General features: G+C 38.6%; 1 protein-coding gene across 1 annotated transcript; it reads left to right on the top strand.

Moving 5' to 3' along the window:
- Positions 1 to 29106: 29106 nt before the first annotated feature.
- Positions 29107 to 57433, top strand: LOC136120640 (flavin-containing monooxygenase 5). The gene is made up of 8 exons (XM_065874157.1): positions 29107 to 29241; positions 39209 to 39397; positions 41340 to 41502; positions 43050 to 43192; positions 45926 to 46125; positions 49284 to 49636; positions 55439 to 55511; positions 57088 to 57433. The coding sequence occupies exons 1-8, from the start codon at positions 29107 to 29109 to the stop codon at positions 57431 to 57433; spliced, it is 1602 nt and encodes a 533-aa protein (XP_065730229.1).
- The last annotated feature ends 4033 nt before the right edge of the window (positions 57434 to 61466 follow it).

Genomic DNA, 61466 nt, shown 5'->3' with positions numbered 1-61466 from the left:
CCTTCCCCATCCTGATGAACATTTATGAAGTTATTTCAAATTTTTCACTATTAATGCCACCTGATAACTTGAACTCATTGTGCCAGGCCATGTGCTGAGCACTTTACACGTATTATTTTCTTTGTTCCTCACAACAATGTACAGGGTAGATAATATTCTATTCCTCATTTTACAGATGAGAAAACTGAGCCACAAAAATATGAAGTTGCCTGAGGTCAGAAAAGTAGTTGAGGGTAGAGTCCATATAGTCCAGCTCCAGCACCTAAGCTATACCCCAAACAATGCTACAATAAACATCTTTGTTTATACACATGTGTAACTATTTCTGTAGGAAATCCTGGAAGGGAATTGGTGGTAAAAGGAACTCACAGTTTTGATAAACTTGTTCCACATGAAGGCTTAATCAATTTATCTTCCACCCACAGTAGATGAGCATGCCCACTTCCATCACTTTTCCAATTCTGAATATGACCAATCTTTTTGTTTTGTTTTCCAATCTGATGAGGAAAATAGATATAATATTACCTAAAGTTTCTTTGGTTACATGTCTGATTGAAGATCATTTTATAAACGAATTGGCCATTTTCAGTTCCTTCTATTTGAATGGACTGTTCATATCATTTGCTTATTTTTCTATTGTCTTTTTTTAATAGTTGTGTGAAGCTCTTCACACATTTTGAATTTTAATCTTTAGTTGAATTCCTTATTTTGTATTATTTATATACAGAAGTTTTGAATTTGCATGTGTAAGACTTCTCCTTCACTGTTCTTGGATTTTAGACTCTTACTTATTATAAATGCCTTCCTTTTCTCCAAGACTATACAAATATTTTCTTATATTTTCTCCTAGTAGTTCTCTAGTTTTGTTTTTTATATCTATCTCTGGAATTTGATACAATGCAGAGTCAGGACTTAACTTTACCTTTTTCCCCAAATAGATAACAAACATTATTTATTGATAATTCATCCTTTTTTACAATGATTAAAAAGTAGCATCTTTATTACAAACTAAATTCCTTTATGTACACGAGGCTATCTTTTTACACAACTATACCACACTGTTTCAATCACTATACTGCTACTTTGTTTTTAAATATTTCTTTTCAATGTTTGTCTTTCTTTTAATTTTTTAAACACATTTTCTTTTCCAGTATTCAATATAAATTTGAGAAACAACTCATCAAGGTCCATAAAAATTCAACTGAAATTTTGATTGGATTGCCTTGACATTACCAATTAATGTTGGGAGACTGTCAAACTTAATAATTTGTACAATACTAAGATTCCCTATCTGGGAACAAGATATTTATTGAAGTCATATTCTATGTCTTTTAGTCAGGTTTTATTGTTTTCTTCAAATAGGTCTTGCATATTACTTTTTTGTTTATTCTTAGGAAATGTTTAGTTTTTCCTGCTATTGTTTTTCTGGTGTTTTTGTTTGTTTGTTTGTTTTTATAATTTTTATTTGAGCTGCTACTTTTTCCATTGCACCTGCAAAGATAGGGACTCATTTTTTTTTTCTGTTTTGGCTGTACTGCATGGCTTCTGGGATTTTAGTTCCCCAGCCAGGGATCAAACCCAGGTCCTCAGCAGTGAGAGTGTAGAGTCATAACCACTGGACCACCAGGGAATTCCAGGGACTCATTTTTTTTTTTTTTTTCTGGCTGTGTTGGGTCTTCATTGCTGCACACAGGCTTTATCTAGTTGCAGCGAGCGGGGGCTACTCTTCGTTGTGGTGCGCAGGCTTCTCATTGTGGTGGTTTCCCTTTTTGCAGACCATGGGGTCTAGGCACACGGGCTTCAGTAGTTGTGGCATGCGGGCTCAGTAGTTGTGGCTCAAAGGGTCTAGAGCACAGGCTCAGTAGTTGTGGCACACAGGCTTAGCTGCTCCGAAGCACGTGGGATCTTCCTGGACCAGGGCTCGAACCCGTGTCCCCTGCATTGGCAGGCAGATTCTTAACCACTGTGCCACAAGGGAAGCCCCCTTTCCTGCTATTGTTAATGGGATCTTTTATTCTCTTACTTTTTTATTGATATATAGGAAAAAACATCAAGTTGTGTATGTTGATCTTATATTCTGCCCCTTCATTGAACTGTCTTTTTAGTACAAATAGTTACTCAGTTGATTCTTCTAGATTTTAAAAAATTTCCACTTATAAAAAATATTACTGCATGTTACTGTGACCTTTAGTAAATGGCTTAAAAGGTAAAATAAATGTGTTTCCAGAGTAAGAATGAGTCAGTAATGCCTAACAGAACCATAGATAACCATTAAAATATACTGGCATATATGGGGCCAGGGAGCATAAATAGCAACTATCTTATTTTACTGCACTACCAGCCATAAACTTGTAGGCTATGTGGACTTTCAGTTTGACCCAAGATGATGAGTCCAACCTCTAATATTACCGAACCCCCGTCCGACTGCTCACCGTTCAAAAGCCAATTCTCGAGAGACAAGTGTTGGTAGGAAGGAAAGCTTGCTTTATTTCCAAGGCCAGAAATCAGGGGAGAGGGTGGACTCCTGTGTGAGAACCAACTCCCGACTGCTGCTCAGGGGAAGGGGCTTTTAAAGGGGAGTTTCAGGGCTGTATAGGCAGAGGGAGGGAGCAGAACAGCACAGTCAGCTCTGACAGTTATCTTGAAACCGGTAATGTGGTGGTCTGATCAGTGTCACCTTGGTTGTTTTAAGTACAGTTAATCTTTAGTTCCAGAGTTTGCTCCCATTTCTTTGAGACCAGTTCTCGGAACTGTGGCAGCTTATGTCATGGCTTCAATTTGGTCATCATGTAATCATCCTCCTTCACCTGGTGGAGGCTTTGGTATCTGCAAAACAGCTCACAGGACATGGCTCAGAATATTGTCTATAGCCCTTAAGGAGGAACTAAAGGTCCTTGACTGTGCTTAATGATTAAACTATTATTACTTGGTCTCCTTTGACTGTTTTCCTTGGTTTCTGCATTTCCTCACTTCTCTGATCAAACCTATTCTTTGGCTAAAGATTTTCCACAGACAAAAGGCAGGCTGAGGACGGGGGTGGGGCAAGGACCATAAGGTCCTGCTCTGTTTCACTAATATATCTCAACTTATTTATCTATTAAGTATTTTAAAGTTTACACACAGCAAATTCACTCTTTTTCTTTTTTTTTGGTTTACTGCTTTATGAGTTTTAATAATGCAGAGATCCTTATAACCACCACCACAAGAAAGATAAAGAAAAATTCTAACACTCCTTAATCAGTCTCTCAACCCACCCCTAATCCCCAGAAACCATTGATCTGTTTGCCATTACTACAGTTTTATCTTTTCCCGAATGTCATATAAATGGAAATATACATTATGTTACATTTTGAGACTGGCTTCTTCCACTTAGCATAATGCATTTCAGATTCATCCATGTTGTTTGTGTATTAATAGCTTATTCCTTTTTACTGATGAGTAGCATTCTGTTGTATGAATACACCACAGTTGTCTATCTATTCATCTGTTGAAGGCGATTTGGGGTTGTTTTCAGTTTTTGACAGTTACGAATAGTACTGCTATGAACCTTAATGTACAAGTTTTTGTGTGGACATGTGTTTTCATTTCTCTAGACTAAATACATAGAAGTAGGATTGCTGGGTCACACAGGTATTTGTTTAACTTTATTAGAAACTATCAACATGTTTTCCAGGATGATTATTCCATTTTGCATTCTCACAAGCAATGTAGGAGAGTTCCAGTTGCTATAGATCTTTACCAGCACTGGGTATTGCCATTATTTTTTATTTTAGCCATTCTAATAGATGTGCAAGAGTTTCCCATTTGGTTTTCATTTTCATTTCCATAATGACTAATGGGTTCATCATGTGTTTTTTGCCATCTATATATCTCCTCTGGTGAAGTGTCTGTTCAAATCTTTTGCCCACTTTTTTATTTTTTTGCGGTATGTGGGCCTCTCACTGTTGTGGCCTCTCCCATTGCGGAGCACAGGCTCCGGACGCGCAGGCTCAATGGCCATGGCTCACGGGCCCATCCGCTCCACGGCATGTGGGATCTTCCCGGACCGGGTCACGAACCCATGTGCCCTGAATCGGCAGGCGGATTCTCAACCACTGCGCCACCAGGGAAGCCCATTGTCCACTTTTTTAAAATTGTATTTTTTTTCAAGCTTTAAGAGTTCTTTATATATTCTAGGTAAACGTTCTTTGTCAGCTGTATGATTAGTAAACTTTTCTCCCAGCCCATGGCTTATCTTTTCATTCTCTTAATGTCTTTTTTTTTTTTTTTTTTTTTTTTTTTTTTTTTGCGGTATGTGAGCCTCTCACTGTTGTGGCCTCTCCCGTTGCGGAGCACAGGCTCCGGACGCGCAGGCTCAGCGGCCATGGCTCACGGGCCAGGCCACTCCACGGCATGTGGGATCTTCCCAGACCGGGGCACGAACCCGTGTCCCCTGCATCGGCAGGCGGACTCTCAACCACTGCACCACCAGGGAAGCCTTCTCTTAATGTCTTTTGAGGAGAAAAAGTTTTAAGTTTCAACAAAGTCTAATTTATAAATTTGTTCTTCTATGGATTATGCTTTTGGTTTTGTATTAAGAAATTTTTGCCCCACCCAAAGTCATGAAAATTTTCTCCTATAATTTCTTCCAAGAGTCTTATAGTTTTACATTTTACACTTAGGTCTATTGTCCATTTTAAATTCATTTTCTATGTGGTGTGAGATATAGGTCAAGGTTCACTTTTTTTTTGCATACGGATGTCTATTTTTTCCAGGATCATTTGTGCAGAAGACTGTCCTTTCTCCATTGAATTGCTTCTGTACCATCATTAAAACTCAATAGACTGAATTTGTGAAGGTCTATTTCTGGAGTCTATTCTGTTCTACTGATCTATGTATCTATCCTTTCACCAATACCACCGTCTTCTTTACTGTAGCTTTATGATATATCTTAATGTGTAATGTGTCTTCCAACTGTGTCCTTGTTTTTCAAAATTGTTTTAGATACTACAGTTTCTTCACATTTCCATATGAACTTTAGAAATATCTTTTCTATATTTGCAAAGAATTCTTCTGGGATTTTAGTAGGGATTACATTAAATCTTTATATCAACTTAGGGAGAATTGACATCATAACTATATTGAATTTTTCAATCAATGAAAAGGGTATGTCTCACCATTCATTTAGGTCTTCTCTGCTTTATTTCATCAACATTTTTTGATTTTCAAAATAAAGATCCTGCATGTCCTATTATAATTATACCTAGTGCTTCATTTATGAAGATCTATTGGTACCGTTTTTAACTTTTGGATTCCAATTGTTTATTACAAATAAATAGAAATGCAAGTTGATTTTTGTATGTTGACCTTTTTTATACTGTGACCTTGCTAATCACTTGTAAGTTCTAGCAGCTTTTTGTGTAGATTCCTTGGAATCCTCTACATGGACAAAGGTGTTCTCTGCAAGTAGGGACATTTCTTCCTTTCAGTTTAAATACCTCTCATTCTTTTTCTTTAAAAAATTAATTAATTAATTAATTTATCTATCTATCTATTTATTTATTTGGCTGTTCCGGGTCTCAGCCGTGGCACACGGGATCCTTGTTGCAGCATGAGGGATCTTCAGTTGCAGCATGCGGGATCTTCGTTGCCACATGTGGGATCTTTAGTTGAGGCACGCGGGATCCAGTACCCTGACCAGGGATCGAACCCGGGCCCCCTGCATTGGGAGCGCAGAGCCACAAACACTGGACCACCAGGAAGTCCCAGTTCTTTTTCTTATTATACCATCTAAGATTTCTAGTACATTTATGTCTATAAATTGGAATTAGTATTTTGTAGAATATGAAGTAAGAATCAAGCTTTGTGGGTTTTTTTCCACCCAGCACCAATTATTGATAAGCTATTTTTCCAAGTGCTTTGCAGTGACAACTTCATCATAAATCAAATGTCTTTATGTGCATGAACCAGTTTCTGGATTCTCTATGGTGCCCTATTCATCTACTTGACTATTCTTACACCAACACAACACAATTGTAGCTTAGTACAGCAAGTCTTCCACCTTGTTTTTTTTTTAAAAAAGAGAATTATTGAAAAAAAAATTTTTGATTCCATCTTTTTAGACTTTTTTTCAATTTCAGAGCAGTTTTAGCTTCAAAGTTAAATTGATAGGAGGTACAGAGACTTCCCATATACTCCCAGCCCCACACAGGCATAGCCTACCACATCATCAGCATCCCCCACCAGAGTGTTACATTTGTTACAATCAAAGAACCTACACTGGCACATCATTATCTCTCAAAGTCCATACTTTACATTAGGGCTCACTCTTGGTGTTGTATATTCTATTGACTCGAACAAATATAATAACATAAATCCACCATTATATTATCATACAGAGTATTTTCACTGCCCTAAAAATCCTCTTTGCTTCACCAATTCATCCCTCCTTCCCCTCAAATCCCTGGCAACCAGTGATCATTTTACTGTCTTCATAGTTTTGCCTTTCCCAGAATGTTATATAATCAGAATCATATACTTTGTAGCTGTATTAGTCAGGGTTCTCCAGAGAAACAGAACTAATAGGATATATATATACACATAGATAGATAGATAGATAGATAGTAAGAGACTTATTATGAGGGATTTGTTCACTGATTACGGAATCTGAGAAATCTCCTAATCTGCTATATGCAAGCTGGAGCACAGGAAGGCCAGTGGTGTAGTTCCAATCCCAGTTTGAAAGCCTGAGAACCAAGGAAGCCAATGGTTTAAGTCATAGTCCAGTCCAAAAGCCCAAGAACCAGGAGCGACCATATGTGAGGGCAAGAGAAGATGGATGTCCTAGCTCAACTAGAGAGCAAATTTGTCCTTCCCTCACCTTTTCGTTTTATTCAGGACGTTAACGGATTGGGTAATGCCCACCCACAAGGGTAAAGAGTGATCTTCTTTACTCAGTCTGCCAATTCAAATGCTAATCTCGTCGAGAAACACCCTCGAAGACACACTCAGAAATAATGTTTTACCAGCTATCTGGGCATACCTTAGCCCAGTCAAGTTGACACTTAAAATTAACCATCACAGGTGCAGGTCCCCTCCCTATTCTTTTGTCTCTGTTTTTTCTTTTTTCTTTTGTCCTACCCAGGTACGTGGGGAGTTTCTTGCCTTTTGGGAGGTCTGAGGTCTTCTGCCAGCGTTCAGTGGGTGTTCTATAGGAGCAGTTCCATGTGTAGATGTATTTCTGATGTATCTGTGGGGAGGAAGGTGATCTCCGCGTCTTACTCTTCTGCCATGTTCCTCTAAGTGTCCATCATCGGATGAATGGATAAAGAAGATGTAGCACATATATACAATGGAATATTACTCAGCCATAAAAAGAAATGAAATTGAGTTATTTGTAGTGAGGTGGATGGACCTAGAGTCTGTCATACAGAATGAAGTTAAGTCAGAAAGAGAAAAACAAATACTGTATGCTAACACATATATATGGAATTTAAGGGAAAAAGAAGTCATGAAGATCCTAGGGGTAAGACGGGAATAAAGACACAGACCTACTAGAGAATGGACTTGAGGATATGGGGAGGGGGAAGGGTAAGCTGTGACAAAGTGAGAGAGTGGCATGGACATATATACACTACCAAATGTAAAATAGATAGCTAGTGGGAAGCAGCCGCATAGCACAGGGAGATCAGCTCGGTGCTTTGTGACCATCTAGAGGGGTGGGATAGGGAGGGTGGGAGGGAGGGAGACGCAAGAGGGAAGAGATATGGCAACATATGTATATGTATAACTGATTCACTTTGTTATAAAGCAGAAACTAACACACCATTGTAAAGCAATTATACTCCAATAAAGATGTAAAAAAAAATTAACCATCACAGTAGCCTTTTCATTTTAGTTTCTTTCACTTAGTAACATGCATTTAAGTTTCCTCCATGTCTTTTTATGGCTTGGTAGTTCATTTCTTCTTAACACTGAATAATATTCTGCTGTCCAGATGTACCACAGCTTATTTACCCATTTGCCTGCTGAAAGACATCCAAGTTGCTTCCAAGTTTTGGCAATTACAAATAAAGCTGCTATAGAGACTTCCCTGGTGGCCCAGTGGTTAAGACTCCATGCTCCCAAGGCAGGGGGCCAGAGTTTGATCCTTGGTCAAGGAACTAAGATCCCACATACTGCAACAAAGCCCACGCACCACAACTACTGAGCCTGCACACTCTAGAACCTGCATGCCGCAACTACAGAAGCCCACATGCCGCAACAAACAGCCCACGTGCTGCAACGAAGACAGCACAGCCAAAATAAATAAATAAATAATTTAAAAATGAAAAACAAACAAATAAAGCTGGTATAAACATCTGTATCAACATAAGACTCCAAAGAGCCAAAACAACCTTGAGAAAAAAGAACAAAGCTGGAGGCATTACACGTCCTGATTCCAAACTACATTAAAAACCTCTACTAATCAAAGCTGTATGATACAAGCATAAAAAACAGACACATAGACCAATGGAAGAGAGTGGACAGTCCAGAAATAAATGCATACATAAACAGTTAGCTAATCTTTGGCATGGGTGCAAGAATATAAAATGGGAAAAGGATAGTATCTTCAATAAATGGTGTTGGGAAAACTAGATATCCACATTGTAAAAGAATGAAATTAGGCCCCTATTATACCACTCACAAAACTAACTTGAAATGGATTCAAGACTGAAATGTAAGACCAGAAACTATAAAACTCTTTGAAAAAAACATAGGGAAAAGCTCCTTGACATTGGTGTTGGCAATGATTTTTTTAGATCATCCAAAATCGCAAGCAACAAAAGCAAAAATAAACAACTGGGACTACATCAAACCAAAAAGCTTCTGTACAGCAAAGGAAACAATCAAGGAAATGAGAAGACAACCTACAGAATGGGAGAAAATATTTGCAAATCATATACCTGATAAGGGGGTGATATCTAAAATATATAAGAAACTTATGTAACTCAATAGGAAGAAAACAAATAATCCAATTAAAAAATGGACAAAGGATGTGAATAGATATCTTTCCAAAGAAAATATACAAATGGCTAACAGAGAGGTAAAAAAGGTGCTCAACATCAATAATTATCAGGGAAATGCAAATCAAAACTATGATGAGATATCACCTCATACCTGCTAGAATGGCTGTTATCATAAGAAATATATGTAAGAAATAACAAATGTTGGCAAGAATGTGGCATAAAGAGAACTCTTGTACATTGTTGGTGGGAATGTAATTTCATACCGCTATTATGGAAAACAGTATGGAGGCTCCTCAAGAAATTAAAAATAGAACTGTGATAAAATCCAGAAATCCCACTTCTGGGTATGTACCTGAAGGAAGCAAAATCAGTATCTGGAAGAGATATGTGCACTTCCATATTCATTACAGCATTATTCATGATAGTCAAGATATGAAAACAGCCTAAGTGTCCACCAAAAGATGAATGGATAATGAAACTATGTTATATAGACATACAATAGAATATTATTCAGCCATAAAAAGGGAATCCTGTCATTTGTGACAACACAGGTGAACTTAGAAGGCATTATGCTAGGTGAAATAAACCAGAAGAGAAAGATAAGTACTGTATGCTATCACAAATAGTAGGATGTGGAATTATTATATGTGGAATCTGAAAAAAAAAACTTGAACTAATGAAAACAGAGTAGATCAGTGGTTACCAAGGGCTAGAAGGTAGGGGAAATGAGATGTTGGTCATAGGGTGTAAAATTTCAGTTATAAGATGAATAAGTTCTGAGGATCTAATGTACAGCATGGTGAGTATAGTTAATAATTCTGTATTGGATACTTGAAATTTGCTAAGGAAGTAAATGTTAAGCTTTCTCACCACACACACACAAAAGTTAACTATGTTAGGTGATGGATGTGTTAATTAACTTGATTGTGGTAATCATTTCACAATGTATAAATATAGAAAATCATCGTGGTGTACACTTTAAATATATATAATTTTATTTGTCAATTATACCTCAATTAAGCTGGGTGATGGGGCGTGGAAATCTGAGTGCAGGTTTATATATGGACATAAGTTTGAACTCTGTTGGGAAATACCAATACTCACAACTGCTGATGGCTGGATGTATGTAAAGTTTGTAAGAAACCTTCAAAGTGTCTGTACCATTTTGCATTCTCGCCAGCAATGAAAGAGTATCTGTTGCACCATAACCTTGCCAGCATTTGGTGTCATCAGTGTTCTTGGTTTTTGGCCATTTTCATAGGTGTGTAGTGTTATCTCATTGTCACTTTAATTTGCATTTGCCTGATGACATATGATGTGGAACATCTTTTCATATGCTTTTCAGTCGTGAGTCTTAGAATTTGCCATCTGTATATCTTCTTTAGTGAGCCTTGTTCTTTTTCAGGTGCCTTGGCTAAGATTTTAAAATCAGCTACACACACACAGACACACGTGTACACACACTACACATAGAGATTCTGATTGGCATTGCACTGAATCTGAAGACTAAATTGCAGTGACCTGACATCTTTGCAATATTGACTCATAACACATAAACATGGTATCTCACTCCATTAATTTAGGTCTCTTTAATTTCTTCCAATATTTTTTTTCCCACTTTCTGCATAGAGGACTTGTATATCTTTGGTTAGGTTTATTCCCAGGAATTTGATATCTTGATATGGTATAAATGGTAGAAATTTAAAATTTTAAAATGTTCACTTCATACTCTTTTTAAAAGACTATTTGCTGTTTAAAACAATAATACTGTCAATGTATTATGGGGTTCATAACATGTTGAAGTAACATATACGACAATGATAACAAAATTCAGGAAAGATAAATAAAATTATATGGTTGTAAGGCTCCTACGTTGTTTGTGAAGCAATTAAGTACTAATTCAAGATAGTAATAAATTAAATATGTATATTGTAATCATTAGGGTAACTACTAAATCTATCAGAACTATATGTAAAAAGACAACAAAAGAGGAAAAATGAAGAACTAAAACATACTTGACTAACCTGAAAGAAAGGTGGAGAAGAGGAACAAAGAGACAAGTAACAGATGGAACAACCTAAAAACACAAGTATGATATACTTAAAGCTAACCATATCAGTAATCACAAAAAATTTAAAGGGGCTAATGACTCTTTAAAAGAAAATGATTGTCAGACTTTATTTTAAAAGAGAACCAACAATATCCTGACTACAATAGATACACCTTAAACATAACTGATATAAATATAAGTAATTGGAAATAAAACATGGGAAGAGATACTCCGTGGAAACAGTAACCATATGAAAACTGATATGGCTATATTATTAATGGTCAAAGTAGATGTTAAGGAAGAAGTAACAGAGAAAAAAGGAAATTAATAATAATTAGAAGATCAGTTCCATAGGAGAAATACATAATCCTAAATGTATATGCACCTAATAATACAACTTCAAAATTTATGAAGCAAAAAATTGACAGAACTGTATGGGAAAGACAAATACAGAATTAGAATTGGAGATTTTAACATACCTCCTCAGTAATCAATAGAACAAGCAGACACAATATTAGTAAGGATATTGAATATTTGAGCAACACTACTAAGCAACTTAACTGACACTTGTAGAAAATTATACTCAACAACTGTAGGTTGCTCCATCTTTTCAAGTGCATATGGAACACTGAAAAAAATGTATCATATGCTGAGCCATAAAACTAGCAATCAATTTCAAAGGATTAAAATTATACAAAATATGTTCTTTAACCACAGAAAAATTAAACCAGAAATCAATAACAATAAGATATCTGTTACCAAACCAAAACGTGGGTCCACTTGCCTGGTGGGTTGTGGTGAGGGAAAGTGCAGCATTTATTGTAAGGCACCATATAAGGAACCCGGGACAACTAGTGCTCAAAAAGCCTGACTTCTCCAATAGGTTTCAGCAAGGCTTTTTTTTTTTTTTTTTTTTTTTTTACATCTTTATTGGAGTATAATTGCTTTACAACGGTGTGTTAGTTTCTGCTTTATAACAAGGTGAATCAGTTATACATATACATATGTTCCCATATCTCTTCCCTCTTGCGTCTCCCTCCCTCCCACCCTCCCTATCCCACCCCTCCAGACGGTCACAAAGCACCGAGCTGATATCCCTGTGCCATGCGGCTGCTTCCCACTAGCTATCTACCTTACGTTTGGTAGTGTATATATGTCCATGCCTCTCTCTCGCTTTGTCACAGCTTACCCTTCCCCCTCCCCATATCGTCAAGTCCGTTCTCCAGTAGGTCTGTGTCTTTATTCCTGTCTTACCCCTAGGTTCTTCATGACATTTTTTTTCTTAAATTCCATATATATGTGTTAGCATACAGTATTTGTCTTTTTCTTTCTGACTTACTTCACTCTGTATGACAGACTCTAGGTCTATCCACCTCATTACAAATAGCTCAATTTCATTTCTTTTTATGGCTGAGTAATATTCCATTGTATATATGTGCCACATCTTCTTTATCCATTCATCCGATGATGGGCACTTAGGTTGTTTCCATCTCCAGGCTATTGTAAATAGAGCTGCAATGAACATTTTGGCATGTTTAAAGGTAAGGTAAGGGAGGGGCATCCCAGTGTATGTGATGAGCTCCTGCCGAATTATCTGATTGGTTGATGGTGAGATAACAGGGCGGTGTCACAGGGGTTAACATTATCAATCCTCAGGCTCCAGTAGGTCTGCAGGCTATGTGCTCACAGTCATCAAGTAGTTAATTTCATCCATTTGGTGGGGGGGTTAGCATTTATAAAACAACTCAGGAACTGTGTGTCAGATACAATCATCTAAGTACAATACTTCAGAGGAGCTAAAGCAGAGGATATAGGGAAGAAGCCTGTCAGGGGAAGGACCCATAGGATCCTGTTTGGTTACATATCTAGAAAATCCCAAATCATCTGGAAATTAAGTAGCTTACTTCTAAGTAACTGATTCATCAAAGACGAAATTACAATAGAAATTAGAAAATATTTTGAAAGTAACAGTAATGAAAATACAGCATATCAAAATTTGTGGGACACAGCTAGAGTAGTTCTTAGATGTAAATTTGATGAATTAAGTATCTATCTCAACAAGGTACAAAAAAGAGAAGGTAGAAAGAAAGAAATAAAATCAGAGATTAATGAAATAGAAAAGAGATATAAAACAGAGAAAGTCAGGGACTTCCCTGGTGGTGCAGTGGTTAAGAATCTGCCTGCCAATGCAGGGGGCACGGGTTCGATTCCTGGTCTGGAAAGATCCCACATGTCGCGGAGCAACTAAACCCGTGCACCACAACTATTGAGCCTGCGCTCTAGAGCCTGTGAACCACAACTACTGAAGCCCTCGCACCTAGAGCCCGTGCTCTGCAACACGAGAAGCCACCACAATGAGAATCATGTGCACCGCAGCAAAGGGTAGCCCCCGCTCGCCCCAAATAGAGAAAGCCCGCACACAGCAATGAACACCCAATGCAGCCAAAAATAAATAATTAAAATAAAAATTTAAAAAAAACTGAGAAAGTCAATGAAGCCAAAAGATGGTTCTCTGAAAAGATTAGTAAAATTGATAGAATTGATCAAGGAAAAGAGTAAGAGAGAAAAGAGATACACCTAAAATCAAGAATGACAGAGGCAACATCACTATAGATGCCACATACATGAAAAAAATAATATAAGGGTTCATGAACAACTTTATGTCAATAAAGTTGACAACCTAGACGAAATGGGCAACTTTTTAGAAAAACACAACTTACAGAAATTTTGAATAATCCTGTATCTTTTACTGAAATTAAGTCCATAATTTATAACATTCCAACAACAAAAACACCAGATCCAGATGGCTACCCTGATAAATGTTACCAAACTTTTAAGGAAAAATATGAACAATTCTACACAAAATCTTTCAGAGAGGCCAGCATAACCTCGATACCAAAATCTATCAGGGACATTACAAGAAAAAAAATTACAGAGTAATATCCCTTAAGAATACAGGTGGGAAAAATATCCAAATGAAATACTAACAAATCAGATACGGTATTATGTAAGAACCATACACATCATGGTCTTGTGAGTTTATTCCAAAAAGACATAGCTGGCTTAACACTTAAAAAGTCATTCAATATAATTTTAACAATGTCATCATCTTAAAAGATACAGAAAAAGCATTTTATAAAATTCAAAACCCATTCATAATAAAAACTATTAGTTGACTAAGAATAGAGAGAAACTTCCTCAATTTGATAAGATTTACCTAAAACATACAAATAATATCATACTTAATGGTGAAATAGTGAATGCTTCGCCCTTACAAGATAAGGATGTCTGTTATCACCACTTATATTCAACATTGTATTGGAGTTCCTGCCAGTGCAATAAGGAGAGAAAAAAACTTTTTTAGTTGCAAAGGAAATAGTAAAACTAGCTTTATTCATAAATGACATGATTGCGTACATAGAATATCCAAGGAATGTACAAACTACTAGAAGTAATACGTGAATTTAGCAAGGTCATGTGATACAAAGTCAATATACAAATATCAGCTATATTTCTTTATACTTGCAGCAAACAATTGAAATATGAAAATGTAAAAATAATACCATTTACAATAGGCTTTTAAAAATAATAAGGTACACAGGACTAAATAAAATGCAGAAGATTCTACAGTGAAAATCATAAAACAAGGAGAAATCAAAAAAGACCTAATAAAAGAAGAAATAGCCTATTTCATGGAGTAATGTTTAATTGTTACAATGTCACTTCTCCCCAATTGGTCTATACATTCAATGCGATCCTAATCAGAATCCCAGCAGGCTTTTCTGGTAGAAATTGATAGGCTAATTTTAAAATTTAAATGCAATTGCAAAAAAACCTAGAAAGTCAAAATCATCTTTAAAATAAAGATGGAGGATTTATGCTACCAACTTTCAAATTTTACTATCAAGGCAAGTAATTAATACAATATGGTATAAGCATAAGGGTAAAAAAATGGAACAGAATAGAGTCCAGATATAGGCTCACACATATATTGTTACTTGACCAATGAAAAAGACACCAATGCAATTTGAAGGGAAAGAAAGGTCTTCGAATAAATGGTGTTGGAAGAATACAGGATCCAGAAAGAAAAAGAAAATAAACCTTGACTCTTATACTCATACCATTCACAAAAAAATTAATTTCAAATGAATTGCAGGGGGGCTTCCCTGGTGGCGCAGTGGTTGGGAGTCCGCCTTCCAATGCAGGGGACATGGGTTCGTGCCCCGGTCCGGGAGGATCCCACGTGCCACAGAGCAGCTGGGCCTGTGGGCAATGGCCGCTGGGCCTGTGCATCCGGAGCCTGTGCTCCGCGGTGGGAGAGGCCACAGCAGTGAGAGGCCCGAGTACAGCAAAAAAAAAAAAAAAAAAAGGATTGCAGGGGACTTCCCTGATGGCCCAGTGGTAAAGAATCCACCTTCCAATACTGTGGACGCAGGTTTGATCCCCGGTCAGGGGGCTAAGATCCCACATGCCACGGGGCAACTAAGCCCGAGCGCCACAACTACTGAGCTCGTGCCTCAAGGAGAGAGCCTGCGTGCCGTACACTACAGAGCCCACGCGCCCTGGAGCTTAAGCGCCACAACTAGAGAGAGAAAACCCACACGCCACAACTAGAGAGAAGCCCACATGCCTCAGTGAAGATCCGGCATGCTGCAACTAAGGCCCGACAGCCAAAAAATAATTTTTTTAAAAAATGGATTGCAGATCTAAATGTGAAATGTAAAATATAAATCTAGCTGGAAACACAGGAGACTATATGAGCTTGGAATAGGCAAAGATTTCTTAAATAAGAGCAAAAAGTACTAACCGTAAAGGAAAAAATGATAAAGTAGATTTCACACAAAGTTAAAACTTCTGCTCATCAAAAAACACAATTAAGAAAGTGAGGGACTTCCCTGGTGGCACAGTGGTTAAGAATCCGTCTGCCAGATCCTAGAGGGGAAGATGGCGGAAGAGGAAGACGCGGAGATCACCTTCCTCCCCACAGATACACCAGAAATATATCTACACATGGAACACCTCCTACAGAACACCGACTGAACGCTGGCAGAAGACCTCAGACCTCCCAAAAGGCAAGAAAGTCCCCACGTACCTGTGTAGGGCAAAAGAAAAAAGAATAAACAGAGACAAAAGGATAGGGACGGGACCTGCACCAGTGGGAGGGAACTGTGAATAAGGAAAGGTTTCCACACACTAGGAAGCCCCTTCGCGGACGGAGACTGCGAGTGGCGAAGGGGTGGGGAGGAGCTTCCGTGCCGCGGAGGAGAGCGCAGCAACAGGGGTGTGGAGGGCAAAGCGGGGAGATTCCCGCACAGAGGATCGGTGCCAACCAGCACTCACCAACCTGAGAGGCTTGTCTGCTCAGCCGCCGGGGCAGGCGGGGCTGGGAGCTGAGGCTCAGGCTTCGGTCGGAGCTCAGGGAGAGGACTGGGGTTGGCTGCGTGAACACAGCCTGCAGGGGGTTAGTGCACCACGGCTAGCCGGGAGGGAGTCCGGGGGAAAGTCTGGAGCTGGCGAAGAGGCAAGAGATTTTTCTTCCCTCTTTGTTTCCTGGTGTGCAAGGAGAGGGGATTAAGAGCACTGCTTAAAGGAGCTCCAGAGATGGGCGCGAGACACGGCTAACAGCGCGGACCCCAGAGACGGGCATGAGACACTAAGGCTGCTCCTGCCGCCACCAAGAAGCCTGTGTGCGAGCACAGCTCACTATCCACACCTTCCTTCTGGGGAGCCTGTGCAGCCCGCCACTGCCAGGGTCCCATGACAACTTCCCCGGGAGAACGCACGGTGCGCCTCAGGCTGGTGCAACGTCAAGCCGGCCTCTGCCGCCGCAGGCCCGCCCCCGCACTCCGTACCCCTCCCTCCCCCCAGCCTGAGTGAGCCAGAGTCCCCGAAGCAGCTGCTCCTTTAACCCTGTCCTGTCTGAGCGAAGAATAGACGCCCTCCGGAGACCTACACAGAGAGGCGCGGCCAAATCCAAAGCTGAGCCCCCGGCAGCTGTGAGAACAAAGAAGAGAAAGGGAAATCTCTCCTAGCAGCCTCAGAAGCAGCGGATTAAAGCTCCACAATCAACTTGATGTACCCTGCATCTGTGGAATACCTGAATAGACAACGAATCATCCCAAATTGAGGAGGTGGACTTTGAGAGCAAGATTTATCATTTTTTCCCCTTTACCTCTTTTTCTGAGTGTGTATGTGTATGCTTCTCTGTGAGATTTTGTCTGTATAGCTTTGCTTTCACCATTTGTCCTAGGGTTCTATCTGTCCGTTTTTTGTTTTTCTTTAAAACATTTTTTTCTTAATAATTATTTTTATTTTAATAACTTTATTTTATCTTACTTTATTTTAATTTCTCTTCTTTCTTTTTTCTTTCTTTCTTTCCTTCCCTCCTTCCTTCCTCCCTCCCTCCCTCCCTTTCTATCTTTCTTTCTTTCATTCGTTCTTTCTTTCCATCTTTCTTTCTTTCTTTCTTTCTTTCTTTCTTTCTTTCTTTCTTTCTTTCTTTCTTTCTTTCTTCTTTCTACTTCTTCTCCCTTTTATTCTGAGCCGTGTGGATGAAAGGCTCTTAGTGCTGCAGCCAGGAGTCAGTGCTGTACCTCTGAGGTGGGAGAGCCAACTTCAGGACACTGTTCCACAAGAGACCTCCCAGCTCCACATAATATCAAATGGCGAAAAACTCCCAGAGATCTCCATCTCAACAACAGCACGCAGCTTCACTCAACAAACAGCAAGCTACAGTGCTGGACATCCTATGCCAAACAACTAGCAAGACAGGAACACAACCCCACCCATTAGCACAGAGGCTGCCTAAAATAATAATAAGTCCACAGACACCCCAAAACACACCACCAGACATGGACCTGCCCATCAAAAAGACAAGATCAAGGCTCATCCACCAGAACACAGGCACTAGTCCCCTCCACCAGGAAGCCTACACAACCCACTGAGACAACTTTAGCCACTGAGGACAGACACCAAAAACAACGGGAACTACGAACCTGCAGCCTGCAAAAAGGAGACCCCAAACACAGTAAGGTAAGCAAAATCAGAAGACAGAAAAACACACAGCAGATGAAGGAGCAAGATAAAAACCCACCAGACCTAACAAATGAAGAGGAAATAGGCAGTCTATTTGAAAAAGAATTCAGAATACTGGTAGTAAAGATGATCCAAAATCTTGGAAATAGAGTAGACAAAATGCAAGAAACATTTAACAAGGACCTAGAAGAACTAAAGATGAAACAAGCAACAATGAACAACACAATAAATGAAATTAAAAATACTCTAGATGCAATCAAGAGCAGAATAACTGAGACAGATGAACGGATAAGTGACCTGGAAGATAAAATAGTGGAAATAACTACTGCAGAGCAGAATAAAGAAAAAAGAATGAAAAGAACTGAGGACAGTCTCAGAGACCTCTGGGACAACATTAAATGCACCAACATTCGAATTATAGGGGTTCCAGAAGAAGAGAAAAAGAAAGGAACTGAGAAAATATTTGAAGAGATTATAGTTGAAAACTTCCCTAATATGGGAAAGGAAATAGTTAATCAAGTCCAGGAAGCACAGAGAGTCCCATACAGGATAAATACAAGGAGAGATACGCCAAGACACACGTTAATCCAACTGTCAAAAATTAAATACAAAGAAAACATATTAAAAGCAGCAAGGGAAAAACAACAAATAACACACACGGGAATCCCCATAAGGTTAACAGCTGATCCTTCAGCAGAAACAGTGCAAGCCAGAAGGGACTGGCAGGACATATTTAAAGTGATGAAGGAGAAAAACCTACAACCAAGATTACTCTACCCAGCAAGGATCTCATTCAGATTTGATGGAGAAATTAAAACCTTTACAGAAAAGCAAAAGCTGAGAGAGTTCGGCACCACCAAACCAGCTTTACAACAAATGCTAAAGGAACTTCTCTAGGCAAGAAACACAAGAGAAGCAAAAGACCTACAATAATGAGCCCAAAACAATTAAGAAAATGGGAATAAGAACATACATATTGATAATTACCTTAAATGTAAATGGACTAAATGCTCCCACCAAAAGACACAGATTGGCTGAACGGATACAAAAACAAAACCCATATATATCCTCTCTACAAGAGACCCACTTCAGACCTAGAGACACATACAGACGGAAAGTAAGGGGATGGAAAAAGATATTCCATGCAAATGGAAACCAAAAGAAAGCTGGACTAGCAATTCTCATATCAGACAAAACAGACTTTAAAATAAAGACTATAAAAAGAGACAAAGAAGGACACTACATAATGATCAACGGATTGATCCAAGAAGAGGATATAACAATTGTGAATATTTATGCACCCAACATAGGAGCACCTAAATACATAAGGCAAATACTAACAGCCATAAAGGTGGAAATTGACAGTAACACATTCAGAGTAGGGGACTTTAACACCCCACTTTCACCAATGGACAGATCATCTAAAATGAAAATAAATAAGGAAACACAAGCTTTAAATGATACATTAAACAAGAAGGACTTAATTGATATTTATAGGACATTCCATCCAAAAACAAGATAATACACATTTTTCTCAAGTGCTCAAGGAACATTCTCCAGGATAGATCATATCTTGGGTCAAAAATCAAGCCTTGGTAAATTTAAGAAAATTGAAATTGTATCAACTATCTTTTCCTACCACAACACTATAAGACTAGATATAAATTACAGGAAAAGATCTGTAAAAAATGCAAACACATAGAGGCTAAACAATACAGTATTTAATAACGAACTGATCACTGAAGAAATCAAAGAGGAAATTAAAAAATACTTAGAAACAACTGACAATGGAGACATGACGACCCAAAACCTATGGGATGCAGCAAAAGCAGTTCTAAGAGGGAAGTTTATAGCAATACAATCCTACCTTAAGAAACAGGAAATGTCTCGAATAAACAACCTAACCTTGCACCTAAAGCAATTAGAGAAAGAAGAACAAAAAAAACCCAAAGTTAGCAGAAGGAAAGAAATCATAAAAATCAGATCAGAAAGAAATGAAAGAGAAATGAAGGAAATGATAGCAAAGATCAATAAAACTAAAAGCTGCTTCTTTGAGAAGATAAACAAAATTGATAAACCATTAGCCAGACTCATCAAGAAAAAAATGGAGAAGACTCAAATCAATAGAATTAGAAATGAAAAAGGAGAAGTAACAACTGACACTGCAGAAATACCAAAGATCATGAGATTACTACAAGCAGCTCTATGCAAATAAAATGGACAACCTGGAAGGAATGGACAAATTCTTAGAAATGCATAACCTACCAAGACTGAATCAGGAAAAAATAGAAAATATGAACAGACAGATCACAAGCACTGAAATTGAAACTGTGATTAAAAATCTTCCAACAAACAAAAGCCCAGGACCAGATGGCTTCACAGGCGAATTCTATCAAACATTTAGAGAAGTGCTAACACCTATCCTTCTCAAACTCTTCCAAAATATAGCAGAGGGAGGTACACTCCCAAACTCATTCTACGAGTCCACCATCACCTTGATACCAAAACCAAACAAGGATGACACAAAGAAAGAAAACTACAGGCCAATATCACTGATGAACATAGATGCAAAAATCCTCAATAAAATACTAGCAAACAGAATCCAACAGCACATTAAAAGGATCATACACCATGATCAAGTGGGGTTTATTCCAGGAATGCAAGGATTCTTCAATATACACAAATCAATCAACGTGATACACCATACTAACAAATTGAAGGACAAGAACCATATGGTCATCTCAATAGATGCAGAGAAAGCTTTCAACAAAGTTCAACACCCATTTATGATAAAAACCCTGCAGAAAGTAGGCATAGAGGGAACTTTCTTCAACATAATAAAGGCCATATATGACAAACCCACAGCCAACATTGTCCTCAATGGTGAAAAACTGAACGCATTTGCACTAAGATCAGGAACAAGACAAGGTTGCCCACTCTCACCACTCTTATTCAACATAGCGTTGGAAGTTTTAGCCACAGAAATCCAAGAAGAAAAGGAAATAAAAGGAATCCAAATCGGAAAAGAAGAAGTAAAGCTGTCACTGTTTGCAGATGACATGATCCTATACATAAAGAATCCTAAAGATGCTACCAGAAAACTACTAGACTAATCAATGAATTGGGTAAAGTAGCAGGATACAAAATTAATGCACAGAAATCTCTGGCATTCCTATACACTAATGATGAAATATCTGAAAGTGAAATCAAGAAAACTCTCATTTACCATTGCAACAAAAAGAATAAAATATCTAGGAATAAACCTACCTAAGGAGACAAACGACCTGTATGCAGAAAATTATAAGACACTGATGAAGGAAATTAAAGATGATACAAATAGAAGGAGAGATATACCATGTTCTTGGATTGGAAGAATCAACATTGTGAAAATGACTCTACTACCCAAAGCAATCTACAGATTCAATGCAATCCCTATCAAACTACCACTGGCATTTTTCACAGAACTAGAACAAAAAACTTCACAATTTGTATGGAAACACAAAAGACCCTGAATAGCCAAAGCAATCTTGAGAATGAAAAATGGAGCTGGAGGAATTAGGCTACCTGACTTCAGACTATACTACAAAGCTACAGTAATCAAGACAGTATGGTACTGGCACAAAAACAGAAAGATAGATCAATGGAACAGTATAGAAAGCCCAGAGATAAACCCACGCGCACATGGTCACCTTATCTTTGATAAAGGAGGCAGGAATGTACACTGGAGAAAGGACAGCCTATTCAATAATTGGTGCTAGGAAAGCTGGACAGCTACATGTAAAAGTATGAGATTAGATCACTCCCTAACACCATACACAAAAATAAGCTCAAAATGGATTAAAGACCTAAATGTAAGGCCAGAACCTATCAAACTCTTAGAGGAAAACATAGGCAGAACACTCTATGACATAAATCACAGCAAGATCCTTTTTGACCCACCTCCTAGAGAAATGGAAAGAAAAATAAATAAAACAAAAATTAAAAATGGGACCTAATGAAACTTCAAAGCTTTTGCACAGCAAAGGAAACCATAAACAACCAAAGACAACCCTCAGAATGGGAGAAAATATTTGCAAATGAAGCAACTGACACAGGATTAATCTCCAAAATGTATAAGCAGGTCATGCAGCTCAATAACAAAAAAACAAACAACCCAATCCCAAAATGGGCAGAAGACCTAAATAGACATTTCTCCAAAGAAGACCTAAATAGACATTTCTCCAAGGAAGATATACAGACTGCCAACAAAGACATGAAAGAATGCTCAACATCATTAATCATTAGAGAAATGCAAATCAAAACTACAGTGAGATGTCATCTCACACCGTTCAGAATGGCCATGATCAAAAAATCTAGAAACAATAAGTGCTGGAGAGGGTGTGGAGAAAAGGGAACACTCTTGCACTGCTGGTGGGAATGCGAATTGGTACAGCCACTATGGAGAACAGTATGGAGGTTCCTTAAAAACTACAAATAGAGCTACCATATGACACAGCAATCCCACTACTGGGCATATACCCTGAGAAAACCATAATTCCAAAAGAGTCATGTACCAAAATGTTCATTGTAGCTCTATTTACAATAGCCCGGAGATGGAAACAACCTAAGTGTCCATCAATGGATGAATGCATAAAGATGTGGCACATATATACAATGGAATATTACTCAGCCATAAAAAGAAACAAAATTGAGCTGTTTGTAATGAGGTGGATGGAACTAGAGTCTGTCATACAGAGTGAAGTAAGAAAGAGAAAGACAAATACTGTATGCTAACACATATATATGGAATTTAAGGAAAAAAAGTGTCCTGAAGAAACTAGGGGTAAGACAGGAATAAAGACACAGACCTACCAGAGAATGGACTTGACGATATGGGGAGGGGGAAGGGTAAGCTGTGACAAAGCAAGAGACAGGCATGGACATATATACACTACCAAACGTAAAATAGATAGCTAGTGGGAAGCAGCCGCATAGCACAGGGAGATCAGCTCGGTGCTTTGTGACCACCTAGAGGGGTGGGATAGGGAGGGTGGGAGGGAGGGAGACGCAAGAGGGAAGAGATATGGGAACATATGTATATATATAACTGATTCACTTTGTTATAAAGCAGAAACTAACACACCATTGTAAAGCAAATATACTCCAATAAAGATTAAAAAAAAAAAAAAAAGGAATCCGTCTCCCAGTGCAGGGGACACAGGTTCGAGCCCGTGTCCGGGAAAACCCCACATGTCACAGAGCAACTTAGCCCGTGCGCCACAGTTACGGAGCCTGCGCTCTAGAGCCTGCAAGCCACAAGCACTGAGCCTGCGTGCCACAACAACTTAAGTCCACGCGCCTAGAGCCTGTGCTCCACAGCAAGAGAAGCCACCACAATGAGAAGCCTGCTGACGGCAACAAAGAGTAACCCCCACTCGCCGCAACTAGAGAAAGCCCCCGCGCAAAGCAGTGAAGACCCAACACAGCCAAAAATAAATAAATATTTTGAAATAAATGTATCTGCAAAGAATTTGTAACCAACTTGTACAAAGAACTCTTACAGGGGCCTCCCTGGTGGCGCAGTGTTTGAGAGTCCGCCTACCGATGCAGGTTACACGGGTTCTTGCCCCGGCCCGGGAAGATACTACATGCCGCGGAGCGGCTGGGCCCGTGAGCCGCCTCCGGAGACTGCGCGTCCGGAGCCTGCGCGTCCGGAGCCTGTGCTCCACAACGGGAGAGGCCACAAAAGTGAGAGGCCCGTGTACGGCAAAAAAAAAAAAAGAACTCTTACAACTCAATAATAAGACCACTCAGCTTTTAAAAAACAGGCTAAACGTTTTCACAAACACTTTGCAAAGAAGATATACAAATGGCCAAGAAATTAAATGGAAAGACGTTCAACATCATAAGTCATCAGGGAAATTCAAATCAAAAACACCATGCGATATCACACACCCACAAAAATGACTAACAGTACCAAGTGCTGAGAGGCTATGAAGCTACTGGAGCTTTTATATATTGTAGGTGAGTGTATAAAATGGCACCTCTTTTGAAAACTTTTTGGCAGTTGCAACTAAAGTTAAACATAAACCTACCCTATGACCAAGCAATTGCACTCTTAGGCACACAAGAAAAATGAGAGCAGACGTCCACAAAAAGGACTTCTTCAAGAATAAAACACCTTCATTACACCAAAAAGTGGAAATAATCCAAATATTCATCAATAGGAGAATGGATAAACAAATTATAGATTCATACAAATAAAAAGAGCAACCTACTGATACATACAACTACCTGGATAAATCTTAAAAACACTACATTGTGTAACGATTCCAAGCACAGAGAGTATATACTATGTAATTCTATTTATATGAAGTTTGAGAACAAATAAAAGCATCAGATGTTAAGTAGACTTATTTTGGTTTTCATTTCACAATATACAAATATTCAGATGCACAAGTGTTGTACACCTGAAACTAATATGTTACATGTCAATTATACCTCAGTAATAAAAAACAAACAAAAACAAAAGGAAACAATGTTTACCTCTGGAGGTGGATATTGGCTGGGAAAGTGCACAAGAAAACTCTCTGTATGACGCCTCTGCTCCACATCCATCATTACAGTCATTCTAGCTCTGAACCATACCTAGAATCATCTCCTTCTCATGATCTCCCCTGTCCTCACCCTAGGACAAGTCTCAACTGTCTCTGATGTGCAGGCCACAAGAAGGACCCTGTGCCTGAAGACTGAATGGGAGGACAAGAGCCCCCAGAGACTCATCAGATATGAGTGCTGTTCTTCTCAATGTGAATGAGCTGTTACCACAAAACTTCCATTCCTACTGATCCAGAATTTTAACTGATTTTCTTTTGAGCTTCATTTGGTTTTTACAATATTTCCAGTGCCTTAACCATAAAAAATGACATTGGTTCTATGGGAAAATGTATTCTGATTTTCAACAATTGTTAAAATTGATTAACTTTTTAGAACCCAGTCATTTCTTCATTGGAGATTTTCCTCTTGTTTTTATGGTATTTTTAAGTATCTCTAAAGCTTTTTAATGGGTTTATATTCTGTATTTCCAATCATCTTTGAAAATCACGAGGGACAGGCTCTTCCATTACTTGTGTTTGTGTGTTAGAGCATGGCATGCAGCACTGGATGCACAGGAAGCACAGCTGAAATGGAACAGGACCCTATGGTCCTCCCCCCACCCCCCATGTCCTCTGCCTGCCTTTTGTCCGTAGAAAAACTTTAGTCAAAGTTGAGCCTGTATATACTCACTTGCAAATTTGCAGTTAGCCTAAACAGAGAAAATTTGAGTCAAGGTTTAAAAGATTTTACAAGTAATTTTAAAACAACATAAAACATATTTGCCAAGTGGAAAAGTAATTACAAAACACAAAGTACTAGAGCATTAAAATTACATTTTACAATATTAAGTTTTAAAAGTAATTCTTGTATTGTTCTGAAATTGTAAAACTGATTCAGTAGGGAGAGATTAATATTCAGTTTATAAAAGTATTCATCAGTTTTCCTATAATAGACATCTCTAATACATTCAAAATTATCCAAGTAATTCATTTATAAGTTAAAATTCCCATATGTAAAATGGTTGCATTAAAATAGTCTTTTCAGAATTTTATTTTTAAAGGTATTATTATAGTATAAGTTCACATTTATAACTGAAAATCTTTTTTCTTAATTTATTTATTTTTGGCTGCATTGGGTCTTTGTTGCTGCACGTGGGCTTTCACTAGGTGCAATGAGTGGGGGCTACTCTTCACTGTGGTGCGCTGGCTTCTCATTACGGTGGCTTCTCTTGTTGTGGAGCACGGGCTCTAGGTGCGTGGGCTTCAGTAGTTGTGGCACGTGGTCTCAGTAGTTGTGGATTGCGGGCTGTAGAACACAGGCTCGGTACTTGTGGCACATGGGCTTAGTTGCTCCGCAGCATGTGGGATCTTCCCGGACCAGGGCTCGAACCTGTGTCCCTTGCACTGGCAGGTGGATTCTTAACCACTGCACCACCAGGGAAACCCTATAACTGAAAACTTTTATGAAAGATATCAGTCTTTAAAAAGTTACAAGTCCGAAGAATGTTGATACTAATATTAATTAGGGTTGTCTAAACAGCTGTAAAAAGCAAAATTAAAAACTCAATAGCACAAACAAAATAGCAATTTACTTATCTCTCATGTAAGAGTCCAAGATTAATAGAACCAGATTAGAAGATCCAGTCATTTAGGGCCGCAATCTGATGGTGGACCTACTTTAATACATAGTTCCCAAAGGTCTCTCTGGTTATCATTATTCTAGACTACAGGAAAGAAGAGTGAGCAGAAGTCCAGGGAAAACCATTGCCTTTTAAATGGGTTAGACAGAACTTAGTGAGAACTTAGTCATATGGCCACGTGCAGCTGCAAGGGAAACTGGGAAATACTGTTGCTATTTGGGCAGCCCCATCCCAGCTACAGTCCTATAATGCTGTAATAGGAGGAAAACAGATTTTAATGAAGAGCTAGCATTGTCTGACACCCCTCTAGCCACTAGAATTCTGTGTTCATCCTTCTCCTGTTATGCTCATCCCCACCCCAAGGGAGACAACTCCAAATTCCATCCAGGTGCTGCATCCAGCTCAAATTCTGGGATCTCTGGGTGACTTGCAATCAACTCCCTCAGACTCAGATTTGGCTTTTTGTGGTCCAGCAACTCATTAACTCAAAGGAAGTCACTAACTTCTCCAACAGCCAATAAACCATGGTCTAATGGAAACAGGATGATTATATGAGAACTTCTTGTTCTTTAGTATTCGGTGGCCCTTCCACTGCCATAAATCTTGGGGAGGGATAAGAAGAGAGGTTAATATTTTTGAAATCTCAAGGGAGATGCATTTAGGTAACTGGAAAAAACAAAACAAAACAAACGCCCGCTTTTTCTTTCTAGGAGAAAGTAGCCTTAGACAGCAGAAAAGATACTTGGTGACAAAAGACATTCTATTTCATGGTATTTGACGGTGAGGACACTAGTTAAATAAGGGATTTCTGGAGAAAAGTGAGAAGAGAATCCAGAACAAAAGTAAATAGTAGCTTTTTTTTAAAGAAAAATACAAACTTTTTGATTAGCTTGTCTTACGATGACTATTGAGAGATTAATGACATTTTGATAATAAGAACCATATCAAAAAGACAGAACCACATCAAAACACAAAAACACTTTACTGAGAAATATATATAACTCCATCTTTAAGCTTCTTTCCCTTTATTCTCTCATTAAGCTATGTTGATGTCATGTGTTCCCCACTGTGTGTGTTTATGTGTGTGTGTGTGTGTTCATGTAATTCAGACCGTATTTTGAACAGGAGACCTCCTGATGGAGCCAAATGATTTCCCAAACAAAAGATCTATTTTTAAACATATTTTAAAGTAGTTGAAATAAGGCAAAAGCTAAAAGCAGTTCAACTAAAGTGTAAACTGTAAAGGCAGGAGTTAGGCAAAGAGAGGGGATGCAATAGCTGAGAAATGGACAAAGGACTTGTGGCTAAAAAAGACGTAAAAATCTCCTCATAAAGGAGCAGTATATATAGTGATTGAAGCCAGACTGCCAGGTGTACCTTCCTGCCTTTCCACTTACTTGCAAAAGAAGTAGTTGATAGTACGTTCTTCTTGGGGTTGCTGAGAGGATTACATGTGTCCATTTCCATTGTATCTTTTGTACCATGTAAGGTAAACCCTTGAGAAACAGTGATTGGTCTGGGAAGGATACTTTTGGGGTGATGTTAGTAAGTCAAAACCCAGTGCTGGAATTATTGGCATCAAATCATCTTCAGCAAGGTTGACTCAGGGAGTAGTATGAGGTGCACAAAGATGCATGGCATCTGTCACAACCCAGCTCTCCCAGAACCCCTTACACCTGTCAAAATAGACTCCTGGGTTGAATAAGCCCCGATTCTGACCCAGTGTATGAAATCCTATATCCATTACATTGGTCTTTTCCGAATAATTTGAAATTTTTGTTACATTTTAAAAGTGTAATCACACGGGTAGCTGTGTGTTTGTAATCACACAGATAGCTGTGTGAGGGAAGTTCTTTTTTACAGTATTTTTATTTTTTTGAAATTATCTGTTTGTGTATCAGTCTTCTCTCCTAAACTATAAGCTCCTCTAAGTAGGACACTTAATCCCCTTACTCCCCACTGTGCCCCAGCGCCCACCTCAGTGCATGGGTATTTTAAAGTAAATTTCTTCCCGTAGCACGGAACCAAAGATCCGATTTGTGGGGTTGGGCGTTCGCTTGGAGAGGTGGACGAGGGGCCGGGATGTGTTCTGACAGATCTCCTGAAAGACATGTTCTCCGCTTAAGCTTTTGAGCAAGACTTGCTTCGGGTTGTTGGTGACAGTTTCCCTTCACCAGTAGGAGTCTGTCACTATAAGACAACACCAGGAAGTTAAAAGTGAATGGGAAGGGCGGGTGATGGAGATTCCGGCCCCTAGGGTCTCCCTTGAGAGTAGCTGAGAGTGCGGGCAACTGCAGGTGAAAAACAGAGAGGGCATAGGGTTAATTTTTTCTGCCCAGAGCAGGTTTGGCCCACGTTTTCTCCCCTCTGTGGGGTAATGGGTGCTGCGGAGTGGGTGGTGTGTTGGCTGAAAGGAGGTGGAGCTGAACAGCCCCTCCACATTGGCTATTGCTGCTGTTTGTACTTTGTTGCTTTACATTTCTTTGCAAAGAGCTGAAAGTGCAGTGCCCTCCAGATCGAAACTGAAGGATCTGCCAGTGTTGGGGCAAAGGCAGCGAGGTCGGGCACCGCAGCAGAGCTCTCAGCTCTGGGTCTTCCAGGCACAGGGCTCACCCATCCAAGGTGTAGTAGTTCCCGGTGGTCCACGAGGACACTGGAATCTGGGTTCCCCAAAGGCACCTGCTGTTGCAGAATTTATCTAAATGCCACGTTCAAGCTCTTCTTAGAAAGGTATTAACTGATGTGTGTTTTCTGTCTTTTGTCATCCTTTCTTTAGGACAGGTTACACTGACACAGCCCAGTGACGATCTCTGGAGACCATGACCAAGAAAAGAATCGCTGTGATTGGGGGAGGAGCGAGTGGGCTCACGTCTATCAAGTGCTGCCTGGAAGAAGGCTTGGAGCCCGTCTGCTTTGAAGGGACTGATGACATCGGAGGGCTGTGGAGGTTTCAGGTAAATCTGGTTCCTTAATACTTGGAACTCTCGCCGTAACTAGGTGCATAAGATATTTTACCTCGTGTCAGGAAGTATAATGGGCTTCACAGTGATTAGACCTGCCAGACTTCAACCTGCTGACCTCCTCTCAGCAGCCATCACCTCAGGTTCTATGCAGGTCCTCTTTCCCTATGCTGGCAGCAAAATGGGACGCAGGTATCACTCATTTTTTCCTTCCCTGATGTCTGTGAAAATGGCACAGAGATCATTTTCATTTACAGATCTTCCTTGATTTACAATGAGGTTACATCTTGATAAGCCCATCGTAAATTGAAAATATCCTGTTACAAATGTGTTTAATACACCTAATCTACCTAACACCATAGCTGAGCCTAGGCTACCTTAAACGTGCTCAGAACACTTACATTAGCCTACAGTCAGGCAAAATCATCTGACACAAAGCCTATTTTATAATAAAGTGTCGAATAGCTCATGCAATTTATTGAATGCTGTATTGAACATGAAAAACAGAATGGTTGTTTGGGCGCAGAATGGTTGTAAGTCTATCAGTTGTTTACCCTCCTGATCCTTCCAGCTGACTGGAAGCTGCCACTGCCCAGCATCACCAGAGTATGTTACAAAATATCGCTAACCCAGGAAAAGATCAAAATTCAAAATTCGAAGTGTGGTTTCTATGGAATGTGTATTGCTTTTGAACCATTGTAAAGTCAAAAAATCACAAGTTGGGCACTGTCTTTAATGAGTTTTGCCGCTATCCAGGAAAGGGTAACAATCTTGATGGGGGGGTGTAGCAGAATGGCAGACATGTAAAGTGGTTGCTCTTGGTCTGCGTTCATCGGTAAGTGATCTAGAATACTGCTAACAACTCCTTCCAGGAATCCCCCTTTTCAATCTCTTCTAACCTTACTGTTTTTTTTTCTTTTCTTTCTTACCTTCCTTCCTTCGTTGCTTCCTTCCTTCTTTAAACAATTCTCTAATGATTCTAGTGCTTGAATAGGATATAAAATCTGGCTGCCTTCCTTGCTTTGCACTTTTCCTTCACTTGAGAAATCAAAGCAGTAGTCCCGTCTTCAGAGAAGGGCAGAGGGCACCTGCAACTGGGTTTTCTTGTCCTTGCACAGACTCAGTTTTAAAGTTGAGCTGCTTTAATATGCACACCGAGCCCTACAACTTGTTACTAACAGTTAAGGTATCTTCTTACTTAAATGATAGTTAACCTTATTATACGTTAAAGAATATCACCCTCCTTAACTGATCTCCAAAGCAATATCCATTGGGTTTGCTTCTCAACTCACTTTTTAATCCAGTGTTTTAAGTGTATTAAGATGTCCAGATTTGTTTCATATTTCGCAAAACGAACACGGTGCTGGCCAGCTACTTAGAAGTGGTTCCATTCGTTCATAGCATTCCTTAGTAGAACAGCAGTACAGTTGTTTTGCATCCGGGCTCCGTCTTGGGGACTAACTCTATTTGACAATCGTCCCTATTCGGATCTAGGGTGGATACTCCTTAGCACACCATGCATGCCTCGGTCATAGTCAGTCTTGGGCATGGCTGAAAAGACTGTTAATAAATATTTTGTAATCAATAGGAAATTTTACTTTTGAAATCCAGCCACAACATGGTGTAGACGTTAAGAGCACGACTGGGTTCAAATCCTACTGTGACCTTGGGGAAAACCATTAACCCTCTCTGTACCTCTGTGTTGTCATCTTTAAGAAGGAGATAATACTGGCACCCACTTCATAGAGTTACTGTGGGGATTAAGTGAATGAATACTTATGTCATCACTAATAACAGTGGCACAATAATTGCTAAACATCAGTTATTATTCAGTAGGCCTAGAGTGTGGCCCACACATTTGGTGTCTGGTAAGCATCCTAGCCAGGTCTGGCAACTACTGACCAGGCATGAAATTAGTGAAGGGTCCACCATCCTACCTGATTATCAGGTTTTATTTCCAAAGTGGTTTAAACTTCTTCTCTGTTAAAGACCCAATTTGGAGTGTTTTCTGATTATACTCTTGGCAAAATTTCAGCACCTTATAAACTGCTTTCTTGAAAATAAATAAGCTATATTTCATCATAATGCTCTGACTACTGTTAAGACAGACCACATCTGTGTCTATTACATTATATACAACATACATATATTTTACATATATTATAAATGCACACACAAACACCACTATATTTCTAGAGCCACGGGGGATGCCTGGCATATATTAGGCACCAAATATATTTACGTTTTATAAATGAATCCTAGAGAAGCAAAATATCTTGGGTGGCTGCTTAGAATGCTTGTGGAAATAGAGACCTTCATTCTCACATATTCCACAGTTACACAGTTGTGGAGCCTGAGGTATTATAAACATCCATTAATTGCAGATTAAACATGTTTTACATGCTGATGCTGGTTTCCTCAAGAATTGCCTCAGATCTGCTTTTCTGTGACCCCCTTGCTTGTTATTTGGAGCCTTCCTCTCCCCCATCCTACCCCCCCTAAATTTTCTGTAATTCATTGGGGGTTTCATATATAGGATCGTCCCAAGCACTTTGGAATTCCACCATTGCTACCGGGTGTCCAGTAAGCCGCTGGCAACTCAGGGCTTCCATTTTCTCTTTCTTGTAACAGGTCTCAGGGACTCAATATAAATTTCTTTCTTCTTGATCTCCTCATTAAAGTTAGACCAGACTGATGCTGAAAAGTCGGTAGAAATGTGAGACATATCACTTTAATTTTCATACTGCAATATTACTTTATGAACGAAATAGCTTAAAATGATAAATCCCTTATGAAATGCTGAGGGGAAATAATTTTTAATATTCTTTAGTCAATCTGAATTTTAAAAATCCTTAAAGCATACCAAAGCAGTGCTTCTCCAACTTTAATGTGCACATGAATCCCTGGAGCTTTTGCTGAAGTGTACATTCGGATTCATTAATCTGGGGTGGTGCCAAGATTCTATATTTCAGGTAAAGCCCCAGGTGATGTTGATGCTGGTGATCTGATAACTAGAGTTCACGTAGTGAGGTTCTAAAGTGTATATGTGATACAAAGGTACCATATGGATATAATATAATATAAAATGGGCATATTTAGTACATTTCAATTTAAAATATAAAATTAAGTAATAAACACCCTTAGATGAACGGGTGTTTTTAATCCTTAAATATATCAACCCCCCCCCCAAAAGACAACTGAATGGATACAAAAATACTTAAAAGAGGGTAACTGTAGAGCAGTGGCTGTCAGCTTTGGCTGCAACACTGAACAATCACTTGGGGAACTTTAACAAACTTTAACAAATAATGATATCAGTCCATCCAGATTCTGGTTTTATTGGCCTGGGTGCCAATAAAGGTCTCCACTAGTTATTTCTAAAGTGCAGCCAACATAGAAACCTTTGCCCTTCAGCTTTTACCCCAGGTTTCCCAGGTGATAAATGAGGATGACATTGCATCTTTAAAACAAAGTCGCTAACAGTTCATTGAACAAACATTTCTGAAGCTTAGACTGTGTTAGATGGTGTGGAGACACAGAGTTATATAACCTCCTGCCACTGCCCTCAGGCATTCTGCAGTTTAGCTAAGGATGTATGGAGAAAGGACTTCTGAGGTGGATGGGATAAATTCTGGTGCCCTGAGCTTTCCGGGGCCACCACATGACCTCTTACCAGCAGATCTCAACCTTGTCTACACATTAGACAAGAAGCAATTAAAACAGGGTCTCTGGGAGTAAGGACCAGGCATTAGTATTTTAGAGTTCCCCAGATGAGTCCAGTGTGAAGACAACGCTGAGAACAACAGTCCTAAGACAGCTTCTGTCCCACGGAATTCTGAGACTCTGTCAAAGGAACAGAAGATCCACACTGTTCTCACTCCTCCCACTGAAGGGGAGTCATTTTTCTCCTTTCTTCTGCCCTTACTATTGCCTCCAATCCCTTCAGTTCCAATTACACTACCCTACGTCCCTTGTTCTCTCTTTTCTCATATGAATTTCCTACTCAATGCGAGTCATGTGCTTAGGCAGGAAATAGAATCAAGATACATCTCTAGAGGGTAGATTATTCGCCGATGGTAGGAAATACTAAAATGCAGGAGCAGAAGCTTGTTTTTCCACTCACTGACCCAGTACTGCTCTGCCCTCACTCTCTTTTATAAAGCAGTGAGTTGACAGTGATGAACCCCACCTAGGATCCAATCAGGTGTTTAGAAGGGCTTGAAGGTTTTTGTTGACACACAATAACACTTTGTTGTCTTAGTTGCTTGAAAAAGAATACAAATATATGATTATTGTCACAGGGGTAAGATCTGTGATTCATTTAGCTCAGTGAACCCAACACACCTGCTGTGGAAAGCATGGCTCTACTCCTTGTACTAAACTTTGAACCCTTGGAATACAGGGACAGACTTGTATTTTTTAGCATTAATATAGTGTTTTTATTACAGAGGGACTTCAGAAATATCTACTGAATGAATGAATGAAGTCGAATTTAAAAGTTAGGAATGTGTCTACCCTTGCCCCCTCAAACATCTTGGTTCTAAAAGGACCCTACCACTCATTAATTTAATTTTTTTAAAAAAACGTTCTATATACAAACAACATGTTTAAATAAACTTTGAATTTTAGAACTGTGTTAGATTTACAGAATCATTAGGAAGATAGTACGGAGTTCCCATACACCCCATGCCCAGATATTATTAACATCTTACATTAGTATGATACATTTGTCCTAATTAATGAACCAGTACTGATATATTATTATAAATTGAAGTCCATGTTTTATTCAGATTTACTTAGGTTTTTTTCCTAATGGCCTTTTCCTGTTCCAGGTGTTTCCATCCAGAACACCACAATGCATGTAGGTGTCATGTCTCTTAGGCTCCTCTTGGCTGTGACAATTTCTCAGACTTGTTTTTGATGACCCTGACAGGTTTGAAGATTACTGGTTAGGTATTTTATAGAATGTCCCTCAAATGGGATTTGCCTGATGTTTTCATCATGGTTAGACTGGAGTTATGAATTTTGGGGAGGAAGGCCTTGGAGGTAAAGTGCTATTCTTATCACATCCTATCAATGGTACATACTATCAAACTTATCACAATTGATTGATGTTAACCTTGCCGACCTGGCTTGAGATGCTGTTTATCAAGGTTTGCCACTGTAAAGTTGCTCCTTTTTTTCTCCCTTGTCATACTATACTCTTTGCAAGAAAGTCACTATGCACAGTCCACACTTAAGGTCAAAGTTGGCTATTCTAAGCCTCTTTTCTTTCCACATAAATTTTAGAATCAGTTTGTCAATATCTACAAAATAGCTAGCTGGTATGTTGATTGGGATTGCGTTGAATCTACAAATCAAGTTGAGAAAACTGACATCGTAACAATACTGAGTCTTCCAATCTATGAGCACAGCATATCTTTCCATTTATTTATATCTTTGATTTCCTTCTTCTATGTTTTATGGTATCTGCATATAAGTCTCATACATATTTTGTTAGATTTTTCCTAAGCACTTAATTTGGGGGGTGTTATTATAAATGGTACTGTATTTCAAAGTCCAATTTTTCATTTCTGGTATATGGGAAAGTAAGTGACTCTTGTATATTAACCTTGTATCCTACAACACTACTATAATTGCTTATTACTTTCAGGAATTTTTTTTTAATTCTTTTTAATTCTTTGGGATTTTCTACAGTCATATCATCTGTGAATAAAAATCATTTTATTTATTCCTTCCAAGGCTGTATACTTTTATTTCCATTTCTTATCTTATTACATTAGTTAGCATTTCTAGTACAGTGTTGAATAGAAGTGGTAAGAGAGGCTGTCCTTAACTTGTTCTCAATTTTATGGGGAAATTGTCCATTTTCTCACTATGAAGTACGCTGTTAGCTGCAGGTATTTTGTAGATGTTCTTTATCAAATTAAAGATATTTCCCTCTATTCCTAGTTTGCTGAAGGTTTTTAACATGAAGGTGTAGTATAAACAACATTTCTACAAAAATAAAAGAAAAAATCATACCTCCTTAATAAATCAATTTGTTTTTCCTACTTTCAAGTTTTATTGATTTAAAATAAATAAAATATACTCGTATAACAGGGGAGACATTATACAATGTGTGATTATATAAATATGGGTAGACATAGGTATACAGTTGCCCTAGGCATACATAATATTATATACTCGGTGATTAGAATGTGACTTGCATTTTGTCATATTACTTTTTCCACTTAAAGTTATATCATAGGCCATTTTCAATGTTTCAAAATCATAGTTTTAAGTATCTCCAAATTCAATCTCTATAATTCACTCAATAATTCATTTCAAAGCATTTATTAAGCATCCACTATATATGAGGTACTGTTTTGACGATAGAGCTACAAAAAATAAGACACAAATCCTACTTTTGGGTACCTCATAGTCATAGAAACAAATTCAGAATATCGTGTGTTCTAAGCTGCCTTGATGGCAATATGAGCGGAGAGCTTTGGCAGCTTGGAGGTTGAATGGGGCATTTAACTCAGTGGAGAGGACAAGAAATATTTCTCCAAAGAAGTGACATTTGATGTAACTCTTGAATGATAGATAGGAATTTTCCAGATGAAGAAGCTGTACCGTAGTGTTACAAAAGTTTAAAGTTGTGAAAGAGTCTGGAATGTTTCAACAACAATTTAATGACTCAGAAGCTTGAAGTTAACTGAGGAGAGCACTAAGTGAAGATACAAAGGTGGATTGGGATAGATTGTGAAATATGCTGAGTTTCAAAATAAGAAATTTGCTTTTCCAAATGGAATCAGTTGAAGCCATTAAGCAGTGGGGTGACAGGATCTGCTTTGAATTTAGCAGGATACTTAAGGAGTGGTGTGGAAGGTAAATTCTGCATCATACTGAGATACCATAATTTACTAAACCCTTTTCCTATTGGGGGAGGGGGGCATTTTAAGTGGTTTCTAACTAATAGATATTTTAAATACTATAAAATGAATATCTCTATGCATTTGGTTTTATATTATTTTGTAATTTTCCTTACAACAAATTTTTGTGAATAAGATTAAAATATCTTATTCAATTGTTTTTAAATGAACTTTGATATATTTCATTAGTTTGTTATGCATTATATAAATTTACTTCCTTTTTCTATATGTACCTTTCTCAATATAATTCAACATACATCTATTAAATATCTACTAAGTGCTATTTATAATTTTATATGCTGTAGGAAAGATCATGAATACAAGTCAAGGGGCCTACAATCTAGTTGGGGAGATAAGGAATAGACTATAAGACATTACGGAGGTCTTTGAATCCTAAGTTGAAAAATATACACTAGAGAAAATGGGGCAGCATCCAAAATTTTAATTAGGGCAGAGATACAATCATACCCTAGAAAGAACACTTTGGTTGAAATAGGTAGGATAGATTGGAAGAGACTTGTAAAAACACCATTAGCAGCCAAAGGGAATGAGATCTTGAAGTATGGGGCAGAGAAATGGGAATGATCTATTCAGGATTCTGAAGCTGAAAAATTCTTCTCTAAAAATGGGAGGAAAGTCATCTCTAATGTGGGCAAAGCCAGTGAACACTCTCCTTTGTGGCCATTTAATGTTCAATAATAGCCAGCATCCAAATATCTATTCCTGGAGTAAAAAGAGAAGAGGGGGCCCAAATTGGTTAAGGTAATTTTCCATAATCAAAACAATTTAAAAAAAATATAATAGAGTTGAAAAGTCATGGTTTGTGATATCTCGGTGACAGACTAATAGAACAATCTGGGTAGATACTGCTTTATTTTATGTGATCACTACAACAACCCCATGAGGTAGTTAGTAGAAGTTTTTGAGGAAGCAAAGAAGTTAACATTGATGGGGAAAGAACAGTGAACTGGGGTTTGGTATCAGCTAGAGCAATGCTTCTCTGCTTTCAGATGCATCTGAAACACTTGAGGATCTTGTTAAAAGGTAGATTCCGATTCAGTAGGTCTGGGATGGGGCCTGAGATTCTGCATTTCTAACAATCTTCCAAGTGATGCCCCTGCTGCTAGTCCACAGATCGTACTTTAGGTAGCAAGGATCTGGAGCAGTGGTTCTCAAAATTACAGTGAATTTTGTTGGGCATTAAATGGTTCTGAGACCAATTCCAATGTGTGTGTGTTTGTGCATGGGTGGCGGAAGGTCCCCAGTCACCAGCAAACAATTCTCAAACACTAGCAGGATGTCCAAGAATTCAACTCAATTCTGATGCCTATCTAACCAGAGACAGCGTCAGATTCCACAGATGGAGGGCTGAGTCCCTCAACCCCACTTCAGACACCAGTAATAAGCTCTGGTTATTACCTGGGCTTCTGAACAACCAGCTACAGATTGGAGGTTCCAACGACCCCCTCCTTGGATTTGGACTTCAGATGCCAGTCTCAAATCCAGGTTGTTACCTATATTTCTGACCAACTGACTATAAATCAGAAATTCCCACGACCACCCCCACCCCCACCCCCTGGGTTTGATTAATTTGCTCACAGAACACAGGAAACCCATTTACTCACTAGGTTACCGGTTTGTTATAAAAGAATATAATTTAGGAACAGGCAAATGAAAGAGATACATAGGGAAAAGGACACTGAGCTTCCATACCCTCTCCAGGCACACCGCTCTCCCCTAATCTCTTTGGTCCACCAACCTGGAAGCTCCCTGAATCCTATTCTTTTAGGTTACTATAGAGGCTTCATGACATAGGCATGATTGATGAAATCACTGGGCATTGGCTATTGATTCAACTTGCAGCCCCTGTCCCCTCCCCAGAGATCAGGGGATAGGCAACTGAAAGTTACAAACCTCTAAATACAGGGTTTCCTCCATTGGTAACCAGCCCCCATCCTTAGTTGCTTTCCAAAAGTCAGCATATTAACATAACAAAGGGTACTTTTCATCACTCTCAACACTTCGGAAATTAGGAGAGTTTTGGGAGCTCTGAGCTAGGAACTGTGGAGAAAGACCAAATATATACGAGAAATATATTTTGACCATCTGGATGACCAAATATGTATTTCCTATAAATCACAATATTGCAGGCATTTAGCTTATTTCATTTTTATGTTATAAATAATGCTATCATTAACATCCTTTAACATAAATCTTTGTCTACAATGCTGAATCTTTCTTTAAAAGGTTAAGTTGCAAGGGTTTCATATTCTTGTCACATTGCTGTCCAGAAAACATTGTACTAAGATCTCATTTCACCTCATTTTTGTTAACACTGAGTAATTGTCTTTGTAATTAGTAAAACCGAGGTACAATGGGAACACATAGTGGACAGGATGTAAGTTAGTACAGTGTTTCCTGGAGGACAATGTGGCAAGTGTATGAAACCCTTGAAACTTCCCAAGGCTTTGAAATATACATACTATTTAAAAGACTATTACTCAGATGGGCAGTTCTCACTTGGAGTCTTATGTCATAGCAATAAGGGGACAGCTGAGACTGGACATGTGCTATGACCTCCCTGCTCACATATTTAGAACGTCAGCTGGGATAACTAGACCTTCTGGGGGCTGGCTGCACATCCTTCTATCCCAAACATGCTCTTCACGTGGCCAGCTCAGGCTTCCTCACAGGATGGTGGTCTCAGGGTAGCTGGACTTCTTACGTGGCTGCTGACTTCCACCAGAGCAAGCTTTCTAAGAGACCCAGACAGAAGCTGCAAGACTACCTATCACTTAGTCTTGGAAGCCATTCAGTATCATTCCAACTGCATGCTGTTGGTCAAAAGCAAGCCATAAAGACAACTTAGATTCAAGGGGAAGAGACTGCATGAGGGCACAAATACTGGGAGATGTGAAGGGCTGTGGGGAGGGGACGTTTTTTAACTGACATTTTTTTCAGAAAACATTTTCAAATGTTTGTTGGCTGTTTATAAACCATGACGTTAATTCTCAGGTGCTATGAATGCTTTTTATTTACTGCAGGAAGAACCTGAAAAAGGAAGGGCCAGTATTTACAAGTCAGTGGTCATCAACACTTCTAAGGAGATGATGTGCTTCAGTGACTATCCCGTCCCAGATCACTATCCTAACTACATGCACAACTCCCAGGTCCTGGAGTATTTCAGGATGTATGCCAAAGAATTTGACCTTCTAAAGTACATTCGATTTAAGGTAGGGAATTTCGTGTGTATCTCTGTGTTCTGAGTTTCAAGTAAATGAATAACTCTTCTCATTTACCAGTGCTTATGTATAGATTGGTTTGATATGCTCATGTATCTATCCTATCCAGACAGATTCTACTCTATGTCTTCTCTATGTCTGAAAATATACATGGAAAGGTCCCTCTTCTATGTATTTTGACTGCAGATCCAGGAAGCCCCCTTCATTTCATTGCCTTCATTCTATATCATTTGATTACAATAAAACAATGAGGGGAACTGACAGGTATGGGAACTTTAAAACCTTCTGTTTCCACAACTTGCTGCTTAGCCCTTTTATACTTTCTGAAGTACTTTCCAGTGCATTATTTATGTGACCACAACAACCCAGTGAAGTAGGTATTGAAAACTTATGAGGAAGCAAATAAGTTAACTCTGGCGTAGAGGGAGGAACACTGAATTGGGAAGCAAAACCTTGAGTTCTAGTCTTTGCTCTACCACTAATCAACTTGTGACTTCAGCCAAGTAAGTTCTTCAACGTTGATGTATCTTAAGTTTATTTGTAAAACAAGATTATTGTACTAGATCACTTCATGGGTTCTTTCGTGCTGTAAAGTCTTCTGTGATATTCCTATCATTCTAAACCATGACCATAAAAGAATCAATACTTCTGACAGCTGGCAAAAAGCCCAAATCTTCTACCTTCTGATCATTCTACTAAATCATGCCTTTTTCTGTTTAATGACAAAATTAAAATGGCAATATCCAGTGACGACTTCCAAAGTCAATCATTTACAGCCTAGTGGTCCTTCTCTTCACTTCTTTAAACACTTATTGAACAGGTTTGTTACCATACTAAGCAGTGAAGACAGAAAAAAAAAAAAAAACAGTGATTTTATGGTCTAGTTAAGGAGATAGAAAAATGAAGAGAAATTTCATTGTAAACATAATTATAAAAATGAAGAGTTGGAGTGATAAATGCCACTGAAATCTATACATTGCAGCTCAGAGGAGGGACACAGCCCATCAGGGCATGAGGCATCAGACACCAGGGAAGTTTTCTTAGAGGAGATAATACCAAGCTAAATGTTGAAGGGTGAGTTTCTCCAAATGAAGAAAGAGTAAAAGGATTATTCAGGCAGAAGCACCAGCCTGTGTAAAAGTAAGAACATAATAGAGAGGAACTATAAGTAGTATAGGATGTCTCACGTATACAAGAAGGGTATCTCTATTAGTCAACGAAGACATTATGGTCATAAACCCTAGAAGCACAGGAACACATTTTTAATGTTTCCTTAAGCTGGGTAGAGTAACCTGTATTTATTATTATTTTTTAAAGCTAAAAATTGTGCCACTGACTATCCCATCTCACACCTTCTTTCTTTATAGTTATTTGTAAAATGGGCATTTATGGGAGTCAGAGAGGTTCATTTACATAAAATATGAGCCACTGAGATGTTTCTCTACTCTGTTAGGAAAGGGAGCCCTCTAGCTCAGTCACAAGTTTAAGGCCAGACAGTGAGAACAGGACTTGAGGTAAGAAGGCATCAGAGGGTCTCAGGATGTCTCGGGGTATGGGGAGGAATAGGCATTTCGTGCACGGAGTGTCTCAGAAGCACAAGAGAAGCCCAAACTTTATTCGAGTATCACATTGTCCTACGTATGGTCCACGAGAACTAGTAATTTGCACTTTTCTAGAAGCAGAGGAAAGTGCAACATTAGTCTGCCAACTCTGTTTTATTTAGCTTTGCCTCATGGAAGTTTTCTCACTCTGACCACAGCCCCAAACAAAAAAGTTCTGATTTGTGGAGTACGAAAGTCAAATACCCCTGCATGAGGCATGTTATGTGGTAGCAGCCCTTTGTTTACCCTCTGCAAGGAGAGTCCTGTCAGGGAAGGTGTCCACTATTTAGGCTGTGGTTATAGTGCCCTATGGCTACCCCTTTTCTTTTCAGACCACCGTGTGCAGTGTGAAGAAGCAGCCTGATTTCTCCACTTCAGGCCAATGGGAGGTTGTCACGGTATCTGAAGGGAAAAAGGAGGTGAATGTCTTCGATGGAGTTATGGTTTGCACTGGCCATCACACCAATGCTCATTTACCCTTGGAAAGCTTCCCTGGTAAGTAGCCTACAAGGAAGGAAGACACTGGAACTATGCTTGTGACCTGATCCCTAAAGAATGGGAGGATTGTTGTCTGAGTGATTCCTACCTTGGGATGAAATAAGGCTTATCCTAATTCTGCATATTCTCCTGAAAGATGTTGGGGTAACTTGTATTAATGCTATTTAGGACGTAGAGATAACAGTAATTTCGGGGACTAGAGGAAAATTAGAAGCCTCTATATTTAGTTTCACAATAATTTTAGTTTTTTTAAGGATAAAAAGTTGATCTGCATTAGATTGAATGAGGCCTTTTTTCTTCCTAAATTTTTATTGGAGAATAGTTGATTTAAAATGTTGTGTTAGTTTCTGCTGTACAGCAAAGTGAATTAATTATACATATACATATATCCACTCTTTTTTAGATTCTTTTCTCATATAGCTCATTACAGAGTACTAAGAAGAGTTCCCTGTGCTATACAGTAGGTACTTACCAGTTACCTATTTTATATATAGTAGCGTGTGTATATGTTAATCCCAGTCTACCAGTTTAGGCGTCCCCCCCCCACCTTTCCCCCCTGGTAACCATAAGTTTGTTTTCTACCTCTGTGAGTCTATTTCTGTTTTGTAAATAAGTTCATTTGTACCTTTTTTTTAGATTCCACATATAAGTGATATCATATATTTGTCTTTCTCTGACTTACTTCACTCAGTATGACAATCTCTAGGTCCATCCATGTTGCTGCAAATGACATTATTTTGTTCTTTTTTATCGCTGAGTAATATTCCATTGTATATATTTACCACATCTTCTTCAACCTGAATGAGGGCTTTTTTAGCAATTGCGGAAACAGAAATATTGAGTTTCTAAGGAAGAAAATAAAGCTTAAAGAAAGAGCTTGATTAACAGTCTTTGATCTGGATTTTCATTCTTTGGGGAAAAAAGCACTCTATGTATACTTTAGAGTATATAAGAACATATATACTCCAATTGGAATGGAAGTAGGTATTTACAGATGATGAAAAGAGGGGGTGGGGGATGGGCAAAATAGGTGAAAAGGATTAAGAGATACAAGCTACCAGTTATAAAATAAATCAGTCACAGGGTTGTAATATACAGCACAAGGAATATAGTCAAAATACTGTAATATTGTAATAACGTTGTATGTTGCACAATCTATATAAATATCAAGTTACTATGTTGTACATCAGAAACTGATATAATATTATGTCAACTATACTTCAATAAAAAAAAATAAACAGGATGAAAAGACAAAAGAGAATGGAGGTTTTCTGAAGCAGTTTGGATTTGAGTCCACAGGTCCAAAATACTACCAGATCCTGAATTAAGCAGACTACTTATGAAAAGGAAATCACAAGGTTCCACTCTGAGGTGATGGGAAAAGGAAACAGGCAAAATATTCAGAAAGGCAACAGTGCACCTGAGTAAAAGGAGAACATACAGAGAATATATGCATAAACTCTACACACTGCAAAAAAGTGAATGATTTAACAAGTGATATCAGATAAACCATCACCCAATAATTATTTTCCCTTCTCTTGTAGGAATTGAGAAGTTCAAAGGACAGTACTTCCATAGTCGAGATTATAAGAATTCAGAGAGTTTCACCGGAAAGAGAGTCATTATAATTGGCATTGGGAATTCTGGAGGCGATCTGGCTGTGGAAATTAGCCACACAGCCAAGCAGGTTTGAATTAGTAAATTATTTACTTTGCTTCACCAAGGAAGCTGCAGGTGGACCCAGCAGAATGTATGGATAGCTGCATGCAGCCCATCAGTGCCAATGGCAAATGCAGGGCTTGGTTTCACTGCCTCAGTTGGCAACATTTTGACTGATGATGTGATGGAGCCAAGGTTACAAGTTAGATTCCCATCATTCACTTGGCCTCACACTAAGGAATTTGGTCATGACCACAAACTGTGCTCATAATCTCACTCAGCTGTCTCTTCAGAGTGTGCCTCTGGCTCTGAAGAAGACCAGGTGATTGCTGGGAGAGCTTGTTAGAATGCAGCATTCAGAGTGTGGATCACCTGTTGGCCAGTAGAAGTGATAATGCTCTTATCTGAAGGAAAGTGTACTCAGTCATTGAAAGCTTTTCACTAATAGGATGTTGGAGGAATTTTCCTCTTCACTCTTCATCAGTCCCCGAATGGATAAAAGAAGTCTAATCCTTCTACAGACAACATGGGTATCAGTATGAAAAGCATTCACATTGTAGCACATGCAAGCAGCTCTCCCCAGCCTTTGCATACAATTAGGTAACACAGAATAACATTTACTCTAAAGGAATTTCTATGTCTTTGAGGTTTTTTGGTTTATTTGTTCTGTTTTTTGTATCATAGCTTTTGAGCTGTGAAAAAAGTATCTTAATTATAAATTCCTAGAAAAAGACATCATTGATATATTTTGTTATTCACGTCTTTATTGAATCATAACTTTGTTGGCAATAAGTAAATGCCTGGTTGTTCTTCAGTAACTTTAATTAAGCTGTGCTTTTCCACAAATTGTTTTAAAATTATTATTTTTTTTTTTAGGGTTGGCATTTATTTTTATTTATTTTTTTAACATCTTTATTGGAGTATAATTGCTTTACAGTGGTGTGTTAGTTTCTGTTGTATAACGAAGTGAATCAGCTATACATATACATATATCCCCATAACTCCTCCCTCTTGTGTCTCCCTCCCTCCCACCCTCCCTATCCCACCCCAAATAGAAGTTTAATGCCACAACTTTGTGAAATGAACTTTACCCACAAACTCCATTCAATAACACTTCTTCTCAGGTCTATCCCCATCTATCACCACAAAACTAATTTTATATATTACTCCATGAATTAATTCAACAAGCATTTATTAGGAAATAGGTATATAAACAATAAAGGGTATGGGTGCTATGATAAAAGAATGTACCAGGTATGTGGTGGGGACCGAAGGCATGAGCTTTCTTTAATACCATTGGCTTGTTAAATGGTCAGTTATAGAAGAGCTGGGCCTTACAAAAACTGAGGAATTGTAAATTGCCAAAGAACAAGGCAGGAAGAGCGGGTGGAGGTAAGGTGGTTGTGTCTGAGAAAGCTTTGTGACCTATGTATTATTGCCACTATTTTATACATAGAGAACTTTTTAAATGAAGCTCTGAGCATTTACATTACTCATAACCTATATTTAAAAAGTTATACACACTGCACACAAAACCATTTGATTTCTAAGACTACACACAGGCTCTTTCAACGGTGACATGTAAAAGTGCTTATTTATGATAGCAGTTAAGGTCACCATGGGTGAGAATATACATATGAAGTACATGATTATCCCTCTGTAGACAGGTCACCTTTTAACATGAGGGCTTAGACAAGAGACCATAAAACAATGTACTTATATAGCTTACAACCCTGGAAAATATCTCCAGCGAGTTTTATAATATAGAGAAAGTGATGCTTTTGCCAGGTAGTTGAATACCAAACTTTTACTACATGGCCTTTAGCCAGCAGATAACACAGAAAGACAGACCAGTTCCCTGTTGTGCTACTTGCAATCTTCAGTTTTTCCCTTAAATAAATGATGAAACATTACTTAAGCACAGGCTTCAGCGTCAGTTAGACTTAGGTTGGAAATTCAGCTCTATCATTTAGTAGCTATATGATCTCAGGCAAGTTATTCATCCTCTCCACGCTTCTCATCCATAAAATGGACATAACAATACCTACTACAAGAGGTTGTTGTATTGATCAAATAAAAATATAGATAAAGGACCTAGTACAGTGACTGACAGGTTACAATTCTCAGTAAAAGGAAGTGATGCTGATGATAGGCTGGGGACTAAAGGATGTATATGCTCTACCTCCCACCTTGGAGAAAACACATTTGGAAAGATAAAAAATAAGAATATATAATATTAAATATCAATATAAATGATACATTTTTTCTAATACTGCAAACAATGTCAAAGGCAAAAAAAAGACAGAAGATTTCAGATCAAATGATGTCCAGTTGCTTTCAGCTTTACTGTTCCATGATTTTAAATGAGTTGGACAGGTGACAAGTGCTAGAGAAGTTCAGAAGATGGAGAGAAAATTATCAGCCAGAACGGTCAGTGGTATCTTCATGGAGGAGGGAGACTTGATCTGGATCTTAAAAATGAATAGGCTTTGGAGAATGAAGGGGATAGGGGGCTTTTCAGGGAGGCATAATGACATTAAACAGAAATGCACTGGTAGTTCAGAGCAAGACATAGTCTTGGCCAGTGACTACACCAATATAATTGTAAGCTTAGTGTTTGACAAGAAAATGGCAGGAAATTTAAAAATATATATATTGCCAGGGACTAAAAAGTCAGACTAATGAAGAAACTGGGTTCCCATTCCTTCAGAGAAATAAGTCAGAGAATGGCAAAAACAAACATTTTTTCCCCATGCCTCAGGTTTTCCTCAGCACCAGAAGAGGGGCTTGGATCTTCAATCGTGTCGGAGACTATGGATATCCTGTTGATGTGCTATTCTCTTCTCGATTTAAATATTTTATGAAGAAGATTTGTGGTCAAACATTAGCAAATACATTTTTGGAAAAAAAGATGAACCAAAGGTTTGATCATGAAATGTTTGGCCTGAAGCCTAAACACAGGTATGTTCCCAGGCTGGGAGGTGGGCAGTAACAGCCAAGGCAAAGAATAAGGACTGTTCACATAGGCTAATAGTAGGGTTACCTCTATGTTTACATTAAGCAAGTCCACAGAATCTGAGATTAGATTTCTACGTTTCCCCCACAGAAGTCCAAGATCTACTGGTCTGTAATTTTCAGGCTGTAATTCTCCTTGGCATTAACCATTTTATCATTCCCCGAGGTACCAGTTCTTTTTACGTGATGCCCAATAGCAACAACAAAATGGTAATAGAGGGCAGGGCATCATTCATTCATTCATCCAACAAACAACTGAGCATCTGTTATGAGCCAAGCATTATACTGGAGTGAGAATACTGAGACTAAAGACCTAATAATAATAGTAATACTAATAATAACACTGTACCTTTTTGAGGACTTAATATAAGACAAGCACGATTTTAAATGAGTTATACGCATTATCTCATTTAATCCTCACAACAGCCCTATAGGTTGGTACTATTTTGATCTCCATTTTGCAAATATAAAAATTGACACTTAGAGAACCTAATTTGCCCAAGATCACACAACTAATAAATGACAAACTGGAGGAATGGATATTTCCTTTAATACTCTAACAAGAAGACAGACAATAGAATATGATAAAGAAATGCATGGAGTGCTATGAGAGTATGAAAGATAGGAGTTCTCACACAGCCTAGAAGGTAGACTGTGACAGCATTTCTAGAAGCTGATTTTAAATGCTGTTTTCCCCTCCAGCTTTTAATTTTTTTAATGTTTAGATTTACTTGCTATAAAATAGTAAGTACAATGAGCACCTATATACCCTTCACTTAGATTCACCTATTATTAACGGTTTACTATATTTGCTTTTTCCCTCTCCCTCTCTCTGGAGATAGATAGATACATACATATATAGCTTCCATATATACATACATATATTCATAAATTTTTTTCTGAAACATTTGAGAGTAAGCTGCAGTCAATACAACACTTTACCCTACATTCTTTAGCATATATTGCCTAAGAAAAAGGGCATTCTTCTACATAAACATAATTATCACACTTAGTAAAGTTAACATTGATAAAATACCATTATCTAATATAATGCATATTCAAATTTTCCAAATTGTTTCAATAATATTTGTAGCTTATTTATTTGTTTGGCCACACTGCATTGCTTAAAGTTTGCAGTCCTAACACTGGAAAGCCAGGGAATTTCCTGTAGCTTTTATAGTTTTAAATCCAGGGTCCTGTCAGGTATTACACCATTGTATTTAGTTGTCATACCTCTTTAATCTCTCTTAATCTGAAAGAAATCTCCATTTTCTTGACATGGGTTTTTTTTTTTAAGAATTCAAGCCATTTGTTTTGCAGAAAGTCTCTAAATTTGGACTTTCATAGCTGTTCTTCCTTTATTATATTTAGGTTAAACAATTTTGGTGTGAATATCCATAGGTTATGTTGTGCCTTCTTGGAGGATCACATCAGGAGCCATATGATAGCAGTTTATTGCATATTAATGATGTAAAATTTGAAAACTTGGATTAGGTGGTCTACCAGGTTTCTCTTTTGTAAAGATTTTTTTCCTTTGAAACTAACCAGTGGGGTGATACTTTGAGACTGTGTTCCCCAAACTTTCAGCCATTTATTTCACAAAATTATGGAAACTGTAGCATCCATAACTTTGGTGATCACAAAATAAATTGAGGCTTTATAGAATAATAAGATATAGTCAAACAAACAGGGTAAGGAAGTAGCATTCTAATTATAAATACAAGGTCTTGGAATAGCAAAAAAAAATTATGCTCTGAGACCTGAACATAGTTTGGTTTGGCTGGACTACAGGCAAAGATGGAAGAGTGACTGAGTACATCTCCTGGTTCACTGGGCAGATATATGAAAATATTTGTATGCTCTGCTAAATAAAAAGTTTAGAATGAAGACAGCCCACAGCCACTGAAAGATTTTAAGCAGGTGAGTGACACAATAATAAATACATTTTGGAACAATCACTCCAAAAATGATGTAGAAGATAGATTGAAAGGGGATGGAGCAGGAGGCACTAGAGACAGCTGTAATGGCCCAGGTGAAACAGCATAAGTAAAACTATTCTGGGGGTGTTAGGAGGAGAAAGTGTGGCCTTGGTGACCAGATGTAAGACTCACAGTTTTGTGGCTTGGGCAGCAATGTGGATGGTGGTACTGTGAGTGAACAGGAGTAAGTTTGGAGAGAAAGATGAAATGATGAGGTTGGAATGAGAACAGAATCTGTACCTAAAGGTTTGCATCAAAGAATTACTAAATGCAGCAAACCAGTAATACTGTTTAAACATATCTTGTTCCTAAGAAGAGGGCAGCTCTGTCTGAACATCATGGGCTGAGGATTCTCAGAGCTGTTAACACAGGATCCAAGGATTCGCACTGTTTTTAGAAAGGTCCAAGATTCTGCACCTTATCCTATGTTATTTCGAGGAAACACTACTTACCATGCCTAGAGTATCTCAAGGGAGTTCATAAAAAAGCATTTGATATAAATCCTAAAATCCTAGGCTGTGTGACCTTGGGCAAGCCACTTAACTTCTTCAGGCCTCAGTTTCCTCGTCTATAAGACCTGGATAATGACAACTGTCCTGCCTCCTTCGGTGGGTTTGCGTGACACTCAAATATGTTAATGTATGTAAAAACAGTTTATAACTGTAAGTCACTATACACATGCAATTTATTATACCTTTTGGAAAATGATGGTCCAAGCCTGTCTCTTGGGCCTTTGAAGAGGAAGAGACTCAACAGAATGCTGATAGTCCAGTTCCGCAGATTTCTTGACATATGGGTAGAAGTTACTAGACTGTGGACTTATCATATCACTGAGAGCTTTATTAGGCCTTGAGAAACCATGCATGTACTCTTCAAATAAAACAATCCTTCCCTCACTTCTCCAACAGCTTCTCTTTCAATGCCATCCAGGGTCAAACTTGTACTCTGAGATCCTTACCTTTATCAAGCTGGTATACATTAGACCTTTCCCAAATTTCATGAATAAAGGGAGACTATTGGCATATTGATTAACCACCTCAATCAAAACAGAATTTCACTTACATGGTAATGATCTTTCCCTCTCATGATCTCTCTCGATTTCTCCTTCTTTATCATCATTCACAGAGCTCTGAGTCAGCATCCAACGATAAATGACTTTCTGCCAAATTGTATAATTTCTGGCTTGGTGAAGGTGAAATCAAACGTGAAGGAATTCACAGAGACAGCGGCCATATTTGAGGATGGCTCCAGGGAAGATGACATTGATGCTGTGATCTTTGCTACAGGCTATAGCTTTGCCTTTCCTTTTCTTGAAGATTCTGTCAAAGTAGTCAAAAACAAGATATCTCTGTATAAAAAGGTCTTCCCTCCTAACCTAGAAAAGCCAACTCTTGCAATCATAGGCTTGATCCAGCCCTTGGGTGCCATTATGCCCATTTCAGAGCTCCAAGGACGCTGGGTCACTCAAGTATTTAAAGGTAAGTGACCATGCAAGATGACTACCAAATTACTTAGTGGTTTGTTTAATTATGTTTATGTTCTTGCTTATAAATAGCTGAGACAGCATGTATGATTGTAACAGTGCCTGGCACAAAATTAGTGCTCAAAAATTAATTTTTGAGGGAATATCAAGTAGTAACTTATAACCATGGACATATAGCAGAATCTACTAGGAAGTTTTCCAAAAATAGGCATGCTTTGCCTGGTGGTGTTTATTTAATAAGTCTCAAGTGGTGCTTACATAAAATTGTTGAGAAAATGTTCCCCAGGTGATTCCAATATGCACTCCAGATTAAAATCCACTCATCTAGATTTCAGATAACTGATAGATATTTGTGAAGCAAAAGAATTTAATCTTCTTTCATTATACTTAGAGAAAGTCACATATAGAAGTGCTGTGATTTCATTTCAGACAAAAATTAAGAGCTGGTTAAAGACTAGTCCAGAATGAAGAAGATTCAGCCACTCAAAGTCTTACTTTCTGCCCTTTATGTTCCCTCTTTCAGAAAGTTTTGGCTAGGAAAACACGAGAAAAAACTTTGGGGTTTGGGATAGCAGGCTCAATATGAATCAGCAGAATGATGTGGCTTCCAAAAGACTTAACTATATCTGGCATCATTAAAAACTATAATGTCCTGGAATTTACAACTGTTCTTCCCTGAACTGGTGAGACCACACCCACAGACATTTTAAAAGTGAAACTGGAGTACATTAAAAGGGGAGAGACAAGAGTGGTTAAGGGGTTTGAAAATGTGCCATTTGAAGTACAACTAAAGGAGCTGGAGAGGTTTGGCCTGGAGAGGATAAGATTTAGGGGAGATATGAAAGTTCCCCTCAGATACCTGAAGAGATGCCCCATGGCAGAAGGTTTTATATATTTGCTTAGTAACGCTTCAAAGCGTTGAACCAGAACCAAGGAGTGAAATTTTGAGGGTTTGCACAATATTAGCTTAACATTAAAAATAAACTTTGGTCAGGCCAATAGGAAGTAGCTTCAAGCCTCAGAATAGGGAGAAATCAGATGACTTTTAAGGTTCCTTCTAACAAAGAAGTTCTTTGATTCTATGGTTACTATAATAAAATTTGCTACCATTACTAATGTTTAATTAAAACTGTTCAAAGTTCTTGTTGAGGGACTTCCCTGGTGGTCTAGTGGCTAAGACTCTGCATCCCCAATGCAGGGGGCCTGGGTTTGATCTCTGGTCAGGGAACTAGATCCCACGTGCCTCAACTAAAGATCATGCATGCCACAAAGAGGATCTTGTGTGCCACAACTAAGACCCGGCGCAGCCAAATAAATAAATAAATATTTTAAAAAAACGTTCTTATTGAAATTACAGATTCTTCTTCCCTAGTGAAGGTCCTCATGGTAGCAGAGAAAAAAAGCAATGATGTTAGAGTTGATAGATAAAAAACTTTTCCGAATTTCCCCAAAGTTCTTTCATTTCTTTCTTTTTTTTCTTTTTTAATTTTTTGGCTGTGCCGTGTGGCATGTGGAAATCATAGCTCCCCAACCAGGGATTGAACCCATGCCCCCTGCAGTGGAAGCATGGAATCTTAAGCACTGGACTGCCAGGGAACTCCCAAAGTTCATTTCTTAATTCCTTTTAATTCTATCCAGTAGATCATGTACTCCTTGAGCACTGGACCAGCAATCCAATGCAAGTAACCGGTTAAGTTGGCTTAATTCCAGTCATATAAAGTGGACCTTTTTTTTTTTTTTTTTTTTTTTTGCGGTACGCGCTGTGGCCTCTCCCGTTGCGGAGCACAGGCTCCAGACGCGCAGGCCCAGCGGCCGTGGCTCACGGGCCCAGCCGCTCTGCGGCACGAACCCACATCCCCCGCATCGGCAGGCGGACTCCCAACCACTGCACCACCAGGGAAGCCCGCTAAAGTGGATCTTTTAATTGGATCAATAAAGTAAGAGGAAAAGGTTGCTTTAAAATAGGCCACAGCATCTTAGTAAACTGAACAAAAACGAGACTCTTTTCCAGGACCAAGTGAACCATTGACAGGATTAGGGCAAATGAGTATTTGTAAGATTCTGCATTGTGACTGTGGGATTAGGGGATCTTAGGGGAAATGCACAAAAAGCTCAGTTTCCTCTGCTAGCAAATCTTAGTTAGTGCTAATCCCTCTAGCTTTCTTCTTAACACTTGGAAGGAAGGAATCATCAGAGAATCCCTATAACTTTATCAAATTTCCAAAAGGAACCCTGAGTTTTTTGTTCTACTGTCTGCCTACCAAATCCTTGCCTTTCTCAGCCCAGAATTCTACCTTCACTGTGCCAATTTTAAGACCATTCTTTCACACCTGCCCAACTCTGCCTGTCCTCTTCCCTGGCCTGTCCTTTCCTCAACAAGCCCCATTTCCCTACTTCCTTTGTTCTCTAGAATTACTATTCTCTTGTCAAGAAAATATTCCACGCTTTTATAGAACACTGAACCCACTTGCTTACCTTGACAGAAATCTAGTATTCTTTTGTCTCATTTGTAGCCCTCTCAAGAGCCCTTGCAAGTGTTCCACTTTCATTTAGTAACTTTCTTCCCTTGAAAACCATATGAAATGATACCAATTCTCTGGATCACAAGGAAGCATTATGTCATAGCATGGCATTCAAGTTCCTCCACAAATTGGATACAGGCTGCTTTCTCAGGCCCATCTTTTGCAGCTCTTTACCATCCATCCTACAATCTTCTAGATGCACTGAATGACTTACCCACTATGCAGCAAACACAGCAGGTACTCTTGTACCTTATGTCTTTGCTTCTGTTGTTCTCTCTGCCTGGTATGCCTCCCATTTACTCGTTATTTGTGTGGAAAAAGCCTGTTTATTTCCTCCCTCTCTGTAGTATATTGAAAGCTCTTTAAATAAAAGAATCATGTTTACTTGCCTTTGTCTTCCAAGTCTAGACCAGTGCCTAGCACATGGGAGGTAACTAATACATCTCTATTCAATGATTGCAAGTTTAATTTTGGAGGTTTTCTAAACTCTACAGTAGAAAGTTCTTATCAGAGGATCTCAGCTTATGAACTACCTTCTCAATTTCCAGTCATGGTAAAAGGCTGGACTGGACTGAAAGAGCAGAATGGCAGCCACACCTCCTTCCTCTTGTAACATTACCTTTACATTAAACATGCAGGGACTAGTCAGGATTACATAAATACAATCTGCCTTAGGCCTGAGAGCCGACTGAAAGACTTAGTTCCACAGAGTTACAATTCAGGCTCACCCCGTTTGAACCTTGTCTTGGAACACTTAGGAAATCTCTGAACTTCAGTTCCACACTGTTCTTCAACAACATTCGTCAGCTAACATTTACTGGCCTCTTAGTGTATGCCAGACCCTCTGCTAGGTGCTGGAGATGCAAATATGACCAAACAGAAAATTCCTATCTTTACGGAACTCAGAGTCAAGCAAGGGAGACAAGTAAACAGACATTTAATGTGTTCATTCATTCAGCAGGTATTTACTATATCCTAAACAAGTGTCCAATAACAATGTAGAGGAGCTGGCTATGGGAGCAGGAAGGAACAAGTACCCAATTCTCCCTACAACTGCAAATACACTGTAAAAAAGTAAGAGTTTACTAAAAGGACAATGCCATCTTGAACATAACAGAGAACAATTAGTAATATTTATGCAAAGTTAGAGAAAATGACAAAATAAACCAAGTCCTGAGAACTACAAGGAGTTCAGAATTCTGGAGAATAAAGTATTACAGGAATTAAAGAAAATGAAGCTGGAGATATTTATAGAGGCAAAACCAAGAAAATTCCTTAGGTGCCATGCAAGAAGTTTACATTCAATGTAGGCAATAGAGAACAATTGAAGGATTAACTGGGAGAGGGGGAGTCAAATCAGATTTGCAATTCAGAAGATGTGTTAGAGGGAAATGAAATGGGAAATAGGCCAGTTGCGAGCCTGTGACAAAAGTCCAAGAAGGACATAATGAAGGCTTTAAACTAAGGTAAAGGAATACGAGAAATATTTGAATGAAATTTCATTGGTGAATTTGAAAGGATTTGGATGGAATGTAGGTTGGAGATGAAAGAGAGAAAAGAATCTGCTCAGGGGCTATGGCCATTGATGTAAACTGGTAATATAAGAGGACGTGCAAGATAGGAAGGAGGGAAATACATATAGTAAAAATGACATGTGCCTGAACGAGGAAACACTGCAACAACAGTATCAATGAATTAAAAACTGCACCACCGGATACAGTACACATCTTTATATACTGCTATCTATCCACCTATCTAACTTATAGTGATTTTTTGTTTGGTTGTGTTTTTGGTTTTTGTTTTTTTTTTTGGATGAATTGGCTGAATCACATGCAAGAAATGACCTCCTCCTCCATGTTTCTACTTAAGAGAAGTAAAAATTACGGTGGTTCTATGAGAAATAATTTGGAAATCAACTCTCAAACTGTGCTTCATGAGCATCTTAAGACCTGTGATTAACTTCAAATGAAGCATTTCAGTGATTCCTCATTGACTTACGAACATACATAATAATTCCCAACGCTAAAATGAAAAGAACACATGGCAAAACACAGAAGGCTATTTCTTGAGTGTTGAATTTGGGTTTTAAGAGAGACACACCAGGATAGTTACTAGAGTGTGCCCAGAGAAAGGCAACCAGTGGGGCAGAGAACGTGAAAGCTGTTATATGGGGAACTGTTAAGGCTTTAATGCTGATAATGGGAAGACTTAAAGAAGTTATGACAGTTGTTCTCAAATGGTTCAAACACTGTCATTTGTTAATATTAGACTCCTTGGCCCCAGAAGGCAGAGCTAAGTCCACTGGTGCCAGCTGCATGGAGCCAGGTTCTGGGGTCAATGAAAAGAATAATGTTCCAGCAAGTAGAGCAGCCAAATAATTAAATCATCTCCTCAGGTGATGAGATCCCCAACACCAGAGATATTTAAGGAGGAATGAGATAACCACTTGAGAGTACTTGTAGAGAGGATTGTATTAGGTAAAATATATTCCCATTCTAAAATTACACATTCCAGACTTTTGTGGAGTAACACTTTAGAGTTGGGTGTGGCTAAAGTTTTCTACATGGCATAGTGACTGTAAATCCGGGCATAAAGCTAACCATTTAAATTGAGAGTTGTCTATGTCAACTTAAATACTATTCTACCTTTGTCTAGCCATGTCCTTGGTGTTAAATTCCTGTTACTGGAACTGTTTGTGCATTAGTGCTTAAATTTACTTGTTAAGATTGGGTATTATGAGTTGCCTTTGATCTTCCCCCTCACTCTCGCCAAATAAAAAATTTAGAAAGTAAGGCTTATCTTCCATGGAACTTTAGGCATAAAATAGGACTGAGAGTTTACTTTTACTTCTTTCACCCTGTGGTATAAAGCCTCTTTGTTATTAAGAGTACAAGTACAGGTGTGTTTCCAATCCCCCCCCCTCCTTTTACTTTGTACCTCATTTTCTGTACACTTTTAAGGCCATTTATCATTTCCTCATGTCCATATTTCATTTCCCAATTGAAAGACTATGTTAGGGAGGAGGCAGCTTTTGGTTGGAAAGCAGATTAGGAGAAATATCTTCCAAAGACAAAGCAGAAAAGAGTAAACTACTGAGGTTAATATTATTATATTCTGGTGGTGGTAGGGTAAGGTGATCAAATGAAGGTGTAACCTCCTTGGTACAGACAACTAGCCTGTATTCCTTTGAACTTTTCATAGCATGGTAATTGTTAATAGGGTTAGTGTTCATACTGAGGTAATTTTACACTTAAAATTTTGATTTTTCTCTTTAGGGATAAAGACATTACCCTTACAAAATGAAATGATAAAAGAAATAGCTAAGGTTCAAGAAGATATGGCCAAAAGGTAAGAGTTCTCCCAGGAAGATAGGTGGTTAATTTTTCCCACTTAGTTCTTTTTCTTCTCTTTTGGCTGCATTGGGTCTTCGTTCCTGTGCATGGGCTTTCTCTAGTTCTGGAGAGCAGGGGGCTATTCTTCTTTGCGGTGCATGGGCTTCTCATTGTGGGGGCTTCTCTTGTTGCGGAGCATGGGCTCTAGGCACGCGGGCTTCAGTAGTTGCAGCATGTGGGTCCTAGAGCGTGTGGGCTTCAGTAGTTGTGATGCATGGGCTCTAGGGTGCGCGGGGTTTAGTAGTTGTGGTACACGGGCTCAGTAGTTGTGGCACACAGGCTTAGTTGCTCCACAGCATGTGGGATCTTTCTGGACCAGGGATCGAACCCACGACCCCTGTATTGGCAGGCGGATTCTTAACCACTGCACGACCAGGAAAGTCCCCCCACTTATTTCTTAATAAGAGCAATGTTGTACTGTATTTATTGTCCTCGTGTTTGTTTAAGGATTTAGATTATATTTTGAAGAAAAAGGAAATCACAGTTTGTGACAATAGAATAGAGAATTACCACCAAGCAGTTTGAATATGGATGGGAAAGGAGAGAAAAGCTTAAGAAAATTCTATGTTTAGGGCCTAAAAGAAAAGTCAAGTAGGAAAAAGCACATGGAGAGGAAACCTGGTACATTGTTTTGGCAAGGATTACATGAAGAGATATTAGAGCTGCCAGAGGAAAGAAGGGCAGCGATGAATTAATGAGAGGTAGATATGGTTAAATTACAAATCTGTAGGTAGATTTACAAATCTGCAGAGGCCACTTTGCTGGCTGTCATGTGACAGCATACTTAGGTCACAGTGGCTCTTAGTATGAGTAATCTATAAGATCTGGGAAGGTGGTACCACCAGCCCGTATTTTAGTGCTTGGGTGGACACATTTAGCAGTCTGAATTTCAGAACTTGAGCTTATTCACTGCTGATTTTTATTTGAACAAAGTTGATGTTAATAAAGCTCCTAGATTTTTGTGGAGAAGTCAGAGGCACAATCATTCCATGCCCAAAGACGTGGTTTTCTTCAACTGATTATACCAGCATAACTCTCCCTTCTGCAAGGAGAAAGACAGTTTTTACTTAACCCTGATGCCCTTTCTAGGTGCTCTCCTATCTTCCTCCTTCCTTTCACTGCCAAACTTCTACAATATATATTCTACATTATATATATTAACTTGTAATACTTCCCTCTTTGTTCTCAGCTTATCTATTTCTTCCACATCCTTCAACGACTTATCATAGCTCGATTTTAACTACCCTCTTCTACATTTCTATTTAGCAGTCTAAAACCACATGATTTACCAGAAGTCTTATATTCTTGTCTGTTTCATGTGAAGTCTTACATTCTTCTCTGTTTCATGTGTATCTATCTTATCTAGCTCAGTAGATTATAAGGCCCTTAAGAATACAGACATGTCTTTTCTTTCTTCTCTAGTTTCTACAGCTCCTAGCTCAATATTGAGCCAAGAGCAGATAGAAAGCATTGATTAATTGATGGGGTGACTGAATTGTTAATAGGCATGGCTTTTGTCTTCTCTGCTTCAGGTATGTGGACAGCCAACGCCATACCATTCAGGGAGACTATATAGATACCATGGATGAGCTTGCTGATCTGGTGGGCGTCAGGCCCAATCTGCTGTCCCTGGCCTTCAGTGACCCCAAATTGGCATTACAGTTATTTTGGGGACCCTGTACTCCAATCCAGTATCGGCTACAGGGCCCTGGAAAGTGGGATGGAGCTCGAAAAGCTATCCTCACCACAGAAGATCGTATCAGGAAGCCGCTAATGACAAGAGTAATTGAAAGCAACAATTCCACAACTTCAACAATAACAATGGCCAGGTTTATGCTGGCTGTGGCTTTCTTTGCTATAATTATGACCTATTTTTAGCTGTTCCATTGTCACTGTCTTCTCTGAAAGCTGGATCTGGAGGTGCTTTCAGAACCTGACAAGATTGAACAACTCTCAGCTTCACATTGCCCAGAAAGCTACTTTTATTTCTCTTTCCAAAGCATTAATCCTTTTTCCTCTTTTCCCTATAGTGAAATCCCACCTTTTCATTTGTACTGACTTACCTCCCTTACTCTTATGACCCATCACTTTTTCCTTTCAGTCATTCCTGGACTGTGAGCTCAGGTACTCTGTTAGTCATCTTTGTTTGTCCTTAGCAGAGTTCCTGAAATGTGGTAGGTGCTTTCTTTTCTTTTTTTTACATCTTTATTGGAGTATAAAGGCTTTACAATATTGTGTTCGTTTCTCCTGTACAACAAAGTGAGTCAGCTATATGTATACATATATCCCCATATCCCCTCCCTCTTGAGCCTCCCTCCCACCCTCCCTATCCCATCACTCTAGGTCATCACAAAGCTCTGAGCTGACCTCCCTATGCTATGCAGCAGCTTCCCACTAGCCATCCATTTTACATTTGGTAGTGTATATACATCAATGCTACTCTCTCACTTCATCCCAGCTTCCCCTTCCCCACTCTGTCCTCAAGTCAGTTCTCTATGTCTGCATCTTTATTCCTGCTCTGCCACTAGGTTCATCAGTACTGCTTCTTTAAATCCCATATATATGCGTTAGCATATGGTATTTGTTTTTCTCTTTCTAACTTACTTCACGCTGTATGACAGATTCTAGGTCCATGCACCTCAGCACAAATAACTCAATTTCGTTCCTTGTTATGGCTGAGTAATATTCCATTGTATATATGTGCCACATCTTTATCCATTCATCTGTTGATGGACACTTAGGTTGGTTCCATGTCCTGGCTATTGTAAATAGTGCTGCAATGAACACTGTGCTATGTGACTCTATTTGAATTACAGTTTTCTCAGGGTATATGCCCAGTAGTGGGATTGCTGGGTCATATGGTAGTTCTATTTTTAGTTTTTAAAGGAACCTCCATACTGTTCTCCATAGTGGCTGTACCAATTCACATTCCCACCCACAGTGCAAGAGTGTTCCCTTTTCTCCACACCCTCTCCAGCATTTATTGTTTGTAGATTTTCTGATGATGCCCATTCTAATAGGTGTGAGGTAATACCTCATTGTAGTTTTGATTTGCATGTCTCTAATAATTAGTGATGTTGAGCATCTCTTCATGTGCCTCTTGGCCATCTGTATGTCTTCTTTGGAGAAATATTTAGGTCTTCTCCCCATTTTGGGATTGGGTTGTTTGTTCTTGTGTTACTGAGCTGCATAAGCTGATTGTATATTTTGGAGATTAATCCTTTGTCAGTTGTTGTTTGCAAATATTTTCTCCCATTCTGAGGGTTGTCTTTTCGTCTTGTTTATGGTTTCCTTCGCTGTGCAAAAGCTTTTACATTTCATTACGTCTCAGTTGTTTATTAGTTTTTAATTCCCTTATTCCAGGAGGTGGGTCAAAAAGGATCTTGCTGTGATTTATGTCATAGAGTGTTCTGCCTATGTTTTCCTCTAAGAGTTTTATAGAGTAGTGTCTGGGCTTACATTTAGGTCTTTAATCCATTGAGGTTATTTTTGTGTCTGTAGTTAGTGTGTGTTCTAATTTCATTCTTTCACATGTAGCTGTCCGGTTTTCCCAGCATCACTTATTGAAGAGGCTGTCTTTTCTCCACTGTATATTCTTGCCTCCTTTGTCAAAGATAAGGTGACCCTATGTGCATGGGTTTATCTCTGGGCTTTCTATCCTGTTCCATTGATCTATATTTCTGTTTTTGTGCCAGTATCATACTGTCTTGATTACTGTAGCCTTGGAGTATAGTCTGCAGTCAGGGAAACTGATTCCTCCAGCACCATTTTTCGTTCTCAAGATTGCTTTGGCTATTTGGGGTCTTTTGTGTTTCCATACAAATTGTAAGATTTCTTGTTTTAGTTCTGTGAAAAATGCCACTGGTAATTTGATAGGGATTGCATTGAATCTGTAGATTGCTTTGGGTAATATAGTCTTTTTCACAGTATTGATTCTTCCAATCCAGGACCAAGGTATACCTGCCCAACTGTTTATGTTATCTTTGATTTCTTTCATCAGTGTTTTATAGTTTTCTGAGTACAGGTCTTTTGCCTCTTTAGGTAGGTTTACTCCTAGGTATTTTTTATTGTTATTGTTGTGATGGTGAATGGGATTGTTTCCTTAATTTCTCTTTCTGATCTTTCGTTGTTACTGTATAGGAATGCAAGAGATTTCTGCGCATTAATTTTGTATCCTGCAACCTTACCAAATTCACTGACTAGTTCTGGTAGTTTTCTGGTGGCATCTTTAGGATTTTCTATGTATAGTACCATATCATTGGGAAAGTCAGTTTTAGGTCTTTTCCAATTTGTATCCCTTTTATTTCTTTTTCTTCTCTGATTGCTGCACCTAAGACTTCCAATACTGTGTTGATTAATAGTGGCAAGAGTGGACAGCCTTCTCTTGTTCCTGATCTTAGAGGAAATGCTTTCAGTTTTTCACCATTGGGAATGATGTTTGCAGTGGGTTTGTCATATATGGCTTTTATTATGTTGAGGTAGGTTCCCTCTATGCCCACTTTCTGTAATTTTTAACATAAATGGGTGTTGAATTCTGCCAAAAGCTTTTTCTGCATCTATTGAGATGATCATACAATTTTTATTCTTTAACTTGTTAATATGGTGTATCACATTGATTGTTTTATGTATATTGAAGAATCCTTGCATCCCTGGGATAAATCCCACTTGATCATGGTGTATTATTCTTTTAGTGTGTTGTTGGATTCTGTTTGCTAGTATTTTCTTGAGGATTTTTGTGTCTATGTTCTTCAGTGATACTGGTCTATAGTTTTCTTTTTTTGTAATATCTTTGTTTGGTTTTGGTAACAGGGTGATGGTGGCCCTCGTAGAAGAAGTTTGGGAGTGTTCCTCCCTCCACAACTTTTTGGAAGAGTTTGAGAAGGATAGGTGTTAACTCTTCTCTAAATGTTTGATAGAATTTGCCTGTGAAGCCATCTGGTCCTAGACTTTTGTTTGTTGGAAGATTTTAAATTACAGTTTCAATTTCATTACCTGTGATTGGTCTGTTTATATTTCCTAATTCTTCCTGGTTCAATCTTGTAAAGTTGTACTTTTCCAGGAATTTGTCCATTTCTTCCAGGTTGCCCATTTTATTGGTATAGAGTTGCTTGTAGTAGTCTATTATAATCTTTTGAATTTCTGCAGTGTCACTTGTAATCTCTTCTTTTCATTTCTAATTTTATTGATTTGAGTCCTCTTCCTTCTTTTCTTGGTGAGTCTGGCTAAAGGTTTATCAATTCTGTTTATCTTCTCAAGGAGCCAGCTTTTAGTTTTATTGATCTTTGCCATTTGTTTCTATTTCATTTATTTCTCCTCTGATTATGATTTCTTTCCTTCTACTACCTTTGGGCTTTCTTTGTCCTTTTTCTAGTTGCCTTAGGTGTAAGGTTATATTGTTTATTTGAGATTTTTCTTGTTTCTTGAGGTGAGCTTGAATTGCCATGAACTTCCCTCTTACAGCTGCTTTAGCTGCATCCCATAGGTTTTGGATCATTGTGTTTTTGTTGTCATTTGTTCCTAGGTATTTTTTGATTTCTTCAGTGATCTCTTGGTTATTTAGCAGTGCACTGTCTAGCCTCCATGTGTTTGTCTTTTGCTGTTTTTTTCCTGTAATTGATTTCTAATCTCATAGTGTTGTGGTTGGAAAAGATGCTTGATACGATTTCAGTTTTCTTAAATTTTCCAAGGCTTGATTTGTGACCCAGGATGTGATCTATTCTGGAGAGTGTTCCATATGCACTTCAGAAGAAAGTGTGTTTTCCCACTTTCAGGTGGAATGTCCTAAATATCAATTAGGTCTATCTGGTCTATTGTGTCTTTTAAAGCTTGTGTTTCCTTATTTATTTACTCTCTGGATGATCTGTCTATTGGTGTAAGTGGGGTGTTAAAGTCCCCCACTACCATTGTGTTA

This window comes from Phocoena phocoena, chromosome 1, assembly GCF_963924675.1.
Source record: "Phocoena phocoena chromosome 1, mPhoPho1.1, whole genome shotgun sequence".
NCBI lineage: Eukaryota > Metazoa > Chordata > Mammalia > Artiodactyla > Phocoenidae > Phocoena > Phocoena phocoena.
This window is presented reverse-complemented; position numbering and strand designations above follow the sequence as displayed.

Coding starts and splice junctions, on each gene's coding strand:
- LOC136120640 (XM_065874157.1), top strand. CDS start 29,107: ATGACCAAGAAAAGAATCGCTGTGATTGGGGGAGGAGCGAGTGGGCTC. Junction 43,193..45,925: donor TTAGCCACACAGCCAAGCAG/GTTTGAATTAGT, acceptor CCCATGCCTCAG/GTTTTCCTCAGCACCAGAAG. Junction 46,126..49,283: donor GGCCTGAAGCCTAAACACAG/GTATGTTCCCAG, acceptor CATCATTCACAG/AGCTCTGAGTCAGCATCCAA.